Source organism: Argentina anserina, chromosome 1, assembly GCF_933775445.1.
Source record: "Argentina anserina chromosome 1, drPotAnse1.1, whole genome shotgun sequence".
Lineage (NCBI taxonomy): Eukaryota > Viridiplantae > Streptophyta > Magnoliopsida > Rosales > Rosaceae > Argentina > Argentina anserina.
The window spans coordinates 13,758,910-13,829,784 of NC_065872.1; the positions used below are offsets into that span (position 1 = coordinate 13,758,910).

The following is a 70,875-nucleotide window of genomic DNA, read 5'->3' on the forward strand; positions in this document are numbered from 1 at the left end:
TTGTCAGTTCAATATTCAGAAATTCCGAAGTATCCCTTCAAAAGAAAAAAAGCAACAAAATCTCTGCTAGGAAAAGGTTGCTGTAACACACAATTAAAAGTTTAGGCTTGATAATTCTGACCAAGAAGCAAAGTATTGATAATGGAATAAGTAGCACTTTGGCAATTCTGATCAAAAACCTGGCATCTGAGTTAAATTCACATGCTAGAAAACAGGAACAGATGTTGAAGAAAACAACCAAAGGAACCCAGGAACCAAGCACTAACCACATAAATAGGCTTGACAATTCCACGACAATTTCACTGCAAGAAGCTAATAAAGAAGCTCTAGTTCAGCAACTCTTAAGACCATGCTGAGGGGGAGATTACTAATACTGTAAAAACTGTACATTGAGTAATGACACAGGACTAGGATTACTAGATAGTAATTGAATTTAATATAAAACCAAAGCAAGTTTCACCGGATGCAAAATGCTACTCAAACCTAGAAACAACAGACCCAAGCAAGTTGTATCTCAGATTCACCAAACAGGAATAACTTCTGATCATAGACAAAAACTATCCCAAAACTAAACGATACGATCAACAATAGCATAAGTGAATCAAGTACACGCTACAAAACAACCGCACATTTGAACACCAAACCACATAGTGTCACATCACATTACATGGCTTAAAAGATAGCTTCTACTGCTAAATCAAGGACACAGGAACAACAAAGAGTACCCAAACTACATTGTAAAAACACAGCCAAGTTTCAGCAAGACGCCGAAACCTCTCACCTCTAAACACCACAGAAACTCCAGTAAAACCTCATTCCCGCAATCCCTAAATCCTCCCATCCCACAGCGAATCGAGCCGAACCTTCCCACCTTTCAACAAACTCTCCACCTCCTTGGGAGGATTCATCCCCAGCTTGCAAGCCCTCTCCCGCCGTGTTCAGATCAAACTGCCTCAACAGCTCCTCTTGCTCATCGTAATCATCTAAATCATCAAACACAAGCACCCATTCGAATATCAATTTCACAAAATCGAAGAAATCAAAGCCCTAAACCTAAGTAACTCACGAGTTTCGAGACACTGATTCACCTTTGAGATCAGGAGCGCCGTGGGAGATGAGGGCGGAGGGTTGGGTGGCGTCGGAGCCCAGAGAGGCGGCGGGGGATTTCTTCTTCTTGGAGATACCGGCCTTCTTCTGCTTGTAGAAACCCTTCATATTCGATTTCGTCGCCATCGCTAGACCTCTGATTTCAAATTTTGAATTTCCTTTACTCCTGGAGACTCCGGCCGCTTAAAAGATCAATAGAGATTTCGGAGTTTTTAAGTTTGCTTTTAAGTCCCTGGAATACTAGGTATTCGATATTGACACCGTATCTGCTGATGTTTTAGCTCAATGGCCCTTGGCATTTTAGACTAATAAGTGATTATTGAGGGAAGTTCGACAACTCAACAGATTAGTGTGTACAGTAATCAGTAATATCTCTACAAATGTTAGAAAAGATTAATAGCACAAGACGCACTATCAATCTTCTTCATTTCATTGGAAACAATTTATTGAGTTTCTGTTTGTAGTTGGCCTATTGAGAAAATTCATCAATACATGCATGCACTTGCGGTGCAAAAATCAGCGACTCTAACAAATGTTATCCAATATTGATTTACATAAGTCTTTTTTTTTAATAATTATATAAGTCTTTTTTTTAGAGGAAATTGAATTATAACTTGAGACTTCTGGAGCAACCAAAGTTTACAACATCAAATAATAAAGCTCTAGAAGTCTTTCTAGGAACTTCCTCAATCCACAAAGCCGACGAGGAATGACCTAGAACAGCAACAAAGTTAGCTTTCCTAACATACAACCTTAATTAGCTAGCGATCACCTTCCTATTTTTACTTCATTGACTAGTAGGCTTTAAATTCTCAACCTATTTTTGAGTACTCAATCTCGTGCCGAATCAAAATTAGAGAGCTCTAGAATTTACATATTGACGGAACAATGAGTCAAAATATGAATCTTTCATACGGAAAATTGAAACTTTGGGAAATGAAACAATTAATATGGTATTAAATTTTTCTCAATTTTTTTTAAGGGAAATGAATTTACTTCATTGATTAAAGATTATTACACTAAGATGTTATGATCTCCTCTAAAACCGGAGGGATAACATTAGAATAACCTAAACTGAATTTTGAAAACAAAGCTAATTTAGCTAAAACAATGAGCTACAATATTAGTTGTTCAGCTAAACATGAGATAAACACACTCCACTAGCTAAGTGCATACTCCAACGAATATCCTCAATAAGAAAGCCAAAGTCTAAGTAATCTAACGTACCTCCCTGAACTACATCTACTAGATCCTGACAATCAGATTTAATAACCAGCGGAGTAATGGCAAATTGCCTAGCAATCGCCAGCCCCTCCGTTACTGCATGAAGCTCAGCATGCAAAGGAGATTGAGCTCGGTCCCAATAAGACGTGAACACTCCCAAACAATGTCGATTGCACTTATCACCTCTTCGTACGACATAATCTCCTAAACCACCTAGCGGCCCTTGTTTTTGATATTGAATAGGAGCTTTTTCTCGATCTCCAACATTTGTTTTTGTTCTAGCGGGCCGCTCAGTTGTAGGCTTTTTAATTTGTATCCCTTTCGAAGTAGATGGCTCAGTCTAATTTCTACGAAAACCCACAGTAGTCTGTTGATTAACTTTAGGTTTTGCTAGTAAGGTTTCTGCCTTCAGTGCTAAGTTTATGGCTTCTACTAGAGTCCATATTGTTTGCAATCCTATCTTGTCTCGGATTTCTGACTTCAAACCAAGTAGATACCTCGCAACCTTTTGACTCTCCCTTTCTTCTAATTTGTTTCGCTCACTAAGCCGCATAAACTCATGATTGTAGTCAAATACATAATAGTTTTGCTGAGCACATGCGTAGTACTTCTCGAACAAGGTCTGCTCATAATCACGAGGTAATTCTTGTCCTCGAAGTAGAGATTTCATCTTTCATCATGTTTTGAAAGGTTCTTTTCCTTGTCGAACTCATGACCCTTGCAAATCATCACACCAACAGGCAGTAATACTTTTTAGTTTCCAAGCAACCGTCTTCACTTGCTTGTTTTTAGGAACATCCATTAAACTGAAGAACCTATCAACTTCTGAAAGTCAATCAAGAAATTCTTCAATTTGTAAGTTTCCAAAGAAGAAAGATATGTCAGCTTTCAATCTGTAATTTTCTTCATGGCGATGTTGTTGTTGATTGATTGGTGGCCTCTTCAGAATGATATGTCCTCTTCAGAATCACAGTTGTTTTCATGTCGACGGTGTCAGCTTCGAGCAAATCCTCCAGCTCGCACATCCTCTGAGTACTTTTGCACTGTAGTCGCCAATTGACCAACAAGAGTTGATAAATTGGTTATATCTTGACGAATATCGCCAAAATGTTTCTTCATTGCAATAATCTCCCGACCAGCGTCGGTGATTGTGATGATAGTAACTTCCCGTTCGACGCCTGACATCAATGTAGGTGAAACCTGCTTAGATGCCAACTAATGCAGTGAAAGCTATGGGTAAAAAGATAAGATCGGTTGACAAACGTCAAGCCGAAATATAAAGTTATTATAAGAGATAAATCTCTAAATAACTTGAATGATATTTATTGATTGAATGAATAATACAACATAGATTGATGCCTTTATATAGGCTCTAAAATATGGCTAATCCTATTAAGACTAGAACTAGGAAATAAAAAACCTATTAGAACTAGAAATCTTATGAATGTAAGGAAACGTAAACCTAGACATCATAGGAAACATATGTCAGTTTACGACCTTGCTTCGCCATATGTTTCTCAAGCTTCTCCTCGAACTCCTCGGCTAGCCATTCTACATCACTAATCGTTTGTAACATAGTTTGGTTATCTGCTTACACATTTCACTACCCCAGCTAGCCACTACATAGACCCCATACTCAATTATAAGGGTCGACTCAAAGTAAAGGGGCGTAACACTTCGTTTCCCTTCCATAGCAGCATATACAACTCAGAAGTCAGAACTGAACGGACGAAATTTGAACTGCAAATACATTTTGTACCTAGGCCTATGGTTGGAATGAGATGTACCGAAAGTTTAATCTATAACTTCTTCCTAGTGTTTTTCTTTTCCATTTTCTTTTATTGTAATATGTTTACATGTACAACACGAATGGCCCGTAGATATATACATCGGAAAGAAACACAATAAGCTCAAGGATAAATTAAAATGGCTAGCTAGGTCTCCTTTCTTTTCTGTCAATGGTTAGAAGTGGTTAAACGTCTGTGCGCAGACTGCAAAGATGATATGGGGGCACCAAAAAAGGCAAGAAATGTGAACTAACACAAGAATTTCCTACAGTTGGGAGCTTTACATAGACAAGGAACTTTCAGCTCGTCACGTTCGTCCGGCTCAAACAAGTAATCATATGTTAGTTCTTCACCTTCCGAAACATTAGTCTTGGCAATGAGAACTACTCGGTTCTTCTCATCACCCACACCGATGAGCCTTGAATAGCAATTGGGCATGCACGAATGGTTAATTAACCTAGCTATGTTTCCTTTACATGTAGCATCAATAACTACCTCCTCGCTGATCTTGAAAAGATAGCAATCTTTGCCTTGTTGCATGTACCGTGCTTCCCTCAGATCGGCAATGCTACCTCTTACTTGCTCACCACGATACTCAACAATCATTTGTCCTTGTTGTATGTTCCTACGTACAAATAGACCCCATTTATGTATTCCAGATTTACCAAAACAAACCCGCTGATTTTCGGTTTTCTGCAAGTAGGAAAGCCGATCCTTGAAGGAAGAAAAAAACTCAGAACCTTGTTCTACTTGTTTACATGTGCTGAAGTTATTTACTACGTCTAATGAATGATGTGTTGGTCCCCTTGGTCGATGAACAATTGGTAGCCGCTCACCTCTCTTAAAGACTGATTTGTTGATAGCACGGCATCTTGCAGCAGAGAGTGGCTCTGGTTCTAACTCGTAAGACTCCGAAGAGATTAGGTTTCGGGGCTTCATTCTTGTTTGATGACACAACCCTTGAAGCCCTAAAGAAGCCTTTCTCGTTTTGAAGCAAGCTTCTGGCAGCAAAAACGCCAGAGGGAGTCCGAACAGCGATAACAGCTTCTGGATTCGGCGTCCTGTGCACAGCACAATATATCAACTTGGTTGTTACTTGTTTCCCATTCTTCCCCAACTGGCTATGCAACTCCATGCTGTAGCCTGCTCGTGATGCACAGGTTGCATGAAAATGAGTAGCACACTTGCAACATGTGGTGCAGGAACCATGAATCTGGCTACAAATCACACAACACTTCATAAAAGTAGCAGGTGGGATTTTGATGATACCAACAGCAGGTTCCATCTTCTCAGAATTCAAGAACCCTACTTCGGGACGAAACCAAGCACAAGTGACATGAACCCACAAGTTGTCAGCATCAGTTGGCTTCAAAGCACCTCCTTTCACAGGACATAGACAACACTCTCTAATGATCTCAGGTGTCTCGCATGCTCTACAAACCCATGAAGTAAATTCCTGGACATGTTTTGCACCATAGCATTCCTGGTGCACAGCTATTTGGCACCTATTGCATATGATCATCTTGTTATCTTCCCAATCTTCCACCCACCTACAAACTGCACACCTTTCACTCGTCCACTTTGCATCAACCGGTTCGTACTTTTTTGCAAGGAATCAAGTAGTTGCTTCTTATCAAAACCAAGTTCCTTATACTCTTCAATCCATTGTTCTAGTGTTCGCATTGTGGCCTTCACTTTCACACTATGCTTCCATTTTTTCGCTCTACAACCTGTGTGCCTTTCCCATTCACCAAGGCTCAGCATATTTATTCATCACACTGTCCGCACTCACAAGCAACCATATGAAGGTGTGGTACATATGTTCCTTCCATGCCTTTACATACCGCAGTTACGCCGGTCACAGATTCGCGGCCGCTTACGACATATGACGATTCACATTCCTTTGTATAATTTCTACATTTGTAAACTAGGGTTTCAGAACCTGAACCCTTCACTTTTCTCTCAGCTTTAGCTTGCATTGTTTCATATAAATCAACTGAATACGGCACCTGCAGCGGACGTCGTGCTCGACCCGACCTCCGGAAGATTTCAGAGCTTTGATTCATTGCCGGCCGGTTGACCTCCATAGAACAACTGGAGCCGCTGCTGAGATCTTCGACTGAGTAATACCCATTCGTTTTCCGCCTCTTCAGATTCGCGGTCTCTTCCAGCTGCTTGCATCGTTTCAAATTTGGCATTTCCCAAACCCCCCTAGCTAATTTCATATTCAATCCCAAACCAGGACTGCTTATATATTTAAGATACCGTAATATCCTCACTGAATTAGGATTCATCTACTTGCAAAATCATACATAGACTGATCGAATGATAGATTCCTAACATATCTAGGATATACTTCACCCTCAGTTTCCTTCTCCTATAAGATTAAGAGTGTATGAAAATAGTACATAATGCGATCTAGTAATTACATGGAGAGAATTAATTACATGGAGTTACTAATTTAAGGAGTACTGTAGGATTGAATATAAGAATAAACCAGCTAGCTGAATGGAAAAGGTAGCATGGAAAATTGAAGATGGCCAAAAAATAAATAAAAACTGGGGTCCGATTGGCAGAGTCTAGCGGGCCATGGCGGATCCGGATGGCACCGACCCGTTATCCTTCCACTGCAAGGAGCGGGAAGTAGTCGCTGCTCTGTGAAACCAGCCTCACGCGTTGCCCTCCACTCTAAGGACAGTGTGACCCAGAGCCTTCGCCCTAGCCACAAAGCCCAACTCTCCGCTTGGAACGGGCGGGTCAGAATGAAGCCAGACCGAACCCGACCCGCTAGCGCAAAGCCAATGTTCCGCAACCTTAATGCCCCCACTTGGGTGACAAGCTCGCGTTACCAAGCTCAGCGATGCATTATGTTAGGTAAGATTAGATAAAGCGCCTATTTTTCTCCTTGTATGCGATGTGGGAGCGCTTCTCATGTCTATAGCGAAGACTTAGCTTTTGAGGGTCTTTAGAGCCCAACAATCTTGTTCATAATTAATGGTTTTTGATTCTTGGAATACCGATTTAGGGAGCTGGAGTTACCTGAATGAAACAGAGGCACTGAGTATGGCTAATTCATGACTATGAAGCTTCTTTTGTGACCTGAAATATCGTCCAGCAATGTGATATATGACTTGAGTGAAACAATTTTCCTGAAGAAGCACCCCGGAATTGCTTCGGATTCTCCAAGAGAATCATGCAAGGCTTCTTGTGGTGGTTGAAACAAGATCTATCGAAGCGATATGTGAGAGTAAGAACTTGTTTAAGTAGATGGTTATTTCAACAAGGATTCCTAACCCACAATTGATAGATACAGTAGAATGATAGGTTATGAACCTATTGTGGTGGTGTAGCTCTGCATGACCTCTAGCAGAGAAGGATAAGTTAATGGCAAAGTGTTGTTCTGGACATCACAGAGACTCCTGGTTTCAAGTTTCGACATCGTTGAGATGGAGTTATAGATAAGGGACAGCCTGATTATTACTTCCGATGATTACAGGATAGTGGTACGAATATATGTTCTCAGTGGTGTTGAGTATAGTCACCAACTTGGTGTTACCAAGTTGGTGTTGGTGACATCCATTGTGAACATCTAATAAGCGAGAAGATGCGAAGATATCAGGAAATTGGCATACAGAAGAGAAAGCTTAGTGAAAAAATTGTGTTGCTTCCAGGCTGTTCAATAAATCATAAATCATTGTATAGTTTACTACTTATATCCCATGCCCTAGCAGGTTAGCTGCTTCTTACAACGACAGAACCTGTAGATGTGAATAGAATCAACATACCAGTTACAACTTACAAGTGAAACAAAATGAGAAGACCAAACAGAACCACTCTTGCATTGTCTCAAAAGCTCTTTAAGCACTCAACAAGAAAAACAAAGACTAGGACTCTTAGAAACTCATAGGTTTATGATATTGATGAAGTGTTGGTATTTGCTACTAGCTTGTATTGCGACTCGGGTTGCTAGAAATTTACAAACCTCTGCCACGGTTAACCTACTGGACATCAGAGGTTCATGTTCAAGATTTGATCGACCTCTAGGGACATGGCTTAAATGCCTGATTATCACTCCCCGTTTGTTTACTGTTATGTTGATGATTCACAAATGTGTACTCAATCCTCACAATAACATAAATACATTATCAGAGTGATCTTGAGTAAGTTAACAGAGTTAATGACATTCAAAATGAATTTCTGAAAAGCGAGAAGACACAAGGATCTTGGGCACCATAATCATTTGGGGAAGTTCCAAAATTGTCATACAATGAGAAAGCTTGGTGAAAAAAAAATTGCCTATAGCTTCCAAATTGTTCAATAAATCATTATATACTTGTACCCCTAGTCCCCAACATATAACTGCTTACAATGACAGAACCTGTAGATGTAAAACAATCAACAAGACGAGTTACAAGTGAAACAAAATGACTCATAGACCACACGCACACATATCCACTCATGCCAAAACAATCACATTTATCAGAGCCAATGACCGCTACACATTGATATCTGAGCGCTTGGATCTTGCAGCACTGCTGATACCTGGGTAACTAGAGTATGCAAATCTAGGGATACTGAAATTTTCTGAAACTGCAACCGGTTGCTGAGGATAAAGCGTGGGAGGTGGTGTCAGATTGCGTTGTGCTGGAAGAGGAGGGAGCATGTTGTACTTGTACGGATCACCACCATGTAAACTGCAAGGGATGAAACAGAAGAACAAAAGCAAAATTAGGACAAAATTTTTTCATCCATTACTTCAAACACCTAAGACAACAAATCGAAAGAAATGAAGATGATGAGAAACGAAAATTGTTATAGATTGAAATTCAAAAGATCACGTTTTCTAACGTGTGGCATATGATTTTGTTGGAAAGCATTAAACAAGCATGAGATATATGTAACTTGCTGAAAATACCTGCTCTTCTTCCTGTATGAAAGATCTTCATCACTCCAATTTTCATCTACTGTCTGTGCAGGACTTTCAACCGGAGAAATAGACCATGGACTTTGTGCAGATAAATCATCAGAAAAATATCGTCTCCTTATCAACTGAAACAAGCACAACAGGAGAGTTGATCATTTTCCTTGAGACAGTCCATAAAGGCAAACAACAACAACAACAAGAGAAATACAGACCATTCGGAAGAATTTCATCACAGCTTCCTTGTCGTATCTTGCTTCTTTGGCAGCCTGTAACCAGACCATCATGTATTAGTATAACTACAGCTGATTGAACACCCAATCATAATCTCACCAATTTATAAACCCTTCACTCACAAATATTTGAGCCCAAAGAAAAAAAAAAACATGACAACAATCATATTCCAGCAATGAAACACAGAGTTTATTGGTACAAGTCAAAAGTGACATATTTTGCCTAGGTTAGTCTTGCCATATCAGCAAAAACATATTAGCCCCCGAATCAGCTACAACATTTCCTCAAACTACAAAGCCAACCCCAAGTCATTTAAGTTGCAACATTTGATCTTTTGGCTAAAAACCATAAGAAACATAGGCAAAAATGTTGAGAATTTAGTGGTGCATGGATAGGCTACTCAACTACAGGTCTACAGTTAAGGCAAGGATGATAGAGACGTGCTGGCATCTTCTACCAGTGCATAGAATCTTATCACGAATACACCTTATACTTTCTGTTCTTATATTTAAAAAAAAACAAAAAGATGTCAGCAACCAGAAACCATACAAGTTCCCATAACTGAGAAGGGAGAGAGGCTACAACAACCATTATTAAAGAAACTATCAGCTCAAGATTTTGAGATTTACCAAAGATTCTTTTAATCTAACAAATGATATTTAAAGCTGTAAATCTAATATATATGTTGCCCTATCAGATTTGTTTTCTTTTATTGAATATTTGCTACATATTCTATCTAAAACATGAAAATAATTTGGTATTCCACACAAGTGAATGGCACAATGAAAAAAGAATAAATATACCCATCTGCCCTTGGACAGGGCAGTAGTAAAGAATCATATCCAAATTTTTCACACTGCATGTTATATAAGAAGATTCATATATAAAAGGTAGAGTTAACATAAACATCTCTCACGTCATAGACAGAAGCATTTGAACATGAGAAGAAAAATACCTAGGTAGATGTACTAAAAAAGACACTTAAAAGCTATTGATTTACGGATCCTTACATTATCCTTCAATGTCACTTAGGAGGTTCACCTAGCAGATTGTGAGACCACATTTTCACAGAATTGACAATACTGTCGAGATAATGGACCTCATAAATCCACAACTAGCTTTTTTTATTCGCAAAACAGATTTTGATACTACATTTTCACATAATCGTGCAAATTCACTTGGTTGATTGTGAATATTCAAGAATACTGTAAAGATAATGGAGTAAATGGACCTCCTATCCGCAACTAGACTAATTATTTGGAAACAGATCAAATGCAAACACAACCAATAGATTCATTAGATACCATATTACCATATCCTAATTTAAGTCTGATAGACATATTGCCTAGACAGCATCCGAGAAGTAAAGGTGGGAAATGAACATAGAATAACCTGCTACTTACCGCAATAAGGCCTCCAGCTCCAGGAAAACTTTCGGTCAGTGGAAGTTCCTCACTCGATGGTAGCAAACCTTGCTTCTCAACCCACTGTCGGGCAACGTCAACAAGATTGCCACTGCTTCCCCTTGTACCCTCCTTTGCAGCAATATCAGCTTTGTTGCCAATAACAATATATGGGACAGGAAGGCCACCGGGACCTCCAGATCCCAGAGGAGCTGAAAATGTCCCAGTTGTAGAAATCTCAGTTGCCCACTTCTGCAAGCCAGTTTTTGTCCTTCTTTGGGAGAGATCGTGAACAAAGATTACACCTACACATGAATTTCAATCAAGAACTCAGATGAAGATCTCACATTTATCTCCAACATGATGGTTATGTTGCTTTTAATAAGAAGTGAAACATGAGAATAATCGTATGGATACTGTTAACCAATTGTCTCCAATCATAATGGTGATAACAGTATCATGCCATGATTTGACACAATTTCTGTTCAAAAGGTATCATGCTCATTGCATTGTCAATAAATAGATTATGAATTCACCAAGCAGTGCAAAGAGGTTTAAGGGATACATGTTGATTTCATTAATAAAAAATACTATCCATGCATAAAATAGCATCTCTAAACTTACCATTTATTTGGGAATAAAAAAGAGACCGGCATTCTTTGTATCTATCATGTCCACATATATCCCAGAGTTCAATAAAGAATTCTCTCTCAGCGTCACCTTTAATGCTGCTAGACGAGCTACCAGAATTCCCATAAGTAGTATACTGAATAAAACAATGACAAAGAAAAGTTAGCCATTTCTCAACAATGGATAGAACAATGACAATGAAGAGTTAGGCCATCTCAACGATGGTTCTGAACTCTATAAGATAATTTTTAAAATGTAGTTCTTACCTTCACACCAACTGAACATCCTACTGTTTGAGGTGGGCGGGCAGTGGAAGAACCATTGACAATCAGATGAACAAGAGAAGTTTTTCCAACACCTACGAATAGGCAAAATCAAAGATGTTCTACAGTTTACAATTGAAGTTACCAATGTATAATAGAGCAGAAATTCGCAGAAAGATAATCTGACATGCAGTCATGCATGATTTATACAATTGCACTTAAACATGCACATATGTCAAACCATAGACTCAGAGACATTTCAGGTTATCAAATACTATTTCATCCAATACATAAACATGTAAAACTGTTATTCATCAAGCTAGCAAACATTATATTACCTAGCAATACAAGTGGCAAAATATGGATCTTGATATTTGGTCTAATCTTCCATTAAAAGAACAATAGAAGACAGAGAACACAGTCCACAATTTACAAGTCACCTACTAGAAACTCTACTAGATCAAGATAACAATAGCACAACGACAGAAAAGTATCAAGTCAGAGCTGCTAAAGTAAACTGACTGAATTCCTACACTTTATAGTGAATGACCATAAAGAAGCCCAAATTAGACCTATTCCACCCTCCAAATTATTATTAATATCCTGCTATTTTCCATTTATACTACTATATTATTACTCCTATAGCTGCCCCTCCCCCATCCCCCAATCCTGACGAGTGACAACCATGGTACTGAAATAGAGTGTGGTGTAAGTATTAACTGATAAAGTCGCCAGAATCCCATTTCCAACTTAAAACTCTTTACAAACGCAAACTGCCCATTCAAAGACAAGAACCAAAGAAATGAACCCTTTTAGAGATATCTTTACCAACTTGTACCTCCAAGGTCTAGGATCCCAGCCATTTTTATTTAGCTCGTACATACACCAAATTACAACATGCCAAAGAGAATTGGCATCTGACTTCATTTTTCACGATCAGGTTCCCCACTCCTAACCCTCCCTGTCATTAACTTGCAACCCCTTTCCCATCCCACCTTCAAAGGTCCTACCTTTTCTTCCACCATCAATTTCCACTAAATACTAACACAATCCTTCCAGCCTTGCTTCCAAACCAGAAGGTCTAACAAAGAAGAATGAAATGGCAATCTGCTCAGCACCAATTGGATTACACTCAAAGCACTGGCAAGCTACTCAGGCATAGATCATTCCAAAATTCTCATTAACCCCGCATAATCAATCTCACTCTTGAAATGTGAAACCCTTCACCATGCCCTCAAATGAATGCACGGTGCAATACACCCTTCAAAGCCATTTTTCACATGCCACTTAACGCCCTTGAATACAAATGAATTATGCAGTCACTTAAACTGAAATTCTCTTCACACGACCACATAAGTACTTCTAAACTAATCAGGCATATTAAAAGAAGCAGCAATGATTCTGATCACAAACTATACTTCAACCAAACCAAATCTAATTCTCAAAATTTCCAAACAAAATGCTTCCACTAACTACTTAAAACATATAACAGTCCACAACAAACAAAAATCAAAACTAACAAAACCAAAACTGAGACAAAACTAATTGTAAAGTGAGAATCAAATACCTGAGTCACCAACAACAAGAACTCGAACCTGCCCAGAAGGGGGTCCACCACCGTTTTGCTCTTTGTTGTTCTCCCTCTCACGTTCCCTCCAGAACATCTTGTCTTCCCCCAAAAATAAACTCTTCAAACCCAAATCACCTCAAAAATCAAAGAACCAAATCTTACAGGTCACCCACAAATCAAGTCCCATCAAACCCACACAGAAAACACCAGTTTCTCCAAATGGGTACCCTCCTTTTCAATCTAGAATCCATTTACCATTGTGATCTCAAGCCAAGATCGAACCTTCGAGCGCAGAGAACCCTGTAGAGAACTTCAAGACGAGCTACACTCGCAGATCGAATATATGAATCTCTGTTGCCAAACTGGGATTTGGCTCCAAATTTCTTGTAGCTGTTTTTGGTTTGTGTTTGCGTTTTTATTTAATGAACAAGTTCGCGGTAGAGTTTTTAAGTACTTGGATACCACCGAGCAAGATCTCGAGGTTGCTTAATACAATACTGTATATACTTCAAGAGTGCGTCTACTGCCACCAAGTCACCAACTGCCTTCTTTGTTCACCGATTCACCTTACAATTATATTTATATTTACACCCAAATATTTCATTTTTACTCTAAAAAAATCATAAATATTGTGAAAGAAGTACAATATATAAGTTTAGAATAGTGAAAATACGATCCACAGCCTATATAACTAGTTTTTTTATACAAAAGAAAATATATTAAATAGAGGAGCCTCTAGGACACTCATATTGTACAATGTCAAATACAAGGGCATTATGGTTGCACTTGGGGCACAATTAACCAACTAGCCCCTTGATTAAAACTATGGCCAAGATTGGCAACAACATTAGCTACAAAATTTGTTTGAAAGAAATTGAGTAAAACTTGAAGCAAGTGATCGGATATCTTCCACTATGCTAAGAAGTCTCCACGGAATACTTGAAACTCCATTGACCGTATCAATGACAAGTTTAGAGTTGCCTTCCACCTCTAGATTGCGAAGTCCTTCGCTAAGAAGTCTCCTTCGCTATGATCAAACTGTCCCTAAGTGCCAAAGCTTTAGCAACCGGTGTAATAACCCGATTTTTCGGAATGATTTTTGGATCACTTTTGAATTTATAAAGTATGTGAAATTCATTAAACGTGTTTGTGCCGCCTTGCAAAGTCGAAAATTGAAAACGGAAACGTTAACATAACGTTTATTTAGAAAAACATTACGTTTCCGAGACGTGAACATCGACTTTTACTCCATCGATTGTTTGTGAAAACTTTCTTCACGAAAGTCGTAGAGCTCGTCGATACGAGTGCGTAGACGTGTGACGCGTTCGAATCGGACATCGGACGTAAAAGTTATTAACGTCGGAAGTTCATTTTTCCGATTTTGGAAATAGTATAAAAGGAAGGAGAGGAGATTAAAAATCAGAAAATCAGTTTTTTTCAAAAATCAGCTCGGGTACTGTTCACCCGACCCAAAAATCTTCTCCGGCCGATTTCTCCACCATTCGACGTCGCCTCGTGTCGTGCCACCTATCAAACTGACGGGCTCGACGATCTCCATCTTTTGGGCTACGCCTTGCACTCCGGCGACAACCACACACGGTGCAGCAACCGCCAGAAGTTGCTGCTATGTCGGCGCCGCCTCCTCCGGCCACCATAGCTCGAGATTCTTGGGGGGTTTTGCTTGTCTCAGTCCCAGCAACATTCCCACAAAAGGAATCGAGCCAAATCGAAGTGTAAGTACCCGAATCAATATTTCAATTTCTAGGGTTTTTGAATAGTGCCGAATTTATGTTCTTCATTGTTTGGACTGTTTAGGCTCGGATCACCAAAGAAAGTTGTTGAAAAATTTTGTTTAAGTTGTGGTGGTGAAATTTGGTGATGATTGGTGGCGGTCGGTGAACAGTAACGACGCATGAATAATACTATGAATAGTGATCTGTAACTGTGAACAGTGACGCCACATGAATAGTTCAAGTGAATAGTGATTTGTACCAGTAAATGTGAACAGTTGCATGGTAAAACAGTAGCCGTGAACAGTGTTTTGGCAAAAACAGTAACTGTGAACAGTGGTTTAATAAAAACATTGATTAGTCACATGAACAATGTTCTGTGAACAATGTTTTATGAACAACATTTAGCTGTGCTGAAATCGTCACCTGATATTTTAAGTATCATTTTCTAAGCATTTATCGTACTATTACGTGACTGACGAAACGAGTGAAGAAATTACTTTCAGGGTCGTGGAAGTTGCACGCAGGAAAAAAGGTGAGTAAAACTCACATATTTACGAATCTACCATTGGGAAGATTCAAGATTTTGCAAGAGTTTTTAATATTGAATTACGACATGTATACAATATAGTGGATTACATATATATTGTATAAATGGTAATAAGTACATATATATATATAGTTTGCTATATTATATACTGTTAGGAATTCATTAGAATTGGTCATTTCGATGACGAGAATTAAATATTGAGCATGTGATTTGATTTTTGTACAATATGAGGTGTGATTATTGTACGTGGTTTTAACATAAGTTTGTTAAAATGTTTTATCTTCGAACGAGTTTTTGTCTTCGGACGTGTTTATGAAATATGACATGTATATGATATAATAGATTATATATATATTGTATAAATGGTAAATAGGTACATATATATATAGTTTGCTATATAATATACTGTTATGATTTTATCGTGATTATGTCATTTTGATGACGAGATTTATATATCGAGCATGTGATTTTGATTTGTACAATATGATGTGAGATTATTGTACTTAATTTTAACATGGAGATTGTTAAAATGTTGATTTGTCTTCGGACTTGATTTTTTTACAATATGATGTGAGATTATTGTACGTGATTTTAACATGGAGATTGTTAAAATGTTGATTTGTCTTCGGACTTGATTTTGTACAATATGATGTGAGATTATTGTACGTGTTTGGCAAGTCGGAACCTAGCCTTTGGTCGGGCGAAAGTTACGATACAGTTAGAGCTCTAGTCTGTCTACCGAAGTCCTGCATGTGAGGTAACGAGTGGTTATCTGCTCATGAGTACTCATATTTTTGGATGTTGGGTAGCGGGTGGTTGTCCAATATCGGCGGTGTACTACGAGAGGGGTAACAGATGTGTACTAGCGTTCTTTAGTACCCGTATTATAAATGCATTTGGGTAACCAGAAGGGTTGCTTAATTTCTCATGAGCGCTTCATTTCATAATTTTGGGACAACCAGATGGGCCGTCCATTGACTCATGAGTGCATTTATATTTGTTTGATTTGTGGATTTTCGTATATATTGTTATGCAAGTTATATTTTCATTTTACTCATACGAGCTGTAAAGCTTACCGGGTTTGTGTTTACAATCCCGGTGCACCAATTCGATCGTGTAGTGGATAACTCCGCAGGTGTGGATTAGCGGGAATTGACGGACCGCTCAGAGGACTTGAAGTTATTTATTCCCAACTTGTGTGAGGATTTGGTGTGACTATCTTGTGAGGTTGTTGTGAGAATTATACATTTCCATTTATTATAATGTTAAATCATAATTTGGTTTGTAATAATCGGTTTGACTGATTTGTATTTTGAACTCAGAGATGATCCGCTGTGGCATTTTAAATGATTTTGATTTCATTGAGATTGTTTGGTGTTTAACGACTTTGAAATTTTGAGTTTTTAAGCTTGAAATTTTGGGGTCGTTACAACCGGGACCGTGGTTCTTCCAACATTTCTTGTTCCTCCTAGAAGGGGCTTTGAATTGCAATCACGAAGAACAAAGCCATTGGTTATAGCATTCTGTTGAAACCGAGCCATCAAAATTAATCTTAATAGTGTTTACAGATGGAGGGTTCTACCTAATGGTGTTGTTGCTTTTTTGGCTTCCCCTCATACTACTTCCACCATCAAGACTTGCACATTTGAGTAGTATTTATTTTATCATTTTTTGTCTTCCAGATTTGCCAACATAAAGTGAGAGCTTTGGCAAACAGAGTTTCATCATATGGTTTATCGAAAAATAATTCCTATATAACTAGTTAGGTTGCATGTATATGTGGAAAAAGTTGATGATTAAGATCTTCCAAAGGTGTTCAGGTTTACTAAGAACATCCTAACAGCTCTTGTAAAACTAAAATAATGTCTATTTTAGAGGGAAAACACCATATTTTTGCTATAACAGCTCATAAAAACATCATTTATTATAGAAAAAGTCAAAAAAGAAAGAATGAAAATATCTAGATTTATAGAATTTTTAAAACTTGTATAATTTATCGAAAAACTCTAAACTTTATTACTTGCCCTTAGAATTCACTCTCTTTCTTATAAAAGGAAAAAGTTGATTAAATCATTTCTTTATTTTGAACAAATATATAATAATTTTATAAATTCATTAAGTTATGCATGAATACATTTAATTTTGTCAAATATTATAGAAGAGCTATTAGAGTTCGTGACTTTTTTTTATACAAATTTTGTGATTTTCTCTTTTATAATAGAGAATTTATTTAAGAGTCGTTTAAGATGCTCTCGCTAACCAAGAGAGTTATGTCCAATTATCCATATATAAATCAGATGGTAGGGCGAATTATTTTAAAGTATAGTTGCCATTTGTTTAATTTCATCTAAGCACAATCTAAGGAGCATGGACACGGTAGTTTGCCCGCGTATTGCGTATCAGATACGGACACGACACTGATACATTCGGACACGCAAAGAATACGTTCGGATACACGATCTCTAGTTGGACACGGTTTGGACACATCATATCCTATATGGACACGCGAATCCTTTGCCTGCCCAAAATTTCTATGTCCTTGTCGATCCCGCATTGTTCTTATTCTTTGGAACACGTGAGGTCATCAAGGTTTAAGCCAAAGAAAGGGGGTTGATTCTTTGTTAGAATTGTTGTTGCCTGGTCGAGTAATGGGAAGTCTGGCCTAGGAGTCATCATCAGGAACCATGATGGTGTTCTTGTTGGTGGAGAGGCCTCGTCGGCGGTTGCGGATTCTGCTGAGTCCGCTGAAGGTTTGGTCATCAATCACAATGTCGATCTTGTTCTATAATTGGGATTGGATCGGATCATTTTTGAATCTGATTCTCTTAATACTATATCTAATCTATCAAAGGGCTGGACGAATTGGATGACTTACCCAATAGTACAACAGATTAGGAGGAAGTGTTCTTCCTTTTCTTTCAACAATTGGAGTTGGGCTCCTCGTGAAGCTGAGATTGATGTTGATTTGTAATTTGAGGGGTACAGTTTCTGGTTTTCAGAGATTGGTGGTGGATGATGAAGATAGATGTTTTAGGGCCAATATCAAACTCGTCCCATGACGGCTTATTATATGTTATCAAAGATCCTTTTTTTTTGTTGAAGGGCTTAATCACTTATAATTAAAGTTTTTTAGAAGAAAACTTGTTAGCAAGTATCCTTATAACTGTATTACTTATAATAATTCATATTTTTTATTTAGAAATATAAATTAAATATAATTTTTGATTAGTGTGTCCATCACGTGTCCGTGTCCAAAATAATTTTCAATTAACGTGTCCACGTATCGTATTGTGTCCAATACAGACACGTGTGTCCGTGTCCGTGCTTTTTAGAGCACAATTAAACATAAGTCTCTTGATTAATTAGTGAGGATATGAAAACTACAATCTTTACTTCTCCTCTTACAAGTTACAGCTGAACTAAAGCGATTTCATTCATTCTAAAAAATATTTCTTTGAACCAACTCAAAAAGTGTTCCCTTGATTTGTGTATCGGTCAAATATGTAAGTGTATCCGATAATTAAAAATAATTATTTAAATTTCCATTTTGCCCCACTTTTAGCTACTTATTTGAGCACTGAAATCCGCTTTTCTATTCCTTCTGCTTCGACATAAAAATGCATTCATGTTCCGGGAGAATTATTATTCTATCATCGTGTGTGTCTTAGCCTATTTAGGTTTCCTTATTAGAGTAGATTATGTTTTATGTAATAGATATCAATCCATGATTCTTCGGGATACTTTATATGTAATGTCTATATAGAGGCCCCATTATCAATCAATAAAAGGTTACGTTCTGTTCTATTACATTGTTATTATTCTCGTTTCGTTCCTCCTTGAACACGTTATCTGCACTTTGTTCTAAAGTGTCTCAGCAACGATGCCAACACTAGAAAAATTAAACCAAAGCACTTTATCACCGGCAGCCTTTTCTTCCAAGTATCGCCGAAAATTTTGAGCAAATCCGACAAAGAGTTGTCAGAAAAGCAAGTTTAGAAAATGAATCTGCTATGGGCACCCAAATATTTCCTCTAGGCACCCACCCTCTTCCTTCCCCGATGATCCTCCAGCGCGTGCCACCGTGGCAACTCGGGCATCAGTTCGTAGCCGTTAGCGCCGCCGTCATGCATACCCAGGACCCCTGCGAGTCTCCCTAGAGCCCAAATCGTCAACGCCATCAAGCAGTTTCACGATACCTAGCTCTGGCGTCCTTAGATTTGTTCTTGTTTTAAAGACTCGTCACGTCACCACGAAGTTCTCAACCTCATCGAGCCTCCCCGATGCTCCAACGCCCATGCTAGTGCGTCTCGTTAGACCAGTTCGCCGATAGACCCCCCCCCAGTCACCCTCCTTCTCGCAGCCCCGCCAAGACCTAGCGTCTTGCTCAACCCAAATCTACACAATCTGATCCATGTCAATTTTTTTTCAAGCCCGACCCAACCTAGCAGCTTTCTGGGCTCAACCTTCCGAGCCCAATAGCCCTTGGGTTTTCAATTCTATTTCAATTCTATTTCCTTTCCTTTTCTTTTCCTATATGTTGATTTAATCATTTTATTTACACATTTAGTTTCTCACTATATTGCATGTGCTCGTATAGGAAAAATGATCAATCATCGTACCATAGTTATGACATGCATGCCAGAGATGGACATTCCTCAAGAGCAAGTTATGACATCTGTACGAAGATCAAAAAGGAAATTCATCAAGCAGCTTTTCTACATGAAGATCGATTTGCAGAGCAATTTAATTATATGTGATCTATTTGGCAGACTAACAAGTAAGCTTTTCTTAAAGTTGATGTTTTTGAACATACATACATACATATATAAATTATCGGGCAATATTAGTCTTCTTCTAGTCTCATTTCTGGCCTTTCTTATAACGCTGATGAGACCAAAAAGGGATATGATTCCCCTCTTGGTCAACGTTTTTTGTGCGACGATCCTGGGGGAGTCACGTTATTATTTAAAGAGAAAAAATCTATTTCGTGTGATCGCCTGAGTGCACCGCTGTTTTGGGTGTGATCATGAGAATCATCGTTATGCACCGATTATTTTGTGACCATATACATCACAACCCTTCTAATTCTGGTTACATACTTGCATAATTTCGATTATTCAAAACCTGTACAACCCTCATTTCTTATGGATGCGTCGTCATTGCGACTGTTATTTGAATGTTTAAGTTTTCTTAAACTCATATCTATAAATGATAATCTCAAGGTCTACGTAATCATTTATTTGAGTTGCAATTCACTATTCTGAAGCAGCAATGTTTGATGACAAAACATCCCAAAAATAGCAAATTCTATGGGACACATTTAAAGTGATTCAATAAACATCTATGACGTTGTTTGACCCGAGTTGACCTTGATGCATGATCCACATCCAAGAAACACAAGACATCTTTTTGGCACCTGTATCTATTTATATTGAGTGAACATTTGAAATGGAAACGTAACATTCTTCAATTCTCAAGTTAGCAGATTTTTAGCCTCACTCTAAGGCTCCGCCCGATCTAATATGCAAGATTTTATTACTACAAACTTTTGATTAGTCAATCTATTTTGACTATGTAATCTGCTTACTATTTTTCAAGTATGACATTGACATTGCTATGTTTCTTACTCGACTTTAGCTTAAGTCGTCTATTGGAATTTGAAGTTTATTTGTATTGTATTATGATTGACATATTCAATAAAATTTCTCATATTTTTGTTTACAAAATGATCTCATGAGAATTTTATTGGTCTTGAACCTAGCATAAAAATGGTCAATGTTTACAACTCGTTGTGATTCTAAAATTGGTCACGTTTGGGTTACATGAGATCTCAATAGTACTGCATTGTGAATTTGGAACTTAACATTTGGAAAACGAACCTTGAAATGTCAAAATTTGACATCATTATCATCTCTGGCATTCCTGGAATGTTTCTAGCCGTTTTGGCCACCTTCCATCCTATTTTTGGTGTTTCCGGCACCACTGCCTGATTCCTGTCAGCGATACCTGTCGGATATGAAGTCCAGCCTCCTAACATGCCAGATTTCGGCCGTCGGCGGCTGATTTTCGCTCACCGGCGCCACCAGGTTTCTAGTGAGTTTTTCGTCGATTTTACGTTGTTTTCTCGTTACTTTCCTGGAATATTTCCGACATTATTTGTTGAAGGGTTTTCCCGCCAATGTTTCATTCGGTTTTGAGTTATTTGGACAAGATTTTCCGGTTATCTTTTCAGGTTTTCTCCAAGTCGTTTCATAACTCAAACGATTTTATCATTGGTGACCTCCCGCAACAATTAGATGGTTTTTACCACCCTAATTTTTTGGTATTCAACTGTTCCAATACTATGTTTTTCCAACTCTTAAGTTGAAGAATGTAGTTCTATTCCCATGTGATACACTCGATGGAATTGCATTTTGTTTTAATCCCCCCTCTTACAATATTCTACAGTGTACTGTCTAGAGAAGTTCACCGTGTTGTGGACTTTCTTAATTTTATTTTGAGAATGTCCTGCCGTGAAATCGAGTGTCTTGCTAATTGCGTAACCACCCACACTGTCCTACGGCACAATTAGTTATTTTATGGATCTTGTGTGGAGATTGTGTTTTATATCTTCGTGTCTTGCTAATTGCTAATTGCTAAGTGCTAAGTTTTAAAGGTCATACATGCCAATAATTTTCATCTGAATACTTATGTTGAGAATGAAGAAGAATATCTTTGTCATAAATTCTAAAAATTGGTTGTACGCAACCATGTTGCCTTTCTGCAGCTGCCTTGCATGGCTTCGCAAACCCTGTAGCCCTGCAGCTATCCTGCACTGCCCTGTAGCCCCGCAACCAGTGGTGGACCTAGGATTGGAATCTAGGTGGACTTGAGTTTGCCGATAGACAAAAAAAATTTTGGGAGGAAATTTATTAACTTGAAAGGAGAGATACACCGAAAAGGGGAGGATATAGCCCTACCCCTAAAATGTAATTAAAGAGAATAAACTAGCTAAATTTAACTCTACGGTTCAATTAAACGTCAAACTCTAGTATGACATCCTCATTGAAAGTCATGTATGGCTCAGTGGCTGCACTCAATATTAGAGAAGAAACTTCTATTAGGCTAAGTTTAATAGTTTAGTGGGTTTATATATATATATATAGCATTGTAGAACGAGAATCTGAAAACAAACAAGAATGCAGACACGTGTACAAATAAAATGTAATTTATTGAATATCAAGCGCGGGGTTACAATCTTTGTGAACTCCTCTGATTCTATCTCCGTATATGACTTGGCTCAAGGGTGACGTGCACTTGATCTTGAGAATTTGAGTTTGACTTGAGTTTGGATTTGGATTTGATGAAGAACGAACGATTTGGCCGCTTGACGATTCTTCGTGGACTTGAGTTTGGATTTGGATTTGATGAAGAACGAGCGATTTCATGGCTTGATGATTCTTCGTGGATTTGATCTTTGTGGACTTGAGAGACTTCGGGATTTGTCGAGAGTGATCTTGCTTAAGTGATTTTCTCTCTTCTTCTCAAGTCCATTCTCTTCATGTTGGAAGGGGTATTTATAGTGTCAAGACTTCTATTTTGTAGAATATTTTAATGACACTAAAATAATAAATTTCTTTAATTGTATAATTAAATCAATATGTATTTTTCCGATTAATTTAAAATTAGTTATTCCCATAACTAAATTAAACAAAAAATAATTGACTTAATTATAACCATTAAAGAATTAATTATTATATTAATTAAACGTCCGATTACTATTTCGAATCGTCAATGACATTCAATTTTTTGATTTACGTCTGAATTACATAGCTTTAATTACGATCATCCATTTATGTGCTGACACGAATTTTATTCGGATCCGCACGAAATTTGTTGACTTTTGGGCCACGTGTGCAATTTTGTCGGGCTCTTGGTCGATTTAATCATTTAATGAAGATAATTTACCTCATTAAATTTCATGTATCTACAAGTATTAGAAAAAAATTTTGGCCGTGAGAACTGGGTGGACTTGAGTCCACTCACCAATACACTTGGGTCCGCCCCTGCCCGCAACGCTGCAACCCCTACAACTGCCCGCAGGCCCTCCTACACGGCGTCTTGACAAACCTGCTTAATTGATGACTCTTATTGTCAATATTTTCATGTGAGACTCTAATTAAGTATATTTCATTCTTACAAAATATTTAAGGTAACATTAGTGGACCCTATCCAACCGAATGCAGACATTTTTTGGTATTTTTATGGTATATGTTAAAAGCATTGACGCGTTGGTCACACGTCGCTTTTCTATCCACATGGAATGCTACATTTGCTAAGTTTTTAGCTATGATCATCATACTAAGGGATCACCACCCTCCAATCCTCTATAATCTTATTCGATTAGATACCGTTGCAGAGTTCACCTCCTAGACTTGTGATGATTTCATTTTTCATCTACTGGGATCGTTGTTGAACATATAATTCCTCAGGTTCATTCACAGTACTATCCAGCAGAGCCCGGACTTGGTTATGGGTACTGACCTACCGATATTTGCATGGGGATGTGTAATGATGTTGCATGCAACGACACTTATTCGTTTCAGACCCACAACTCACCAAGCATTTAGTGCATACCAGATGGTTACTGAATATGATCCCAACATTCTTTTCACTAACGCATATTTGGTTAATTTGGTTATGTGCCTCCATTTTAGTATCTCAAATGGGTCTACATGAAACGATTAAGTATTTTGGTTGGTTATAATTTATGAATCACTAACACTTATCCGCTATTTCTAATCTACAACCGTGGATCTCTATCTTGCGATATTCGCAGATGATCACTTTGATGAGACATACTTCCTTTCGTTAGAGGGAGATATGGAATGCTCTCATTCCGGTTTTAACGCCAGGAGTTGACGTGGTGTGGGTCTCATTAAGATCCCTTCCTACTCAAAAGTGAGCAAAAGTGCAACGCATTATTGACTTCCAGAAAGTTAAAAATTTGATGCTCAATGACTTTACCGATATTGCAAAAGTGACGAGATTGCATATAAATGCTATGTGCCGGTAAGGTTGGAACTCTCAAAATATGGGAGAAAATATGACATGGTCCTAGCACCATTGGCACCATCCCTGACAGTGGGAATGAAGTCGATGATGGCACTATCGTGCGTTGTGGTGTTGTCGGCGCCCGTTGTATTACACCACAAAACAAGGGCGGCAAACACAAAGATAGACTAGTAAGGGTCATAGCTTCGGTCTTGGCTCTTACCTAGATGAGGGGGAGACCATTATTCTCTAGAATAAAAAATCAGAAAGAAGCGAGGTGCGTAGGCACAAGTATTTTCACCCATCATCAAGAGATATTCTCTAAATATGTCTATCAACTAAGTTTATGTGATACGCTACAGACTCATTTTATTGATATCAGAGAACAAAAGAAATCTCTCAATTGATCGTAAGAAACGCTTGTGTATGCTAATTGATTGATCTCCCATGGTTGATCAATAGTAGTGTCCATGAAAACTGATTTGCAGCATATGATAGTGGGCATAACATATCTATAAAAGAGATCTTGACACAGATATGAAACTGCCCAAATGACCTTAATTGCATGCTCAATTAAATGTCTTCAGACCATGGAGAGCTTATGCAGTCAGATTACGACGTTCGAAAGAATGTAGTACAATCGATTGCAAGACTCATATTCATATGTGTTCATATGAAACCCAATTCTAGACTCTTTATTTCATCTAAGTTAAGACGATGAAGAGTTGCAATGAGTTATAGATTCATATATGTTAGTGTTGTTGATACATTATTGCTTTCATTATGATGTGATTAAATAGGCACCTATGGATCGTCATTGAAGTTGAATTGTTCTTTTGACATGGGTTTAATTCTACACGTAGTGCACCATCAAAAATTATATCCACACCAATGTTGTCAGCAGCTCCAGTAATATCAACGTATGTCTTGGTGTAGAAGTTGACACTGGCAACGTAAAGGATGCGTACGGTTCTATCTCGGACCATAATTAGTCCTTTATTGGTCCATTCCCCCATTCTTTTCTGAAAGATACATTAAATGCGACAAATCATAATATGTCCAGTTTCGTAGGTCAACTTCAACGAGACCTACATGATAGCTCATTCAATGCAATATGGTGAGTTTGGTACCTTTGGAAATGTCTATGTGTCTACTTTTCAGAGACACTAACTATTTATTCATAGCTATCGTATTGGGTGAGTTATGACCGTTTTAGCAAAGTATGACAGTTCTGTCCAGGAATTTGCAAGGCAGTTAACTTTGACAGAGCATTGTGAACTTCTCTGGTCGAATTAGGTTGTGAACTTTATGTCACTGGAAAGCGACACGTGTCTTCTTTCCAAAACATTTTACGGTTCACTAATACCTATTGTGATGAAGAAGTTATGTCTGTTTAAGTGAGTAAATGTCTTTCTACCCGAGAATCTGATTTTTATTACAAAATCTTGTTTTAAGTTGTTATGCAATCTTGTTTTCTAAGATCTAAATTTGGCTAAGTATAACATGTATGATCTATGGATGTATGACTAGATTAATAATTAATTATTAGCCTAAGACTACATTTGAGAAGCATGTAATGAACGTTGTATACGTTGTTCTTTGTACTCCATGATTATGACACTAATCAAGGGGAGTTGTTTCGTAGACTTCAGGGGGAGTCTACCTCACATGATACTATCAAATGTAGATGGTGTGTTGTGCTCTTTTTCCCTTTATTCAAGCTTTTGTTTTTCACCAAAGAGGTTTTTATTTTGCTTGACATGGTTTTTACCGAGACAATGTTATGTGCACCATGCAACCTTGACATGTGACACAAGGGGGAGTGTTCCGGGAGAATTATTATTTTATTTTTGTGTGTCTTAGCCTATTTAGGTTTCCTTATTGGAGTAGATTATGTTTTATGTAAAATATATGAATCTCTGATTTTTTGGGATACTCTGTATGTAATGTCTATATATAGGCTCTATTATCAATCAATAAAAAGTTATGTTATGTTCCATTACGTTGTTGTTATTCTCATTTCGTTCATCCTCGAACAATCCACACATTTATATTATTATATAAGGTTACCGTTGATCGACTTTGTAGCCACACTACAAAAAAAAGTTGGCAATAAACACATTTATATGTGGCTAACATGTGAGTGTTACCCATGTGGCAATTGTAAAAAATGCCACAAATTTCATGTAAATGTGACAATTAAATTGTTATAATAATCAAATTGCCACATTTGTTTGAAATTTGTGACATTTTTTGTAATGACCACACCACTAAAAACCACATATCCATATTTTTGTGACTTTTGCATTTGTGGCTTTTACTCGTATCTTTTGTAGTGCCAAGTCGCCATATTCAATCAAGACCATCATATTTATTACAATTAGAACATTTTGTTTTGTTCCAGTGGGGGCTGTAACTTTCATCAGTATTAACCGTCATTGACATGTCATTTTTCTGTTTCACAACGATAGGAACTCCAATGCAAGCCACTAATGATAATCGTGTTTTTCCTTCCGGCATAATCCCCATTTTCAAGCTTACGAAACACGTACAATACTGAAAGGCAGATTGATCGATAATGGTAGCTAGATCTTCATCATATTCCAGCCTGGTTGAAATTGTTAACAATGTACGTACTTGACCCAGTAATAGTCTGATCGATTATCCTATATGATTAAATACTTGCTTCAGTTGAAGATATTCCCGGAGATTTGACGCGCGCTGCATGTTCTTAATTAATTGACTGCAGATTATATTTACCATGTCCATATCATCCTTTACTTGAATGCTTCATGCATATAAACATATCAATATATGCATCTATAACCTCCAGTCGATTTGATTATATCAGACGGTACAATATTGAGTGTCAACGTATGTTGAGTATCATTGACGGTTCGATACAAGCATGAGAACGATTCATTATATAGTCAGATAAGGTTAGTGCCAACAGTGCAATTAGGGCTAGGGCTAGGGCTAGGTTAGGTTAGGATTCTCGCAGGATCATCTTCAACGATGTACACCGTCCGGCCTCCGGACCGGAGGGCATGCCTTGAATGTTCTTCAGTAGCGTCACGTCTGAATGATTGCATGATATATAATGACGAATGATTCCTCTGCTTTAACTTTTTTGATACGTACTAGCGCTGGTGGGGTGTTTATCTGGGACCAGGGATTAAACCATGTTTGTTTTGATAGGCAAGTGGCCTGGGGAGTCACATATACATATAAGAAACCAAAGAATTAAAGATACTCTAGGAGACTAGGTATTAACTTTGTAATTTTGTTTCTTATTATTGTGGAAACACCGATCGATGCTTGTATATTGCAGCTGGGGGCGGCTATAAGTATGGATTAGGATCCTCTCCTCAGCTGAAGTTCGTCCTTAGTTGTCCTCAGTTTTCAATCACAACCGTTCACACGATATCCAAAGGTTATTATGATGACACCTCAGCAAAAGTCATTATATTCCCAGTAAAAATTATTTAAGCTCACTAAAATCTCCACTTCTAACGAAACGTGTTCATCTCATCGTTGACGACCCTCATTCTTTTCTCTTCCGTGAAAATGAATCACGTCAAATATATTTTCTCGATTTAATCTCATTACCACATGAAACTTGCAAGTTTTACCAACTACTATTATATATTGCACTACTGCTCCATGCCTCCATCTGCATTTCTTTGTAACTTGAGGGAAATACCACTTGGATCTTTCTCCATTTCCATAACAAAGATGATAGCTGGGTTTAACCTGAAGTTAAAGACTCCTGCTTTTTGTTAATTTGTTTGGATTATTTCCCTCTATTAATTCCCTTTTTGTTTCTCTAAAACAATATAGGATTAATAGATAGAGATTCTTGTTTTGTTCTCATCTATATATCTACCTTTTTGTTTTTTTAATATCAATTGCTGATAGATCTATCAGTAGCTGAATCTCTCTGAGCCATCAGTGGAGATTTCTTGACTTTTGCTGAGTTGTCATCACAATAGCCTTTAGATTTCGAGTGAACGGTTATGATCGAAAGCTGAGGACAACTAAGGATAAACTTCAGCTATGGAGAGGATCCTAATCCTATAAGTATACAGCAATCCACACAGCTGTTGAATCATATTCAAATAATCAAATTGAGTAAGGTCGATATCTGTCGATCATCTATGTGTTGGGTTGGTAATTAAGCCGTATGTCAAAGCTGAAGCCCTGGCTAAGTAAGATCGATCATTACGTATGTTTTACTAAATAATTAATCGATCATTTGAAGGTTGAGAAGATGACCCCACCATTAGATCTTTATGTCAATATGTGTTCAGTGATTAATTGGGAGTGAAGTAAGAAATCATTAATTAATTAATTAAATTATTTCTTTTTACAATTAGGAGTGATAGGAAGTTTAATTCCAAATTAGTATAGTATCCCTTTCACCATGCCTGTTATGGTCATTAATGTGCGCGCATGCTAGCTGGCTCATACTGATCATCAGCCGCCTTCAGAGACCCTTAACTCTCCTGAAGATAAGTACGTAGTTTCTCTTCTTAAATCGTCCTAGGAATTCAAAGGCTTGTCTACGGTAGTGATCGGTCTTTCCCTGTTGTTCTGTTACCGCCACGAGAAAGACAATTAAGCTTTGTTGTGAGCTTTGTTGCTCGACGTACAATGGGTATTATAGCTGCCTGTTCATAAAGACTTTGAGAAGTATATGTTTAGCTTGTATGTGAATTAAGCTTGCATTGATCCAGTAATTCATTATGGTATACTTTAAGTTCTTATTATAATTTAGTTCATATATACGTATAATATCCTTTAATTTGATCATCATCGACCAGTAATTAGCTCTAAATTTCTGATAGTATGAATTCACTTTTGATTTGATACTCTCTCTACAAAATGGAAGTCAATTTGTTACTCTCTTATATACTTGGTCTAGCAATAAATCTCTTTGATCAGTGTGATGCAGGACACACAGGCCGGGAAAAGTTATCATCAGGTGGCCGGCCAGTCGCATAAGAAAAGCAATGCCATATATATTACTGTACATAATTTTTGGTTGTCTTATGAAATATCCTAGTAGATAATAGATGGGATCTATGAAGAAGCAGAAGATTGCAAAGAAGCTCGTAAAGTAGTCCAAATGTTGTTGGAATCCACATCCAGTACTAATGATGCAGGATTGAAATGCAGCTGCACACAATTGGGGGTATCATGATTGTGCATTCCCTCGTATGTGGTAATCACATAGCTCGAGTCTTCTCTGTCCCTCTCTACTCTCTTCTTTACATCGCAGCCTACACTTGAGCACTTGTAGTAATTCCTGATACGAAATGTGAAATAATTAAGTGCTTAAACAGGTAAGTATTATATTAGGTTAGAGTACATTTTTAGTGTAATAGCATCATATATATCAATAGCTAAATTTACATAATAAGAGCTCACACTAAAGAACTAGCTAATTCATATTAAACTGTGTTAATTTTCATTTTTATGTATAAGTGCGTGGAGGACTTTGGCTAGTGATGACCGGGCATGACCCCAAGTAGAAGTAAAATTAAGCACTATGGAAATAAAACCTCACGTATATGAATTAATTAGGTTCTAGTTTCTCCGGAGTACTGCAGATGCCTCCTGGATCACGAATGGTAAAGTTAACACATGCAAGCAAATCTCATTCTTAGTTAATTAAGCTAGCATTATGCATGCATACATATATTTAGAGCAATTTGTTACATCACTACGACGGGGTCTATTTTAAGCAAGCCATTAAATCTACATTTCCGTAACGCAGTCTAATAATATATCCGAAAGTTTATTATCAATCCTTGAAACAAATATACTTAGGGCTCATATAAATCATGTACTTGATCATCTAGCTATAATTAAGTAGACCACGTACGTACGGACTCCAACAAATCATAAACATTCTATCTGCAAGAGAATCCTAGCCTATATATGGTCAGATAATCCTATCCTTCTAGTTTCATGAAAACTGAGACCCTTATAAGAATGCATGTCAAGATTGTGAAATTTAGTATATACTCATTTAGGTCAATGCCTTTAATTTAGCAGAAACATACATTTAATCTAAAGAAACAACAACATGCAAATACCTTCGACAAAGACATCGATAAACAATAAGTTTTTCTATGATGATTGAGAAATGCAGCTAGCTGCTAACTAGTGCGCACGCCAACTTGATCGAGTATGATCTGATATGAAGAATATACGTGGTCGTCCCTACCCATTGGGGAAGATGTTTTGGAGGTGAAGAGAGATCACGAGTCTCAAACCAAATTAAAACAAGCCACAAGTTGCATATCATCGATCAGTCGATCAGTGTACAGATAGGTTGGGATTAATAGTAAAGCAACAAGCTTGACTAGACACGACTTTGTGATTACCTACGTTTTCTTGCGTTGTTGATCATTGATGTACCTGTGGCAGGTCAATGGTAGCGTACCCTCTCTCTTTTCTCTCAGAAACACTAGTTCGTCGAGTTAGTACTTGCTAGCTGCAGCTAGCTAGTGATCAATTTTAGAGTTTACTTCGCAGTCGCTAGATGGCCTTTGTAATAAACATATCATTAATTACTAATTGAAAAAAGGAAAATTAAGCTTGATCTTCTCAGTACTTTTTATGCGGTAGATTGATTACCTGGGATATGGGCTGTTCTTCACCGACTTCTTGCCGTACTTCCTCCACTTGAATCCATCATCCATGATCTCCAGCTCCGATTTCGTTTTAAACGCAACCCTATGGCCATGACCCCCTTCACTCTTAAACTCCATCTTACTATTCTTCACTGCAGCCGCATTTCTGCACAAACAGAAACATATCAATCATTCATGTAAGTATTTAAAACTTTCACGTATGCTCAATCTTAATTAAAGTAAAATTAAAAATTGGAAAGGTATGTATTCCACTTGCCTATTAGTGCTGGAGATTCTTGATGTTGCGCTACTTGAACCACCACCAGCAGCACTACCATGAAAAGTTTCCGGCGATATCATGCTCAGCGACGACAAATCCTGATGATCATCAACCCTATAATCGAGCATGAGAAATTCCGATAACTCATCGAAACTCATGAAATTCGGATCCAGCTGATTCTCTCCAAATTGACCGCAGTTCAACCGGCTAGGGTTTGAGTCCATGACCCCCAAGAAGAACTGGTATACAAAGAGTGGCTGAAATTTATGGTAGAGTCAATTGAAAGACACTGCTATATTTGTTAGCTGAGCTTGGCTTACTTATATATACGAATTGTTTACTTGAGCCACTGCACTTTCATATACAGTTTCCTGGAGGCAAGCTATGTAGGTTCTTCTCCTTAATAGTTCCATCAACTTTGCCACGCGGCAGTTGCGAATTGGGCAAGTTGCTGACGTCACCATGAAGACGTCGGATTAGCTTTGCGTTTATGGTAATGGCACTTGCAGAGATGGGACTTGTGTGGATTGGGGACCCGAGTGGGGTGTGAGCTAATAATATATGATCAGTCTGATAAGTGAGGACGGTTGTGGTGGGGAATTCTGATGGCTGCTTCTACTCAAGTCTCAGAGTCTCACATCGATCTCATGATAATCCAAACTGTGAATTAACCTAAAAGTTACTTAAGTGATAAAATATTTACCGAGGACAGTACCGCATTGGTAAGTTCAACCAGAAAATACAAATTAAATGAAAGATCAAAGTGAGATGGAAATTTTGAAAACGAAACATGCCGTTGTTCATTAGCATGCGAAATCGTTATTGCGAACTATGACGTAAAATGTGATATTAAACATTTGATCCCAGAACATCGTTCAAGCTTAGCTAGCTCATGGTTAAGCCTGATCATGGCCGGTTATCACATTGTATTTGTCATCTTGTCTCTGTGCTATTTCGTCATCTGGCTTCATGCATGGATTGGTTTGGTTCATGTCTCTAATTAAGTCTCTTAATTCCTCTTTCTTTCTTTTTTGCTTAGTTTTATTTTACATAAAAAAATCAATTAATTGTTTCCGGTTAAATTAATTAACACGATGAACTCGTTAATTAATGTATACAACGTAGTTGTACATTATCGCAATCGTTTTAAAGCCATCAAACACTAGGCCGCCTCTAGGCGTAGACGTTTAAAACTTGATTAGAATATCTTAGTTTCTCTTGTGTACATGATTAATAGTATAACTTTGATTACTACGTACATAAATGATAGTACGTACGTGGCCGAAGAATGATGAGATTAATTAAGAATGAATTGAAGTTCTAACAGCCAGAATAATATGAAGATATCGAACGACTTCATTATTTCATTTTCATGTATTACTTCACAGAGAATGAAATCCTAACGACCAAAATAACATTTAAAACTGGTGAAGAATATATATGATGTCTCCAACAGATCGAGCTTTACACTTAACAAAAGCTTACCAATGCTTTAAAAGTTCGATGTACGTTCAATTTGTAGACCTTGCTATTCCACAAAATATTGTGATATTAAATGAATATGCATATACTTTTACAAACCTAGCCGCAGTAGAATAGTTTACCACCGCAAGCACAGACAACCCTAGTCTTTCCTCTAACGCACTTAGCTGAAACCCTCGGAGGCCTCACTCTATATATGGTATATTACAATAGAAAAATGGTCCAAACAGTATCTCAAATTTTCCTCATTCTAAACTTCCATATCTCATGTTTCACAAACATCAGAACGGTACCTAACATTAGTGCCTCCATCAGTATGCTCTGTTACGGAGTTGGTATATTGGAGGGTATATGAGTAATTCAGCTTCCTCATATTTGTTTTCTGGTCACAAACCTCTCAGAATTATTTTGTATCTCACTCCACTCTTTTTTGTTTTCATGTTCTTCCTGGCTTTCCAGATTTTGCTTGAAATTTACTTTCCCTTTAGCATCTGGCCAGGGTCTAATGGAGACTTCAGTTATCTTTGCCTAATCTTTATTCAAGAACACCAAATGGCTTGGAAATCCTTTTATTTTCCTTGCTATTTTGCCTTGTAGATTCTTCGTCAAGAACATGAATAATTTCTTCGAAATGTCGTACGTTTTCTTCTGGTGTAGGTTCCAACAAGATGAATTGGCTTGAGCTTTCTTTTAGTAGTTATCTTTTTCACCTTCGACCTCCCAATTCACCTTATTTTGGGTACCCATTGATCTCCCCCTTCATCTGCATTCTTGAGTTGAGAAGATAAAGAACAGAAATTGTGGTGATGAAGTTTATGAAAGAAGAAAGGAGAGGTGACGTTTTCGGGGAGGGCGAGGTCGGAGATGAGAAGGTCAACGACGCTGGCGTCGGAGACGAAGTAGATGGTGCGGTAGCGCATGGCGCCGGCGATGAAGTGATGGGCGGAGGGGTAGTAGACTAGTAGGTGAGGCCTTCGGAGTAGAGGTTCGGGGATTGGAAATTGATGACGTGGGGCTTGCCTGCTTGGGTTTCGTCAGGGCCGGTCCGGAGATTTCCGGGGCTTGAAGCGACGAGAAAAATTAGGGTATCTTGTCAAAAAAATTGAAACAATAAATTTTTTGAAACAACAAAACATAGCAATAAAACTTTTAATAATAATAAAATGCTATAATGTTTGAAACAAAAATATAAAAGTTACAAATATCAGTACATTTCTACTCAAAAATTGTCATTCTTGCATTTTTAGAAGCAAAAGTGTCAATTAAGCACGAACACTCAAGCTTTTCCGCCAACTCCTTTTCAATCGATAACATAGCCAAATCATTCAGTCTTTCTTGAGACATAGTTGATCGAAGATAAGATTTGATCAACTTTAACTTCGAAAAGCTTCTCTTAGCACATGCAACAGTAACAAGTATGGCTAACAAAAGTTTGTAAGCAATCCAAGCATGTAATAACTGCTATCTTTACTCATTTCAAAGTGCTTACAAATTGTTGTTCTACATAATGTAAGATGTAGTTCCATCATAACTGTTAGTAAAAGTAATATAACAACAAATATAAATACAAGTAATTGTTGTATTATATTGTAAAATTGCTCAGGTAATACATTGTCTCAACCAACAAGGTTTTGTATTGACTTACATTGTCAAAATCTTTTGTCCATAAAGATATTGACTTACTGATATCCTTGAAAGATCAATACATTCTTAGAGGGGTCTCACACATAGAAGATTGTTAAATTTTTCTACTGGTGCTAAAGAAAATTAGCACTAGATACATACAAGAAAGATAGAAATGACAGTTACGATACACATTACATTACCCAAGACACAGTCTGATCTTCACCCAAGCCAATGGTCCTCTTGTAGTTGCTCCAAAACTCCAATAACTGAAACATAATCACAATTTTCTTCGTATACATATATAAATCAGCAAAGCATATTCACAAGCTAAGCTATATACTTGATGAAATGAGCCAATTCAGATCTACTTTCTTAAATCAAGATCTAAATTGATACCGCAAAAAAAATTAGATCCTAAACTATCACAAGCACGCACTAACCTTTTGTTTTGGGGACTTGGCGTGGCTATCCAGCAACGAGACTGGGTACCACGACAATTTCTCTCCAATCTCACATAGATAAAAACTGTCAACAATTACTAGTGATCTAAATTAAAATTAATAAATAGAAACCATAACCCCCAATTTCACATTCTAATAACCCAGACCCAAATTAAATATCCCAACTCTTAAAGTTTTTATTATCTAACGAAATTGAAATTAGACTAAAATTGAGAGGATATATAAAGAGATCGTGGTTGAGGTAGAGAAGACTCAGAAGAGGACATAGGTTTCTAACACTAAGATTGGGAGTATAAACTGTGAAAGCTAGATGATAGATAAGAGAAAGTTTGAAAAAGCAAGAGAACTCACCTAGAGGAATGTTTGGATGAATAACGAAGACTGATGAGAAAAGATCTAGGAGACTGAAGGGATCCTAAAAAATAGTTTTGATTTTACAAATGTGAGAGAAGTGGTGCTCTAAATTTTAGAATCTCGTTCTTTATTTTGATATTTTGAAGTCCGGCCCTTCTTTTTTTTTCATAGCGTTTACCATAAAAAATGCTGTCACAACTTTCTTTTATGACCCAATTTTTTTTAATTATGTGTATATAATTAAAGGGGCCCTTAAAATTGGGGGCCCAAAGCTGTTGCTTTAATGGCTTTAGCCCAAGGCCGGCCTTGGGTTTGGTTTGGGATTGAGATCAGCAGAATGGTGAAAAGGACGAAGGAAACAAAGGAGGCGATTGAAGGAGTCATCATGTTTTGCCGGTAAGTAATGGAGGCTCATGTATTGATTTATAGAAGCAAATTTCTTGCCGGAGAATCCATTGGAGCTAAACTTCAACTCCGCCGGCTTGGATTTTTCTTGTCAAATGGAGAAGGTCGACTAGTTTTCATAGCGGATAAAAATCATAAAATTAATGTTGATTCGTTTTCAGAAAATGTTCTTTCGCATTCTAATTAGAATTTTTATTTTTTACATAAAGAAGTTTGTTAGGAAATAAATAGGGTAAATCAGTCATTTGCAAGTCAAAATATGTCAATTGTCATTCTCCGTAACGGAGCTTACAACTTGAGATTTTATTGTTAGGTCTAGGTTAAAACATGAGTTACCATTATGATATTTCAAAAAGTTGGGACACAGGTTAGAATGAAGAAAAAGTGTTTAGATCATCTTGCCTATTACAATTAGGCAATTAGCTATTCATCTAATTATGGCCCCTCTATGCACATGCACTAATTACAAAGTTACAAATAAACGGCTTTGTCAGAAAGGAGTACAATTTTCACATAAAATTTTGGAAGTTTCCATCGATGATAGTTTTTCGACATTTCCATCATTTTTTAAAAAACTATCGATGATATTCGATACGTATTTTAGATATTGGTACCCAATTTGAGGGACTAATTATTATTTAGCTGTAATTTAATTTTGCTCAAGAAAAAATAGCATGATAGAGAAAGAACGAGAAGTCAAGATATAGTTCATTCACTAACGTATACTCTAAGTTATCCACTACAAGGATTTATAGTCAAAAGGATCGGAGGCCTTTGTAAGTATCCAATTGGTCACATGTTGAATAATATCAAAGCATCAATTATGAACAAGCACATACATCGGTCACACGAGGCTAGGCGACCCTTTTAGCTATATATTATGTTTCTTTCGATTGAGATTTTGGGAGTGAAATGATGGGGAAATTGCAGAGAAATTGACAAGGTCCTTGAACGACCTAAACGTCAGAACTCAGAAGTTTACAACTTTGTCTAGATTCAACTTTGATGTTGTTTATCCAATATAAGATTTGAGAGGGGAATCAGGAAGGAAACTTCATATTCGAAAGAAATAGTCAGCTCTTAATGCCTTTTGCTAAGATATATCTCTAGTATCTCTTTCATGCTTCGTTATTGTTTTCAATTTCAATTCTCCTTGATCATCTATTTCAACTAAGTCCTTTGTCTTTCCACGTGAAACTACCTCAGTACGTTTGTGCTTGTCATACGCCATTATACAATAACATTTTTATCCTTTACCAACCAGTTAAACTCAACGTAACTTTCTAAGACTTTCAAAATGAATAAGGTACACCCAATATATTTTAAAACACAATTCTGGCATGGGCTGCTTAATTACGACCGCATTTTTTTTTTTTGGAAATGAATTACGACCGCATTTAGGCACAACTTAGTTGAACTAGACCTCTTGTTAATTGAACTAGACAGCAATTAGACTTATATGCTTATAATATTTTCCTATATATAGTACAGTATTTAAACGTACTCATAGGTTCGTGGCTTTCATTTGAAACTATATGTAAGTGAAGAAACCATGCCACTGGTTAAAATGTACGTAAGCGTTGACTTTGCCAAGTGGTTTTCATCTGAATAGTTCGCCTCCAACAGCACAGGGACAGCGTTGGACTCTTAATCATCTAATCAGCACTCTTTGGATGCAACTTTGTTGTAAATTTCATTTTACACTACTAGCAAAATGAGTTCTCACACTGATTTTAATCTGTGTTGTAATAACCCTAAATTTTCAAATACAATATTTGATTTGATTTGAATTCTATAAAGTTATGAAAATTCAGTTTAAATGAATATGATTGGTTGCAACTTTACGGAACGGAAATGGAAACGTTCTCGGAACGTTAAATAAGAAAAACGTTACGTTTTCGAACGAAATTATCGACTTTTATTCTGTCGTCCGTTTGTGAAAACTTCCTTCACGAAAGTTGTAGAGCTCGTCGATACGAGTTCGTGAGTATGTGACGCGTTCGAATCAGACGTCGTACGTAAAAGTTATTAACGTCGGAAGTTAGTTTCCGATTTGGAAATTAGTATCAATAGGATAATTGTGTCTTTAGGGTTTCCATTTCAGGAAACCCACTTTCTCTCTTTCCCCCGCCTCCCTCATCTCTCTCTCCCCTCGCGACTCTCTCTCCCCGATCCTTTCCTCCCACACAGTCGATCTCGCCGATCCGTGGTCCGTGTCACACACCGCTCCTCACAAAAGCTTCGCACGGTTCTCCTTGCCAAACCCCGAGAAGATCGCGTCCTCTCTCGTCGCCGTTCGCCGCACCGACGCTCTGCAGTTCACCTGCAACTCGACGCCATCAGCTCCACCCCGGCGATGCACGTCCTCGGATGATAGCTCGCCCTCGCCTCACCTTGCCTCCGAAGCCATCGACGACAGAAGGAGAGCTCTACTCGCCGATCCTCCACGCGATTCGACTTCGGTCGTACTCGCAGGTGACTCCGGTGGTCATCTCGACGGTCCTGCGTCTTTTTGAGGTAAGAGGTAAACGATTTGAATGGTTGTGATGTTGTGTGTGGATTTTGGATTGAATTGTGGAGGAATCGGAGGAGAATGAAAGAGAGGGTTACCGCCGCCTAGAGGCGGCGCGTGGGGGTGCGTGGGTTAGTTTAGGAGGAGTTTGAGGCAGTGGGCTCGGCACGTGTGCCTCACGCGCTGCCACAGTGAGTGGCGCGTGAGCGTCACGCGCGGCCTGCCGGCGGGTGGCGCGTGTACCTCACGTGCCGCCACGTGCGGTGGCGTGAATAGTGATTTCGAGAAGGGTATTTAGGTAATTTACTTACGTACGGTAAATATAATTAAATTTTACGTACGGTAAATGTAAATATAAATTACTTTCAGTAATTGTAAAAAGTAATTTGTAAAAGGTAATTTAGTAAATTTTATTTACTGAGTTTGTATTTACATTTAAATAGTATGTATACGTACAGAAATACGTAAACATTATGTATACGTACAGAAACAGTATGTATACGTACAGAAATACGTAAATAGTATGTATATGTACAGAAATACGTAAATAGTATGTATATGTACAGAAATACGTAAATAGTCTGTATACATACATAAATACGTATTACTTTGTGTATTTGTACAGTAGCAGTGAATAGTAACAGTGAATAGTAACAGTGAACAGTACTTTCGTAAAACCGGAAATTGCTGAACAGTAACCGATTATTACTGTTACGGCATTTAAAGGTTTACGAAACGTTTCTAAATTCTTTTCTTATCTTTTCAAGGTGATCGATAAATCAAGGGAAGGATTATCTCCGGGAATTGTGGAATTACGCCGAGTCAATAAGGTGAGTAAAATCTCACATATTTACGAATCTATCCTCGCGGTGATTCAAGATTTTGCAAGAGTATTTAATAATGAATTACAACATGTATACAATTTAGTGGATTACATATATACTGTATAATGGTAATAAGTACATATATATATAGTTCATTATATTATATACTGTTATTAATTCATTAGAAATGGTCATTTCGATGACGGAAGATTGTGTATTGAGCATGTGTGGTGAAATATGACATGTATAAGATATAGTGGACTATATATGTATTGTATAAATGGTAAATAAGTACGAATATATATAGTTTGCTATATAATATATTGTTATGATTTTATTGTGATTATATTGAGCATGTGATTTGAATTGTACAATATGATGTGAGATTATTGTACGTGATTTTTAACATTGAGATTGTTAAAAGGTGAATTGTCTTCGGACCTGATTTTTGGTACAATATGATGTGAGATTATTGTACGTGTTTGGCAAGTCGAAACCTAGCCTTTGGCCGGGTGAAAGTTACGATACAGTTAGAGCTCTAGTCTGCCTGCCTTAGTACTGCATGTGAGGTAACGGGTGGTTATCTGCTCATGGGTACTCAGATTGTTTTGGATGTTGGGTAGCAGGTGGCTATCCAATATCGGCGGTGTATTACGAGAGGGGTAACAGATTTTTACCAGCGTTCTTGGTACCCGTATTATAAATGCATTGGGTAACTAGAAGGGTTACTTAATTTTCTCATGAGCATTTCATTTCATACTCTTTTGGGACAACCAGATGGGCTGTCCATTGACCCATGAGGACATTTATATTTGTTGATTTGTGATTTTTCGTATATATTGATATGCGAATTATATTTTGATTTTACTCATACGAGCTATAAGCTTACCGGGTTTGTGTTTACAATCCCGGTGCACCAATCCGATGGTGTAGGGGATAATTCCGCAGGTGCTGATTAGTGAAGTTTGAGAGACGACTCCAGAGACTCGAAGTTGTTCGTATCCAGCTTGTGGTGAGGTTTCTTGCGTGGAATTTTGTGGGAAAATTGGTGTGGTTTGATTTGTGAGTTTTGTGAGGGTTGTGAGGATTATTACATTTCCATTTTATGTAATGTTGAATTATAAATTTGGGTTGTAATAATTGGTTATCTGAGTTGTATTGAGAACTCAGTAATGATCCGCTGTGCATTTTAAATGATTTCAATTTCATTGAAATTGTTTTGTGTTTAACGACTTTAAAATTTTGAGTTTTTAAGCTCGAAATTTTGGGGTCGTCACACGTGTGAAATAAGAGTATCCCACACAGATATCTATGTAAAAAAGCTAATAGCCACAGTGCGCATACAGATCGATTATCTGTGCGGTTTGGAAGGGGGGCTAATGCTCTTGTCACACAGATTTTGTAGACCGTGAGAGTTTTACTTGTGGGTCCCGCTATTTTTAGAAAACTACAATTCAATCAGTGTGGGTTGAAAATACATTTTAATATTTTTCAATGTGGGTAATAACATCACAGCTCACCCAGAAATCGGTGTGAAACAAGTTATGGAATTCAAAAAAAAAAATTGATACAGTTTTAATAAATTTACAATTCCCTAAACCAGATTACAAAACGCACATAATATGAAATTACTATAACTCCTACTCACTACTTGACTAATACCAATAAGAAAACAAATCTCAAATCTTATATTGATGAATTTACTCCATTACATGTCTCTCAAACACGTTTCCTCTACAAAATTTTGATTCTTGGGAGAAGAAAAGAAAACTTATATACAAAAATAATGCCTTGCCTCTTGATGAATCTCCTCCATTACATATTTTGATCTTGATCTGAGTTCTAACGAGTGAAAGAGAGAACAAAACTGAGTCAAAGCCCATTAAGAAACCAAAGTTTTTTATGCAACTTCAAGAGTAAGCTCCTGAACGCTACAAATTAATACCATCTTCTAAGAAACCAAAAAATATTGATTCTTACTCTGATGCGTGGGTGGAAATTCGGTGGTTGTGGCTTTAATGGGCTGGACACTCCTACTTATACTTGCCTTGATTCACAAAATAAAAACAATCAATTACCTGAAGCTAAAAAAAATCTCATGATCATTGCAGTAAAACTCAAAGCTGAAAATACCCATGGATCAACACCAAAATGATTTAAGATCTAATAACAACAATATTTTCGCGGACTGCATTCCTGGTAGCATTGGCAACATGGGGATGACCCTCTACGAGATTATTCTGTTGAATGACCAATTATCATGCTTGATTCACTGAAAACTTTAACAAATCTCTCAAGATCCACTGCACACGCCTATTCCTTGATAGGCTCTTTCTTAACCCTCTCTATTTTCGTTCGCAAAGACAATCTGTGTTCTAGATCGATTGCCGAGATCCGGAAATCAAATAAAGAAAAGAAACTAATAGAAATTTTGACCATAAATAAACAAAGAGAAAGATAGTGATACAATATTACTACATCTGACCCGTAGAAGGAGATATGGTGTTGGGGAAGGCTATATGAGTTTGGAAATAGATGAAGAACTTTCGTCATTAGATAAGGCGGTAGAGTAGAGAAAGAGATATGAGAGAGAGAGTATGAAGTTTAGGGTTAGTTGTTGGAGTGAATAAATATTTAAAAGAGTATAAGACACTGATTTTTTTGTGTGTATTCTTATATAAGACACTGATTTTTGTGTGTATTTTTTTCATACATTGATTTTTGTGTGTATTTGTATCATAACGCATACTGATTTTTTGTGTTTATTCTTATCCTACACTGATTTTTGTGTGTATTCTCATCACACTGATTTTTGTGTGCATTGTTAGTCCAGAGATTGTGTGTGGGCTTACGTATACTCATTTCATACGGTTAATTGTGTGAGTTAGTATCTCACACAGACTTATGGTAGTCAGTGTGAGTAAAATGAGTGTGAGAGTTATTTTTGCTAGTAGTGTTAGTCTTATAAAATTTCCTTTTTATTAAGAAAAACACAGAATAAGCAGCGTTCTGATCAAATACATTCCAAATGTTGAAGTATATACACGTAGCATGTAAAAGAAGCAATAAAAACCACTTTTAGGCAGAGAAACAAGTGAAGATGGGTACGTGGAACATAGTGGACAAGATTGCACCTCCATCTATCGTTCACCCTCAATTTCAAATTTCTTGTTAGATTCTTGATTAATTTCTGGGGACACCAAGTCTTCTACGGAAATCCTCCTCCATGAGGTTCCATGATATTTGGTTCCCATCCTATCAACTCCGATCCTTTGCTTTTGAGATGTCAGGCTTCCTCTGCCGAGGATCATATCAGGTGTGTTTTCAACCATATCGATTTCCACCTCAAGAATATTGATAAGCTCCTGAACATTCTCTGCGAGTTCGAGGATAGTGAATTCACATGGATTCCCAACGTTGCTCGGACAGGTGTTGTCTCCTTGCATGGAAATCCAAAATGATCACTTGAACTAGTTATATATGCTCAAATGTTCAATTGCTAGTTAGAGATGTAATCAAAAGGAGGCAAAAGTCAATATCTATATATATTGGGGTGACCATATATATCACCATTTATTATGTCACGGATTGATAGTGAACTGATGAGGGAAGTTCAAAGAACTAGTTGCACTTAACCCTAGATTTATGTCAAAAAAAAAAACCTAGATCTAGATGAAAGCGTACGTATATTGACTATAAATGGGGTTTTATAATTTTGTGGGCAAATTCTTTCATTGAACTTTAGAATCCTTCCAAGCTTGCACTTTTGAGAAACCAGATTAGTCTAGCTATCATGATCAAGAAAATTTGGAGCCGCCTCTAAGATAGTTGAAATAGTTCCTAATACATTGCATATATGCAATGATGAATAGTTACAATCACGATAAGAAATGTTCACGTCCATGACTTCTAGAAAGGGAAAACCATCGAGTAAATGATGAAAGTACTCCAAATTTTTATTGAGAACCAAATCAAGTCGTTAAACACGTACGTTAAGTTAGACTCACACATAGAGAGTCGTAATGGTTAGCTAGTTAGTTGGTTAGTTAGATCTGACACTTTTGGGCAGGAATTTTCTTAATTAGGAGGAAAATGTAGTACTATATGTAATTGGAAAATTAGAATTATGTCGATCAGCTCAGGTTAAGCTGGTTCACTTTATTATTGATTTATGTTCTAGTTTGAGAACCATTTTTCGATTTGGCTATTGATGTATCGATATCACTACAAAAAAAGTAAGCAGAGCACAAATGAATTGTGACTCAAACGTGGGTGTTGATGGTGTGGCTTTTGCCCAAAATCCCCCACCCCGAAATATGGCATTTTAATTTTTTATAGGGCAAAAACCACACCCATATGTGAGCCACAATTCATTTGTGCTCTTTGCTTACTCTTTTTTTGTAGTGTATGTTGATGTAATGTGAACATTTTAATTTTTATAGGGCAAAAACCACACCCACATGTGAGCCACAATTCATTTGTGCTCTTTACTTACTTTTTTTTTTGTAGTGTATGTTGATGTAATGTGAACTTTTTCAGGACTGCTAATTGATTTAATTTGCTTCGTCAATCATCTAGCTATGAGCTCCAGATCATTTCATTCATTGGATGATCGGCTGTTAGAAGACCAATGTAATGTTCTTCATAACTGTCAACTAATATTGTATCCTCAAGGGAGAAAAAAAAATGAAGTTCTTTAATGGGTTATGATTAAAGAACGATAACTGTCCCGCTCGTGAATCTTAAAATCGAACAGATCGGGAGGTCGACTTGATTGGGAGCAAGGCAAAAATGTTAAGGCAGCACGACTGGCATGTAGGACCTTTAGCTATCAAATAGTCAACTAACCACTTCGTATATGATCAAAGATCAATGATTAATTTGGGACGATACTTTAAAAAAAAAAAGAGCTCAGCTGGCGGGTAATGTTGGTTTTGGTTGGCAAAGATCACATGTCTTCTGCTTGGTATCATTCAAACACAGCAAGGAGGAAAAAGAAAGCAATTATATCACAACCAAAAGGGGCTCTGGTTGAGCCAGAAAGACGAAAATGAATCTGTAACCACATTGGGAAAAACCTTACCCTTTTCATCATTTGTGATCTTTTCTACTTTCCAAATTTCCAGGATATCTTTCTATATAGGATTCCATAGATACAAAGTTCAAATTTGGAGTTTGAACCTTTGATCTTCTTCTAGTATTTAGTAGAAAGCATTATGGATGGCTCTATGAAACGAAGAACGCTGCTTAAGGTCATCGTCCTCGGAGATAGTGGGTATATATGTCATATTTGTTAATCTTTCAATTTTGTGTTCTTGTTTTGTTTGCTGTGATGAGGGTTTCTTTCTGTTTCTGGAATGAGTCTCTTACACATATATAATTCTTGATGAGATATATGAGCTGTGCTTGTTTCTTCTTATTTTGTGCGACTTTCAGGGTGGGAAAGACTTCTTTGATGAATCAGTATCCTTTGTTTTACATTGCAACAAGCAGAACTGTAAATCATAGCATTGAGCAGCTGTCTCTGATTTTGTAGTTCAATTAAACTATTCGAGTTTTAATCATCGATCTGATTTTCTTTTTTTTAATCTTTTCATTTACCTGGTAAAAGATAAAAATGAAGGTTTGGTTGCATTAAGCGGTAGATGGTTAAAGGGTAGGGAAGGGTCTTCAAGATAGAGTTAGAGATAATTTAATAGGTGATAATGTGTTGTGGGGAAAATGGGGATGTTTAAATAAGTTGAAGCTGTCAGGTAATGAGGCCTTCATTTGTGCTGTAGTAGGCTCATTTTCAATTTATCAAATGTAGTAGGCCTTAATGTTAAATCAACAATTCCCATATAATATCCACATCCTGTAGTACCTCTGATAGATGCAGTGGTTGATAATATAATGTGAAATTCCTGATTTACTCATGTATTCATGTCTTGTATTTAAGAACCTGTTGATGATAAGATTAAGTCTATCAATAATTTGCAAGCTTTCAACTGAAACCTAATGCTGGGGGATCCATATTGAGTAATGCAAAGTTGATCAAGTTCGATTCAAATTTGCTGCTATTAATCAGAACCCAAGATTCTGTGCTGTGTGTCTGTGTGGATCTTTAACTAAATGTTCAGATATGTGTATAAGAAGTTCATTCGACAATACAAAGCTACAATCGGTGCTGATTTTGTGACAAAGGAACTTCATATTGATGACAAATTGGTGACCTTGCAAGTGAGTAATTAAAGCCTTTACTAGAATATGTATTCTCTATATATAGTTATATACCACTGAAACATCTATTAATCTAGGTGTTTGCCACATCTGTACTTTTGCAATTGACAGATTTGGGACACAGCAGGGCAAGAAAGATTTCATAGTCTTGGCGCAGCATTCTATCGGGGAGCAGATTGTTGTGTTCTTGTTTATGATGTGAATGTTTTAAGATCATTTGAAACACTTCAGAACTGGCATGAAGAGTTTCTCAAACAGGTCTGTTTAATTTTTCCTCTTCTTACAAACTACCTTGTAAAGTTATCCTGATTATCTGAAGCTCTAATTATTGACATTGCTTCATTATCGGTTAGCAGGCAGATCCAGCTGATACTGAAGCATTTCCATTTATACTGCTCGGCAACAAAATTGATATAGATGGCGGAAACAGCCGAGCGGTATATATGGACATACATAAAAATTCATTCCTAAAAGTACAAAGGGGTTTGTTGTTAGACCAGAATTTTAAGCAGTGTCTGAATCGCAGGTTTCTGAGAAGAGAGCCCAAGAATGGTGTGCTGCCAAGGGTAACATATCTTACTTTGAGACATCAGCAAAAGAGGACTATAATGTTGATGAAGCATTTCTATGTGTAGCAAATATAGGACTCACCCATGAACATGAACAAGACATGTGAGTATGCTAAATGATTCAACAAATAGCAGTTTCTTTTATATCTAGACAGATGAATGAACAATTCATTAAACACTTAACTAAGTTGCTCCATACTTGGTAGTTCTTTCCATCCACAGTTCTGCAGCAAATACTTTAGAATTCATGAATATTTTTTATCTTCCTTTAATTACATGAATCATTTGAAACCTTAACCAGCTAATGTAACAGTTTCCCATGCAGTTACTTCAAAGGTATATCAGAAACTGTTTCAGAAGCAGAGCAAAGAGGAGGGTGCGCATGCTAAGTAATTCTTGAAGCTCTCTTCATTAATTTTACTCTGAATATTCTTTTCATTTTTCATTCTTATGACAGTGGAAGATAGTGTGTTGCCCATCTCATGTGCATACTACTACCACCTTGTCCGGGTGTAATAAGTTGTCTACTTTTTATGTAAGAAAGCTAGTGATCAAGTTTCGCACGGCATTATATATATATATATATATATATATGTACGAAATATACATAGAACATGTAACAGAAACATGATTCTTTTGTTTGCCTGAACTCTTTGGGCTTTACAGATCAAGTTACAAAGATGAAATGATTGATATATATTTTTACAGTTTCTCAGTTAAAATTATGGACATTAGAAACTCAAGGCTTCATCTAGCTAGTTCCGAAAATCTGCACCATAGTCTGAAAATAGTTAGATCTATGCCTCTTTCTGAATGCCCAAATTGCACAATCCAGCTCTTCAAGATCTTGGTTCGCCTATTAAAAGTTGGGGTGCGAACACCATCATTGTAATAACCCCATGATGCAATTTTAGTTATATCAGGTTCCTTTTTGAGAGTTGCCAATGCCAACCAGTAGGGTCATATGAAGGACTTGGATCGGGGATAGGAAGGTCCTAGCTGAATCCACATCCAAATGATCCAATAAGGATTAAGAGATAATTGGAATTCTGATCATCACTAACCGTACATATGTACATTACTCTTTACAGAAAATTAACTTACTTGGGATACAAGTCATAGAATCCTTTTCCAATATGGAAAATGACACTGTCATATCACTTGATCCCCAGGTAAATCAAGCCCACCTCTTTTCTTATAAATAGCGAAATTGGGAACAAGGCGTCACTCACTCACTTCACTCTCAAACAATCACTTCACCCGCAAACAATCATCACAAACTATGGAGAAGGGAAAGTTGTTTCGTCTGGATGATGGTTGGGTCTCCGTTGCAATAGACAACCTAGACTCTTTGCATGATGTCGGGTACTTGCACTTCGATTTTCTCAAGAAGGTGTTACCCCACTGCACGAAAGATCAACTGATACATATCGAGGAGAGCACGAAAGATGTCGATCTCACTCCGATCGCCAACAACCTCTGGAAGAAGTTTTTCGAGAGGGAGTTCGGTTTCAAAGCCACACAGGAGGCGATCAAGAACGCGAACCCTAAATGGTCGGAGTTGTACCAAGACAAGCTGAAGAAATTGGAAGAAGCGGAGGAACAAGTGGGTGAAAGACTGAAGAGCCTGTACCAGAAAGAGGCTGCCAGAAAACAGAGTCGCCAAATTAGGGTTTTGGACAAACCTCCATCGTCTTTTTCAAGAAATAAAAGAAGTTGCTCAAGCAAAGGGAGCAAACTCATGAACAAAGTGCGGAAAGATTATCGAAACAGTCTAGAGGTGAGAAACATCGAAGCTATGAAGTTGAAGAGGACTGCCAATTGTTCTAGTCTCACCAAAAAGCCAAGAACGAATTCTGTTCAAGCTACGAATGTCTTTTGAAGCACTGATCGATCTTGGTACGTGGTGGCATCAATCTTTAGCTCAATGAATATATAGATCAACCTGTCTGTAGATTTCAAGAAAAAGAAAGAAAGGTACAGAGAGGCTAGGAAACAAAGAAAGTAAAGATCAACAATGTTTCTTGTTTAATGATCTCTATATTGTTGTATGTAAATATATAGCATGTGATTGATGAAATACAAAGTTACTGATTTTTTATGATAATTTGGTTCTCGAACTTTTTTTCTTTTTGGTGTTCAACCTTTTGTTATATTAATCTGTTACATGTCGATCTGGTCCGATCTTGGTGTACGTTCACCGTAAAGAATCTAATGAAGAAAGTTCAAAGGTTTGTTTGAGGGTCGCAACTCATTCCTGTAGTTCATAGGCTGTCTTGTTATGATCATCGCTCAGTCCAGTTGTGCAGGCAAAATGAACGAATGAATTTTACTATCATAACTAGCTAATTTATGAGTACATGGGAAAAGGGTCGTCTTTGGATATATGGAAATTAACAACAACAGAATAAGTGATGATCAATTTCTGGTTAGGAACACAAGATTCAGTAATGCAATCAAGTAAGTTATCCATTTGGTTCAAAATGTGCTTAAATATAACTATCAAGTGTATCTTACAGCTTGTTCCATTTTAGTAACAAATCGTATTTACTTCTGTATTCGATTGGATGTACGAGTACAAATTATGCACCTTTCATTAGCTGTTACGAACTTGCACGAAAATAATTCAAAACAAAAATACAAACCCCGTAGAGTCTACCTCGACCGTCAGATCTACAGACTCACTCTCTTAGTCAACGCTCCTATCAGAGAATCAACGGTTCAGATCATACCCACCAAAATGACCTCACATAAAGTGGCCGCCGTGAGGCCACACAAAATACAAAAAAAAAACCATACGAAAAATAATTTGCAGAAAAAACCAAATGGCGTTCTCTGCAGTAACAACGCACTGCCCCTCCTCTCTTCTCCGTCTTCCGGCGACGACCTCGTCGGCGTCCTCAGCTCGGACTTCAATCTCTTTCCGATTTTCATCCACAAGTCTCAGCCGTGCCAGACGCATCTCAATTCGATCCGTTTCAACTTCCGGTGAGCTGCTCTCTCTTTTGTTTTTGTACTCCATTCGCTATAGTTATCTGGAATTGAAATTTATAAGCTGAAAATTTTAGGTCTAGAGTTTTTGGATTAGAAGCATAAGCTTTTCTACATGAAGTTTGTTATAATAATCTGGATATAAATTGTTTATGTAATTATGAATCTCATTTTGTTTGTTTAGGATGAATTCGTTGATTATTGATGCCCTAAAAGTTGAGTTTGTGTTTCAGCAGCACCGAAATCGGAGGGAATTGCGCCTGCGATTTCGGTTACGGAGAATGCGTTGAAGCATTTCAATAAGATGAGAGTTGAACGTAATGAGGATTTGTGCTTGAGGATTGGTGTCAAACAGGGTGGATGCTCCGGCATGTCGTATACCATGGACTTTGAGAGCAAAGAGAACGCGAGGCCGGACGATTCCGTCATTGAATATAATGGGTTTGAGATAGGTAAGCTTTCTTGTTTTTCGTTCTCGTTGTAAAGGGAGATTGGACTGTTTAGTTTGTGACAGATAAATTATGTGCTGTTTGTTGTAGTAGAGTAATGTACTAATAATTGCACTATAGTTCAAGTTGTGAAAAAACAGTTTTGATGGTTTTTGAAGATGATTGATTGATTGATTGATTGGCGCTTCTGGTGAGGGTGCATGCCGATGAATTTCCATATGTGTGGTCAACTGCTATAGAGATTCTCTTGTCTTGGATAGGACAGTATTTTATTTCAGGACTTTAAAATTGTTACTGGGAACTTTCTAAGAACATGTCAACAGTTGGACAATGTATATGTGTATCCCAAAACCGGCAGTTCCAAAATGAATGTTGCTGAGGAAGTCAGAAATTGAAGATTAATGAGACCGATCATTCTCGTGTTTTCTACAACCAATTTAGGATGACTTAAGCGGCTAGTTGACTTCATAATCTTGTAGAGGGTAGAACTTTTAACATAGAATGATTTTCTTTCAATGTTTTTTCTTTACTTTATATATGGTGTTTAGATAACATTGATATTACAGTGAGTTTAAGAATACCTTAGGGCTAGAAAGGATAGCCTGTACTTCTGAAGGAGAAATCTAGTTGACTTCAATCTTCTAGGACCTTCAAACCCCCTTGACTGCTGTGCTGTGATAGTATCAGATTGAGTACTATCTAATATTGATTCGAATAGATCATTGTCCACAGATTTTGAGATAAGGCCAGAATTTGGAATAGCATGGACTTTCATTGTTTACAGAGTCTGAGCTTCTTTTTTTACTATCATGTTGAGCTGAGGGCTGTTATTCAGAAGTCATTTAGGTATAATATATGGGGTGATCCTTGCTCGCATATCAGATTTCTATGCCTGTTTTTCTGTATATTTTGTTGGCATTAATAGTTGTTTATTTCTAGTTTTGGCTCCTAAGAGAACAAACTTTGTCTCCGATAGGGTGACGAACAGATAGAGTATATATATTCCTATATGCCCGGTGTTGTAATTTCTTTACTGCTGTGTGAGGTTGTGTGAAGACACCATACTTGCTGCACTTGTCACTATTGTGTGAAAATACATGTCAAACAGTACTGATTATATTTATGCCAACAGATGTGTTACACTATCTCCCCTAAAACTTCTGTATTGACCTCCATCGGTTTTCTTGTGTTGCAGTTTGTGATCCTAAGAGCCTCCTCTTCTTGTATGGTATGCAATTGGACTACAGTGATGCCCTTATTGGTGGAGGCTTTTCTTTCAAGAACCCTAATGCGACGCAAACATGCGGCTGCGGTAAATCGTTTGCCGCAGAGATGTAGGACTTTGTATATGGTAAACTTGAATAGAATAATAGATGTACGTACGATAAAGAAACTTCTTAGACGCATTTCCATGGTAGTCGTGTATTACATATTTCAGATATCCATCCTCAAAGATTACTAGTAGTAAAATCAATTGCGTTACTGAACAATGAACATAGCTGTCTTTACTTTTTCTCTCTTTTGAGCAACTCCTCTCAGTTAAAAAGATTAACATTATCATCATTGCCATGATAATTAACTTTTCTCAAGCATGATGATACGGACACTGCAACCAAAGTACCAAACCTCAGATCTGCAGATTTACCATGCACAACCAAAGTGATGCAGGTTAACCTAGTAAAAGCTTATTACGTACTGGCCGGAGACCTGAATGGGCATCTATTATCTAAATGGGGATTAGGTCGCCTAGCCTTCTTTCTTTCTTAATTAGTCTTCTTCTTTTCGAATATTATTTGTATTATTTGACCTAAAGATAACCTAATTTGAGCAACAATTAATTCCGACCACGTAAAGACTCGGAATTATACGTCGGGTAAAGTGGAGTCATTCATTCCCAGGGGAAACATATACAGGAATGCTTATGCCTTTCATCAGTTTAGTGCTTTCAACCTTTCATATATACTTCAATTGTTTTGCAATTTTCACATCCAAAACAAATATCATTTCGCTTATAATTTATAATTACATAATCGGATTCATAACCTAGTCCGCAATGGTCTCAAATTGAGTACATATACGATTGAGGACATTATCAATCTACGACCATAATGAACGTGATTTGATAACTTTAATTAGCTAGCTAGATGTAACAATCCTGAAAATATTATTTACTTGTACTCAATTTATCGTAGGAAATACGATTGCTAACATTCAACTATAATATTTGTTATCAGAAGTCATATAGAGATGATAAGAGAAATTTTCAAAAAAGGCCTCTTTTTAGCCTTTGAATTGATTATTAACCATGTTTTATCACAATTGAAAAATAACCATATTAGGGAACTAAATGTCTCATATACCCTCATCTAAATTACTATCAATTCCCAACCTTTTAAACCACAAAAGGTGCATTACAAAAACAAGAGAACAACTATCTTGAATGATCATAATTTTCAATGGCCGGAAGCCCACTTCTCAATCAACTTGTGGCATATGCTATTATATTCTATGTACGCTATTAGATGAACATGATCTTTCTGGTCGGGTGAAGTATAAGTTTTATTTACAAACGAATTACCAAATCTGTTTGTGTTGATGATCAAATCGAAAAGTACTTTTGGAGAGCCTATGTACTATTCCCTAGAAATTAATCTTAGTAGGAATATGTAATACAAATGATAGCTAGCTATGTATATTTAATTGATGTTCTCTTAGCAAATTGAAAATGCAAATGAACATCAAGGAACTATCAAATGAAACATCAAGGATGAACTTTATCACTCTTGTAGCATTCTCTTAGATAAGGATCCAAGGGAACAATGATATTTCCTCCATTGTTGGGTACGAGCTCTCTAAACGATTGTATGGACTACATGTAATGGAGATCAAAGATCAACTGATGATCAAGTGACAACAAAAGAATGATCTCCAACTTTTGGCTTTCAAACTCTTGGGTAAAAAAGAGAGAGAGACGTTAACGAATTTTGTACTCCATCTCACCTCATTCCACTGCCTTTGCTTCCCTTAGAGATTCAGCATAATCAACAAGGAAAAAACATGGTGAGAAAAGAGCACTAACCAGATTCGTATTGGCGTATGAGAGGTTTGAAACATTGAATGAAGGTTGGAAACTCACCAGAAATTTAAATAAGGGTATATGAGACATTTAATCCCCTGATATGGTTATTTTTCAACTGTTTGATAAAACATGGTTAATAGTCAATTCAAATGCTAAAAAAGAGGTTATTTTTCAAAATTTCTCAGATGATAAAGAAATGGATTGCATATACTCCATAGAAGGTCATTTTATGGACGAAATGGGAAATGGGAAGTGGCCTTACCTGGCTCAGCATCATGATGAGGCTCATGCATTTTTCCTACCTTTAAGTGTTGTCAACATTGTGAAGTACATCTACATGCCGGTCATCGACTGGCATCGTGCTCGGATGGTTCGAGTCGTCAAAGATTACGTCAATCTTATAGCAGACAGGTACCCACACTGGAATAGAAGCAAAGGAGCCGATCACTTCATGCTCTCTTGTCATGACTGGGTGAGTACCTTACTCGATTTCATTCATAGGTTTTGAGTGGATGTGCAAGAGGAACATACGAAACTATAATCCTATATATGCATTATGCTTAATGATTCATCTTTAGGACATATACTTGCCAAACCTCCGTTTGTTTGAAAATGGTTAGTACAATTACAATATCTTTTGATTCGTTAATTCGTTATCATATGTGTAGTTTTCTGATATTGAAATTGTGCGCTATCTAGTTCCAACTAGCATACTAGCTGCTAACAGAAGTGTGATCTCAGGCACCGGGAGTTACTCATGATGATCTGGAGCTCTATGCGAACTTCATGAGAGTACTATGCAATGCCAACACCTCAGAAGGGTTCAAACCGATGAGATATATTTCTGTTCCAGAATACAACATTTTAGACAAACTGAAGCTCAACTCATTCACACTTGGCCAGCCCCCTGATAACCGCTCAATACTCGGGTTTTTCGCTGGCGGTAAATCTCATGGCCCTATAAGGCCAATGCTATTCGAACACTGGGAAAATAAGGACGATGAAATTGTTGTGTACGAGAAGGTTCCAGATGAGCTCAACTACATTAGGTTGATGGAACAAAGCAAGTTTTGCTTGTGCCCTAGTGGCTGGGAAGTGGCGAGTCCTAGGATTATCGAATCGCTTCGATCAGGATATGTTCCGGTGATCATAGCAGACAGTTACGAATTGCCTTTTAACGATGTGCTCAATTGGAGCATGTTTTCGATTTTCATCCCGTCGAGTAGAATACCAGAACTTAAGACCATCTTGAAGGGAGTTTCAGATGAAAAGTACTTGAAGATGCAGCAGAGGGTGATGAAAGTGAGAAGGCATTTTGAGCTCAACCGGCCTGCTAAACCTTTTGACGTGATTCATATGGTGCTCCACTCGGTTTGGATCAGAAGGCTTTACGTCAAGTTACCACATAAATGAGATCGATTTCAGTTAGGCTATGTGATTAATTGTATTATTCTTTGTTATACCTGCAGGTTCGTTACTCGAATTCTTTCCGAGTACAAAATGTAGAAGATTATCTAATGTTCTAAACTTCTGTATAGGGATATATTAGTTGGAATTTAAGCCTTAATGGGTTTTATGAATCAAGAATGAATAATTAATGTACGTTAATATATGTATAAATACGTTACATTGACTTACATAAATACATGCAAACTAGACATGAAATCATTTCTGCACCATCGGAAACAAATCTGCCGACCACCATTTTAAACTCATGACATGTGTCTAATTGCTCAATTATTATCTAAATATGAGTTGTGAAAAATCACATGTCATGAGTTTAAAATGGTGGACACAAAATGGTGGTTGACAAATTTACTTCCTCTGCACCTCTATAGACCATTGCATGTATAAAAACCAAAATATCAAGATACACGATTTTAAAGTTAGTAAAACCTAAGTTAGTGGAAAACTCTCATTACTATGTGTCCAATGTGTTTCGTAAATTTGTCATCAATGCACACCCTCGAAATCAACCACATCTCTACTACTATAAAGACAGCACCTAAAGTACTAACAAATTACGAACTTTCAAAAATACAATTTCACAAGGATTTTAGTCAAAACATAAATATTTTCAAAAAATCACATCTTCACAATAATAGCCGCCCATTTTTCTACACCGATTCTAGTTTCTCATTGTATGTACACGATCAATAATGAAGATATATTGATATATGTAGGTTTCTCAAACCAAAGAAAATAAAACAAAAGAAAAATAAGAAATAAAAGCCCTTTTTGACCCGAGGGCCATCGAGGTCCGACCCGTTAGGTGCCCTAAACGGTTAAACCCTCTTTCATTTCACCGTCACCAAAGTCTCTCTGCTGTTTGGCAAGTGGCCAAAGCAAACCAAAACCCCCCACTACTCTCTCTCTCTCTCAAACCAGAAGAAGAAGAACAAGGAAGAGAGAGGAGGCGAGACCATCGCCGATGGCCGACGAAGCTACCGTGGACCTCCCCTTACAGGAACGCTCCTCCATTCCGTCCGGCGATTACTCCGCTCCTAGACGCCGCGTGTAAAGGTTTCCGTATACCTCATCTCCTTTCGCTCCTAAGCTTAAAAGAACCTGGAGATTCTTCTCCGCTTTGGTTTCGGGGATGAATCCAAGCTTGTTTATATATAGCTATCAACTTCGAATTTCTAAGCTGAAACACTGAAACTAGTAGCTTACTCGCATATTTGGAATTTGAAAACGCTAGCATTTCGTGTGGTTATGAATCGTGGAGTGTTTAGGTGACTTAAGCTTGAGCTGAAATCAATGTATAGAATGTGCAAGTCTTCATTGCTTAGTTTGATCATAGCTCAGATTGGTAGAAATGAGTGTTATGATCTGATATCATAAACACTGTATAAAAAGTTGTTATGGTTTTGGAACTTATGTGCAATTTGAGACTATTATTTCGCGCTCATTTCGCGTTTGTCTCTGTTATTGATGACAGATCTTCAAGATGGTATGCTCATTCATGGAGATAATTTCAATCTCTTTGCCGCAATGTCTGCTTTGGAGGTAAGACATTGTCTTCAATTCCTTTTAAATAGTATGGGTCGACATTGATTTATCTTAAAACTAAATAGTTTATTCAGAGGTGGATCACGATCTCCTCTCTGCCATCAATGCTGTGGACTGTACGATGTCTTCTTGTGGTACTTGTACTTGTTAGATTATGGACCCGAAGATGGATTCTGGTATAGTTTGTAAAAACTACTCTGTTGATGAAGCTATTGAGGATGGTGCAGCTCCACTTCCTATTAGCTCTGATGGAACAGTAGATGTTTAGTGCACTATTGATATTATGGACCATCTTCTAGCATGTGAGGTATGATTTTATGTCTCTGATGGCATCCAAAGTACTCCCTTTCATACTTTTGTGATGCAGTGAGCTTAATTTTTTTTAATACAGATGAAATATAAAGAGTACATGGTAGAACCATCTTGAATAAGGCAAAAATTCTCGATATTAATCAAAGCTAATAAAATCATTATAAGTCCTGGCGTTTGGTCACTCCTGCCGTCCTGCGTGAATATTCTTTGTTGGGACTCTTTTTGCAGTAACATCTGCTATGAAATTTATCTTTGCCTTTTCTTGTAAATTTTCAACTTTTTGTTTGTGTTCCATCATTTAATTGAAGTTCTTTGTATGTCTGAAATCAGTAAAGTAGAATAGTCATAAGTTATTGTGATTATTTCACAGTCTATCCTGTTGCTTTTGTTATATAACTAATCATTTATATGGCAGGCGACATGGCACAAGGGCCATTCATTGGCACAGACTGTCTTCTCTTGCATCTATCTTCTGAGGCCTGATAGGACATCTTCACATGCATTACTGCATTCTTATTGCAAAGTCATAAGAGTAACCTGCAAGATGGTCATTTCAGTTGTCTCAGATGCACGCACTCATGAAGTAAAGTACTCCAACAGCTCTTTTCCCCTATACCAATTCAGTGTTTCCAGTGATTCAAAGTTGTTTATTGTCGATGTTGTCGTAGTAATTAATTTTTATAGCTCCTGGGATTGAATCATAGAAAGAAGTTAATGTGGACAGTAGGTTACACATGATTAATTGGTGTATCCCAGTAACTGAAGGGTTACCAATGCACTTTGGTCTGCATGCAAACTTGTATTAATTACAGTTATAATGTAGTCATTTTTGTTTTAGTATCTTCCTGAAAAAGTGAAAGAAAGGTCTTATATCTATTTTAATCATGCTCCTGTCATTCCCAAGAAGAAGACCTCTTTACAATGTCATATGGTCTGGCTTTGCATGCGGATGGAGATGATAAGTGCTTATCAATGCTAAATGCTGTTGAAGAAACAGTTAATTGCCAATTACGTGCTTGTAAAGCACCGTCCTAAAAAAGAACAGTGTTAGAAGGTACAACCTGTTCACAGTCGTATACTATTATTCTATGTCAAGAAAATACTTCATGTTATCTGCTCTTACTGCTATTTGTATTCCTTATTAGTTCTGTTTTAGTTTATCGTAGTGATTGCCTCTTTTTGTTTCCTACCATATACTTTTTACCCACCATAGCTGTTGCAACCTTTTCAGACTGCATGTAAGTTTAGACATTTTACCAAATTGTGCTTGTTTCGTATACTAGCTATGTTATTTTTTGCAGACTTTGTGTCACTGCAAACTAATCTTGAATTGGAGGAAGCCTACTGCAAAGCTTTGTTATGCCGCTTACGTTTTCGTATGGTCCTACCCTGTGTTATTTATATATTTTAAATGCATCTGCATCATCTGTAAGCATGTGTGAATGCACTTAAAGATTTGTAAATAGTAAACCCCAACTTGTTTAAGTTAGATAAAGCTGCCGTCTTTATTTTGCAGCATTTTTATCACGTTATTACTTGCATGAGACGTCCTCAAGGGAAAGGTTTGGAGTTGGCGAGAAAGCATATAGCATCCTGCATATCATAATTACAAATAATGATCAACTCATCGGAGTTCCTTAGATCTAGGTCTCTTGGAACTCGTGAAGGAAGTATAGAAGATAAAACCACTGCTTCTGGTTGTCAAGCGATTGGATTTGATGCTAGTTTAAACTCTAGATTATCTGCTCCGACACCACCACGCACAACAAAAATTCTTAGTTGGAAAAAGGCAAGTATTCTATAGTTGCTACTGATAGGACTAGTGATTTACTTCCATTGTACTAACTCGTTTCTTTTTCAACATTTGTGATGCCAGACTGCAGAATATTTTATGAAACTTCTTCATGATCTGGATGTCATATGTTCCTACCCATTGGGGCCGTCTTTAGAAAGCGTTCTGCACTTTGTGTTGAATTCCAAAAAATCATTGCCTGATTTAGTAGCAAGAGCTCATCTTCAGGTTGGGTATTCAATCGTTTCATTTGTTTCTGTTTATTGTATATCGGGTATCTGTTATGATGGATCTAGGAATTTTTTTGGTAACATAGCTTTTCACACATCTGTACCAATCTATAAAAAAAAAACTTGAGTCCCCTGGTTTTCACACCTTTTCAAGTATCTAGAATGTGGCAACACTTCGCATTGTGAGAAGCAGTTTCTTTTTTCATTTTTTTGGCTCAAATTGTATTTTACATGGTCAATCTCTACAGTTCTGTTATTTTTCTTAATTATTGACCTTGAAAATGGCAGTGTCTGCTGGTTGAAGATGGGAAACTTTATGGCCGGGATCCAATATGTGGTGTTATTACCAGAGCTGCTGCTGTAACTGATTCTTTAAGGAACCATGATATGCAAAAACATGAATCAATTGTTCACCTTGTACAGGTGAAGCCAATTATTACTTTTGAATTATGTGTTTTTCTGTTCATATTTTACTCTGTGGGTGATCAACTGATCATAGTTTGATTCTGATTCCTTTTTTGCTACTGAATATTTGGTAAATATTTGATATTTTTTTCCTAATGGGCATCAAGGGATATGAAGTTATGAGCTAATGCTATTGTATGATATTAAGTTATTTATTAATGTATTTGACATATCTCTGGGTGCTTCATCTAACATTTGAATCATTTTGTATTGCAGTTAGTAATCAATTTGCTGAAAATTTTATGTACAAATAGTGCATGGCAAATGCGTAAGCTTGGAAAGATTTTACAGGATTGGCGTGTTGTTTACATACAGGTACTGCATGTGATATATCTTTAAATATAGAGATATTTCTTTTCTTTTTTCTACTTTCTCAACCCTCAAATAACCTCTCAATGACTGTAATGAGATTAATGAATAAGCTACCTTCTACATGGGCATTGTGTTGATTAAGTGAAATGGATTTCTACATATACTTAGCAAACTGACATTGTACACGATGAAATCCTCAAAGTGATATATCTATTATAGTTTGCTGTTCTCTTGCACTATCTGTCTATAACGGTGTTGCTCACTAGGAGGACGATTTGTAACTCCAACCAGCTCTACTTATAGGGACTATTACATTGCTGCCTTAAAATCACATATTTTGAATTTAGTTAACTTTTGACTTGAGTGGTGTACTGGTTTATTGATGTTGTTGGTTAATATGCTCACATCTTTTCTATGTGAACTTATAGCTAGAGATGGCCTTTAGAAACGAGTTGGGGGAAAACACAATTTCTTCAAATGATGAGGTATGTTGCTCTAAGACTGTTCTTTTTATAATGTATGCATTAAAGTTCTTGCTGAATCATTAAGCACAATTGGGTTTTGACAGAGTGCGTGCATGAATGTAGTCAAACACATCCTTGTTGGATAACACTGCCATTTTTCCTTTCTGGCAGAGATTTAGTCAGCATTTCGAGCTCGTACAAAGGGCTTGCATTCCTGATCAAGTCTCATACCCCTTGTTTAAGGATTCCACTACTCATGTTCGTCTATTGGTGAGTGATTGTTGTGCGACAACCTTGCATTGTTTTTTGTTGGTTTTTCGGTAGGCTTACTGTTATCTCTTCCTCTTCGCAGAACCTAGTTAGGTATGATCAACAGCCGGTGTCAAGAGATCTTGAAATTCACTTTCAACAATCCTGCCAATTTACTTTCAACGATCCTGCCAATTTTGAACGCTCATTACCTCCACAGGCAATCATGTAGTATAGAACTTGTAACACCAATTTTTGAAGCAATATTTCTTTTGATGTATTCTTTTCCTCAAATGTAACTGCAACGAGTAAAGAATCAATCCCCACAGTTGTCTGTAAGCTTTGGTCGCTTTCCCTGCTTTCTCTATTGTCCTGATGTCGTTTTTGTAGCCTTCTTGTTAAGAAAAAGAAGTATTCCATGGATATGCATCCTATCTTGTAAAGATTAAAGAAAGTCCACCAAAAATTACTTTTCAAATCATAAATACAAAAATTGACCGATCACCTAGAGAAAAAGGTAGGCAGCCAGAAATGAGTCAAAATTGCGTAGATGTAAAGAACAACTTGATACATTATGCCATTTGGAACCCACATTGGCATAAAGTTTACCTATGTGATTAGCCCTAAACCAAAAACAACAAACTACAGAACAAAGGGGGCATTTTCTCAATTTCTAACCCTTTGAAAAATACAAAAAATTGTTAGGCTTTGCAGAGATGGGGGGAACCAAAAAATACATATATATTTTCGAAAGTAAAATGAATCATGGAGAAAATCAGATTAAATTTGCCCAAATGAGGGGCGTAAGTTGAAACCCTCGTTCTCCTCATTTTACTCAGCACCGAAACAGTTCCCAATTTCACTTCACCCGAACAGTTCCCAATTTCACTTCACCCGAACAGTTCCCAATTTCGTTGCCAAAGATGAGCCGCCAGCTCCGACACCTTTCGCCCGGCCACGTCCCCGATCAGAGGCGAAGAGCGGCTTTTTCTTACGAGTCCGACGCTGCATCCCTCCATGGTATTCAGCCTCGTCTTTCTCCGGCTTCAAGTGCCTCCCCGCCGCTATCTCCGTCTTCAGGTGGTTCTCCGCCGGCCTCCGCCCCTCTTGGTCTTTCTCCACCGGCCTCCGCCGGTCCGTTTCCGCCGCCTAAGAATATCAAAGACATAATTCAGGTGGAAGTGGAAGCTGCTGGAGCCCTCAGTGCCCTCAGTGCCCTCACTGTCCTCAGTGATGCCATCGCCGCCAGAGCAGCCCGCAGTGGTGCCGGGGAAGGGTTGTGGGCAGCCCTAGCCCTCGTCTGGAATGAGGTCAATACCCCAGATCACCTTTATCAGCTATTTGTTGAGTGTCTTTATTTCTGGCTGCAGTCGACTGTGCGTCCAGCTATATCTGCTCACTTTTCTGCTGTTTATTATGATATTATGGTGACTTCATACATCGGAGTGACTGCCCTGTTTTGGTGTTTGGGGCGAGTTACACGATTTTTGTTAGGCCTTGGGTTTCCTATATCAGTTGCAGGCGCAGCTGAGATCTCTGCCACGGCCATAAATGCCGGTTTTCTCTTCTTATTTTTGGCTCATCAGGTGCCGCAGGGGGGCTGGGTTGGTTTGGCAGTGGCGGCAGGCCGAGCTGGCTTTGCTTATGTTGTCAGGGTTCTGAAGAGGGCAGCTGTTGCCTACTGGTCTGCGGTTGGAGCAGCCCCTATAAGTGGTGCCAGAGAAGGGGTCTGGGCAGCGCTAGCCCTCATCTGGAATGAGGTGACTACCCCAGATCACCTTTATCAGCTATTAGTTGAGTGTCTTTATTTCTGGCTGCAGTCGACTGTGCGTCCAGCTATATCTGCTCACTTTTCTGCTGTTTATTATGATATTATGGTGGCTTCATACATCGGAGTGACTGCCCTGTTATGGTGTTTGGGGCGAGTTACAAGATTTTTATTAGGCCTTGGGTTTCCTGTATCAGTTGCAGGCGCAGCTGAGATCTCTGCCACGGCCATAAATGCCGGTTTTCTGTTCTTGTTTTTGGCTCATCAGGTGCCGCAGGGGGGCAGGGTTGGTTTGGTAGTGGCGGCAGGCCGAGCCGGCTTTGCTTATGTTGTCAGGATTCTGAAGAGGGCAGCTGTTGCATACTGGTCTTAGAGTAGGGTTTTTGTTAAGGCATTTTGTTAATATGTAGGAGAGGGTAGGAGATAATAGGAGAGGATGACCGAGTTTTGTAATGACTTTGTTAATGCAATGAGTAATGACTTTTTTAATGCAATGAATGTAGCTAAACCAAACATGAGTTCGTACTCTAAATTTTTATTTGTATATCCTTACATGAGTGTTTAGTTATCTTACTTACCCTTTACTTCTCTTTGCAAGAATGCACTTTTTTGAATGACATCTTATTAATGAACACAACAGTGCAGTGCTGATTGAGGCAGCATCAGTTGATGCAAGTGTCCTGATGGCACTTTAAATATGACCAGGTATTTATTTTTAGATTGATATAGTTTTTAGGATTGAGTTTGATGATCACTTACTTTGTCCTATATAATCTATGTTATTGCTTATGATTTGAACCAAGTGTAATTACCAGATTGTTAAATGACTTTGCCATGAGATCAATTTCTTTTTCTTTCCTCCGTTGTAATCTAAATTGAGATAATTAAGTCTGCTATGAGCCTGTGGTGATGATAACCAGGTATGTATTTTTGTATGTGAAAGCCTTACATATTGTTGTGTGGCTTTTCACATGTGCTTTTGGTGCATGTTTGCGTCATAACTTTGCTTGACAACATAAACACGACTATGTTGGTAGGGGAGTAACCGCGACTGAAGCATGGTATGTAATTGATTTATGTATTTGTCTTGTTACATACGTACATACGTAAAGATTTTGGCATGTAGTTTTGGTATAGTCTGCTTGAGAGTTTTTTATGTAATATTAATCCTGCATGAGGGTATTTGCTCCTATGCATTCTGACGTATGATTATGACTATGTACTTTTGGCATATCGTTTGTATTCACGTAATAGTTGATTTTTTTCTTTGAAGTAACAGTTTGTTGTTTTGCAGGATGGTATAGCAGCAACATGAATGGAGGAGGGCAACTTACAAAGTACTCACGCTGCTATCTCAATGGAGGATCATGAGCAGAGTATATGACTGAGGCTTTTAACTTGCCCTTCTCTTTCTTCTTAGTTTTGTTTTACATCCTCATATATTATTTGGTCCTTTTGCAAACTTATCAAGTTGGCAAGGGATTAGTTTTCAAGTTAGATTTCTCACCTTCGACATGTAAATCAAAAATGCATATCCAAGTCATGTTCATTTTTTATTCTACCAATAACTATATTACTCAAACAATAGTCATCCGAGTCCAGTTCATTGTTTCGGTTTGCATTTAGATGGTTTGCTTGAGAGATTAATGTTCGAGTGTGATTAGGTGATCATGACTGTCAGGAGCTGGAAAGTCAAACAAAACCGGTTAGAGAAATGTTCTTGAAGAATTGAAACAAGGCAGGATGAGTTCAAGGACTTCCTGGTTGGTGGCTTGTCCTAGTTTAACTGTATGAGCATGAGTATGAGCATATATGTAAATTTCAGAGAGATTGTAAGAACCCCTTCTGTACAGGACTACAGGGTATTGGGTAACCACTTCAGAGTTCTGCTGGCTAGACTCCTCAAGAAGATGATCCTCAGCATGGCCTCCCATTGCTGATCCACCCTATCCTATCACTGAGACCGAATTTTATTGCCAAGCCACGCCTTATAAATGACACTCATTGAGACATTCAATAAACTAAAGCAGAATTGATTGGGCACTGTTCATTTATTTGGTGTAAGTACTCTGTTGTCCTTTTTTTTTTGTTATTTCAAACCTTTTTGATCCTTTTGGTTGTATTATTTTCGTTATTGGGTTTGTCAACATTTGTCTTTGGCGGTTTTGCTTGCATAAGGTGTGCATTGAGGCTGAGACATGTCAAATGCTACTCACTGTTGAGCCAAGAATAGTTAGACGCTCCCAGATACCGGTACTTCTTGCCAGGCAATACTTCATTCTCCTTTCAATTTGACTTCTATCTCTTTGAACAGTCTACATTTTGTAATATATTCCCTTCGCTTGAAACTGTTACAAAGATGAATACGATTCTTACGGATCAATTTTTTGTTCAGTTGGTGAGACCATAGGGGGATCCGATAAAACTAAATCTGAATGCATCCTACGCAATTTAGACGATGAAGATGAATGACATCAAATTCAGAATGGTAATCTACTTTACGAGTTTACGTTCTCTCATGTTCCATTGGAAAATTGCACATGAGTAAGGCAAGGGTTTAACATAACTTTGGTTTTTCTTATGGAATTCTGATTGGATTTTGCCAAGCTGTTTGTGCTACGATGAGAGAAACACCACCAACTACAGTCAGGTAGGAAGGATTTCGATAATGCTGTGATCGGAATTGTCGGCTAAATGGGTTCAGGTACGGTTCTTTTCTAAATTTACGTACTCATTTTCTTTGATATTTGTTTTCTCCCTAAGTCTCTTTAGCCTTTCTGATTAGCAATTGTTTTTGGTTATTAGTGGTGTTAGGCGCGTAGTTGCCCAGATTATCGAAGTTGAGGCAGAATGAGGGAAGCATAGAAGTGGAGATCACATATCGAAGTGCAGGTATAACCTATATTTTATCATCTACATATTGTATGCAGATTTTCCGGCTGAAAGTATATCAGATTGCAGAATTGAGCAAGTAATTTATAATTTCATTGTTTGCTCATCCCTCAGCTTGAAAGACACCTTTTTCTCAGCGTGATTGCTTCAAATTAAAATAGACTACGTACATTTCCTGATTGAAGAATTGATATGTGGAAGAAACATATGTATATATTTTATTGGTTTTTATCTGTTTGTACTTGACTAAATGTCTCTCCAACATGATATCATTTACTTGAATTTGTGAACTGAAGTTTGCCTTGCCTGTTGTGACTACTGGACATTCATGGTTTCAAGACGTTTAGATTGGATCATTTATATGTTACAGAAAGCATATATGAGTCATTAGATAGCCATGTCAATCGAGTGACACTGATATAGATGACAATTTGAACAAGAACCTTAGATTCCTGGGTTTATCAGTCTAGGAACAAGGTATGTAATGTGCTGTTAAATTTTTCTTTTTTGAAGTTTTTAGTTTCCTTATTATCTTTTTTTTAAAACATTATCAGTCAGCTATTGCGTGTTTGGTTTGTCTGATGTTTTTGTTTGTTTTACTTCACAGGAAATAAAGAGGCATGTTCTGAGTTAGAGGCAGGGTCAGGCGATTCAACCAGACTTAGGTGATTGTACAATATTTAGTTGTCTTTAGGTGAATTACACATACCAAATCATACATGCATTATCCAAAATTCCAAATCATGCACTGTTCCTCAGTACCTTAACCATTGTTTAATTTTCTGCTTATACTGTAAGTTGAATAAAACAATAAACAATTTTCTTTCTTTCACTCATTCATTAATGCAATTAAAGATTATTCACTGAGGGAATAGATGCTTTCTTCTTTGACAATTAAAGAAAGTTCAATCTTGCCGCTCTAATTATCTGGTGGTAGAACTATTTTCTTTTTGCCATTGGTATATGACAATTCTTCGATCTGTAATTATGTTAAATGTTTTGTTGGCATATCTTTTAAGTTTTGTTTTTGGGCTATCTGAGATTTGTAGGATTGCTATGTGGGATGACTGCCATTATGTTTTTGGCAGAGTGAGAAAGGACAGGATTACAGATTTTTGCGTGTTCTATTTTTTCAATAGTGCCAGATTTGGCTTCCAATACTCAGGTAAATAGTTTCTACCGGGATATCTTTATATTTAAATCTTTTATCTCCAATTGGTCTAGAAATACATGATGATTTTGCCTTAATAATCTGATTAGTGCAGTTTAAAATGTTTTCGGAATCACACACTATTCAATCAATAAAACATAATTGATAATGTTATATCTTTTGTTAACACGGGAACCGGGTTGTAAATAATATTTAAGAAGGCATAAGGAAGAGAGTATATGGGCATTGCCTAAAGTGAAAAGGCAAATTATAATCCAATAATGATGAAAGGAAAGATGACTGGAAACAAGTGGATAATATTTCAATTGAAGAAATCTTGAATGTAACTTTTTGTTAGAAGGTAGTTTCAATTGAAGAGATCTGACTTTTTATTAGAATGTAGTTCAAATTGAAGAAATATTGCATGGCAAGATGAAAAAGCACCGACTGATAACAAAGATTGTAGAGACTATACGTGATCAATTTCAGTTTTTAGCCACAAACTTTCTTACATTATATCTTCGCTTATTTTCTAACATTTTCATTATTTTTTTGCTTCTGGCCTCTGTTTGTAGAACTCCAGTTAGATTCTTTTTAACATTTATTTCTTTGGTTTTCGGTTTTGTTTCTACAAGCTAAATAGGTTTGTTTGAGGATGCATCTGCAGTTTTAAGGATCGGAAATTCATTAGCTAGGGTGGAGTTGGTTCTGATGTATCTTTTATTTCGTCATTTGGTCTAACCGTAGATTTCCCACAGATCATTTGATTCATTAGGATGCCTAATTTTCTTTTATGATACCAATATAACGTACATGACGTATGTTCAATCAAATGGGTATGAGGCAAAGGAAACAGATGCTTAATACCAAGGCATGAACTTATTTGGTTGCCAAATATAATCAGTGTACATAATATGATTTCCAGTATAATCAGTGTACTTAGATTTTTCTGGGTTTAGTTTTATGTTCGAGGTCTGATTATGATATATGAAGATCCATCTTATTATCTTAGTTGGTTCAATCTGAATTTCGGATTGAATTTAATTTTCAACAAATGTAACAGATATTCAGGGGCAGGGTTATTTCCAAGTAGAGAAGGTATCTCAAGATTTCTTCAGTCCCCGAGTCACAGTATCTCTTCTGTTTGCATAACCAAAGACAGAGAGATCATCAGACATAAATTCTGTACAGAGAAAATTGAAATAGATCGAAGAGAAAGATCTGCAGTAACTAAGGTAAGGCTCTTTCAATTCTGTTTTTCACTGCCACTGTTTATCAATTTCAATAATTTGTTTAGTTTATGAGACTTATAATTCTGGGATGCGTATAGTGTACAGATCTAATGAAAACAATTAACATGAAGTCCCATAATGAAAAAGGAACACCGTATGAAACCCAAAACCTTTGATGACCCTTGGAATACAGACCTTCATCAGTTGAGTATTTGTAGGGCCTTATATCCTGCCCATACCTCACCAATTATGCAGAACGCTGATTGGTGCTTGAGCATATTGCTGAGATTGTGTGTTTAATAGCAGCAAGATAGAAGTACAAGGGGCTTGTATTCATGTTACAGAGGACAATTTGGGTTCTAATTTGGTTCCTGTCCATTATATCAATGTTGCTCATGTATAAGGTGCATAGTTCAGTTTTCATCCTATTTTTTTTCTCTTGGATCATAAGTGAAAAGGTTGATATTTTAGTGTTTGTTTCATTTAGGATGTCATGGGTTCGGTCGTATTGTCCTACTTTCTGATATGGTGTTCTTTTTCTAATCTTAACAGTCTTCTGGTGGCACTATTTCTTGCCTCTTCCCTGATAGATTTCAGGTTGGGCCTTTTGCTTTATCTTATCCATTTATTTTCTTTTATTTTGGGTCTTCCATTTATTTAACCGAGGTGTGCATAAAATTGTAGGATGTGGTTGGTGCTTCCAACTCTTGAAGGGCAAGAGGGAGGAGAGTGGATTGTCATTGATTTTGGTATGTGCTCGGCTCTTTGTTAATTCGTCACTGTGGGGCCTCTAAGAACATTTTAGAGTACACACAACTTTTCCTGGTAAAATTTCATAAACCCACATTAGGATAGTTGGAAAATTAAGAATTTTACTTACTCACATGATACTTATAGGGTACAATCCTGTAAATTGCATTCTGACTGGAAATCTGAATAACAATTTATATTTTTGTATTACAATTTGTGTATTTCTGAAACTTCTTTGAAGTTTGTCTAATAATACTGATTGTGTATTTTTGACTGTTCGTGAGCTGTTAGTCTTTATATTCTTGTACTTTGTGCAATTATTAAATTTTATGGTTTAACCTTGGTTTCTTCTTTTATATGTTCATGTCATTGTCCAATTGCAGAAAGCTCAATCTGTTGGATAAAGTTGATCGAGTACAGTAGTGTCACACCTGTGCCCGAAGCTGACACAGGTGGGTGTGTTGATTTCGGGGATAGGAGCCTAATGATCAACTATAAACAATGATATCTGCAAAGTCTGATGCGGGTACGCGAATTGATTTTACAAGTGAATACTTTGATTTGGTATGGAGGAATGTAGTTAATAATCGGTCGTCGTAAATTTAAGCCTGGTATAATTATTATGTGATTTCTCCGTTTTTTTTTAATCGTAGGGCTGTGGGATTAACATAGAATATGAATTCTTTTGGTATGAATAGAATTTGTAGACTGGTTGCTCATTGGTTTGCTGGCCTTATATATACACCATATAATATGATTTTACTTATTACTTTCATTATTTTGAGAATGAAGTACTAAAGGAGGTTGGTGTTTATATGTATCGTAGACTTGACAAAGAAATATATTTTATGGACAATTATTCGAGGAGCAAGAAAGTTGTTAAAAGTAATATTAAAAGAAAAGGGGGAAAAAGAGTTAAAAGACCAAGATAAAAATTGCATTTACAGATTCTTATTGTTATTAATGTCATCATTGTAGACTCTTGGATCAAGTTCCTTATTCAAATAATTAAGATTTGCTTGTAGGATGTAAGGAATGAGGATCTCTTACTGTCAGTGTGTCTGTTATTGATCTGAATGTGTTCGATGACTAATTCCTTTGGTTTGAATAACAGGGACACATCAATAATGGGAGGTAATTTCATTTTTTTTTTGTAACACTGCTTTCATGTGTTACAGTGTATCATCAGTTTATTACATTTTGGTAGAGGAAATATTGATCTAGAAAGCTGGGGTGGTCAAAATGAAAAATATGTATTAAAATTACTTCTGATTTTGTTTGTGAATTTGATCTATTTATGATTTTCAAATATTAAAGTTTAGTCCCATTTGACATTCTCATTTGTGATTTTGGTGGTGTGAGATTTGAAGAAGAATGAAATTGCCTGATAGCTGAGTTTAGGTTCTACAGGTATAACTATTGATTAATAGCCAAGTTCAGTTTTTCAGGTTGATCTTTGTCCATGCTAAGATGCAGGTTGACTGTGAGGCACTTACTTAATATGTTATATTCTTAAAAGTTACTTGACATGTTTTACCATTTTATTCTCATGAATGATGTCATAGGATCTTCTTTGCAAAATAAGTACAAAAGTTCTGTTTGCTTATTTTATGATTTGTACGTACATGTTACATAAACTTGAATTAATGATTTTTGTCAATGTGTAATATCAAACCCAAATCAATAGAAGTAAAAATGATAGGACCGCAACTACTGTTAATACATGTGGTCATTAGAGCTGATTTGATTGCAGCATGAGCACATTTTGGATGTGCAGCCTGGATATAAGCAGCAGCACGCCTAGCATGAGGGTCAGAATGAGACATGGATTTTGAGATTTATGGATGTTAATGGAGTACAACTTAAGGTACAAATAAGAATTTACATTCGAAGAAGATTTATATTATTATATATTGTTTTCTGGATTCTAACTTCATCAGCTTATCAAACAATATAAAGAAAGACATGCCCCAGTTATGATTCTATATGCTGAAGCAGAACACTTCATGCACTAGTCATTGAAATGGAGTAAATATGCGTGTGCCCTCATATCTTAGTTTCTGGACCTCTGCCCGTGATTGTTCTATTTACACGAAAATGGTAAATCGGGTTGTTGATGCGTGTGCAACTGTGCATGTAGCTGCCGTGTGGTTGTTTCCTGTGTCTCATGAAGGCAGGGCATGTCTTTTGTGGGGGTTTATGTCTTTGTATAGGTTCTTTTGGTTTAGATCGAAGGCAGGTCTTAGCCAGAAGAGGCCAACATTTTCTCTTAGCCAAAAGAGATCCGTCTACCCAATCCGACCCGTAAACCCATACCACAAAGGTCGTTTTTCTCACGTCTCATTCAGATTCCCTGAATTTTGTTCAATACTCTCCTATTTGCCCTTTCAGCTCTCACCGATTTTTCTGGTTTACGTTTTGTCTGAAGCTTTTTTGTATGTACTTGGGTAGTGGCTGAGGTACTTCGACTGATCAAGTACTTTGTTGTCAGCTTCCCTTATAAGATGAGTTATTTGGTTGTTTAAAATTAAAATTAGGTGTGTTTGCTCGATATGATTTTATACTAAAATCCGGAAATTAATTGTAATCAGTTGGTCCTTTTTATTGTTCTCTATCTCACACTTGCTCTGTTAGTCTGTTAGTTTTGTAGGTTCATCAGACTTCACAGCGTGCAGGCAATGAATTTGTTTCCCCATTTTCTGTACAGAAATGCTTATGTATAATTAGGGTCTCCCCCCTCCCCTGCATTTCCAAGAAAAATATTAATTATGGTTTAAGGCCTCAAAGTGCAGTCAAAATAGTGCCATATGTGATAAAAGTCTAATCACCTTGCTACCAGAGCACAATTGGCTTTCAGTTCCTACTCATAGTTACATTGACAACATTAGATCACTGTCAATTGCCAAATGTAAATCCAAAGCAGCTAAATTCTGCAAATGATAGAAGCCTTCTGTTATTTTTGACCTAACAGTGTCAAAATCATGAGTTGGGTTTAATTCTGTGTACGGTGGTGTTTTTCTTTTTGGTTTTTCGTGGTAGTGTATGTGAGTAGGGGGTGGTTAACCTGATATGTTTGCTGCTTGGTTCTTTCTATTGGATTGAGAGTGGATAAGCTCAATGATTTCTTCAAATGGCTTTGTCTTTGTAAAATGAGGGTTGGATATTACCATTGCCCGTCATAGTTGATATGTTTATTGAAATATGGTTATGGTATTTGATTGTTATATTGCTTTAAAGCAGATAATGTACGTTGTTTGGTTTTGCTTTGTTATTAGGTAACTTATAGAATTCACCATTGAAGCAAGTAATAAAGGATTATATTCACCATTATATTTGCTATAATAGGCGAGTGTATGTATGTGATTAAAGAGAGAAATATCAAAGAGTTTGAGGCAATTGACATAGCAGCATATACAATTTCTTTGGATACCTGGACTACCCCGTGTGACATAGAAGACGCAAAAGCCTGGGTCAAGAGCAGAAGTTCAGTTAAGAAAGTTTGAGGTAGTTTTCTTCTTCCTTCATTTTTCCTTTGATAAGTGCATCTTAACAAAATTGTGATGCTGAACATAATAAAGATAAAAGATGAAAGAAAGAATATGGAGAAGGAGAGATGGCAGAAGTAGGGAATAGAGTTACCACCACATATATCCTTCTTGATATCATTTTTCTTTGAACATTCTGATCGCTTCACAAATGGACTGAAACAAGTATGCCACCTCATTTAATTCTTCACCATCTGTGCCGCGTCTATAATAATTCGGAAGATGATGTTTGCAATTGGAGTCTCATGTAATTCCCTTTGCTGCGCAGGATGCACGCAATTGGATATCCAATTACGTAGTACGGAGTTATACCTTCTGTGGGATTCCTATCCTTCACCTTGTATCTTTTTGTTAGTTA

At 37.2% G+C, this 70,875-nt stretch overlaps 8 protein-coding genes, 2 long non-coding RNA genes and 1 pseudogene across 15 annotated transcripts; 7 read left to right on the plus strand and 4 right to left on the minus strand.

Moving 5' to 3' along the window:
- Positions 1-558: 558 nt before the first annotated feature.
- Positions 559-1,278, minus strand: LOC126797688 (uncharacterized). The gene is given in 3 exon segments (XM_050524377.1): positions 559-936; positions 938-983; positions 1,089-1,278. Coding segments are annotated over 3 exon segments (300 nt in total). The 5' UTR covers positions 1,234-1,278; the 3' UTR covers positions 559-827.
- Positions 1,279-4,367: 3,089 nt separating this feature from the next.
- Positions 4,368-5,897, minus strand: LOC126802298 (histone-lysine N-methyltransferase ATX4-like). Its single transcript, XM_050529911.1, is given in 3 exon segments — positions 4,368-5,021; positions 5,023-5,735; positions 5,738-5,897. Coding segments are annotated over 3 exon segments (1,512 nt in total). The 5' UTR covers positions 5,883-5,897.
- Positions 5,898-8,330: 2,433 nt separating this feature from the next.
- Positions 8,331-13,593, minus strand: LOC126797640 (small GTPase LIP1). Its single transcript, XM_050524319.1, has 7 exons — positions 13,137-13,593; positions 11,573-11,664; positions 11,301-11,442; positions 10,677-10,981; positions 9,255-9,308; positions 9,034-9,167; positions 8,331-8,812 (listed from the first exon to the last, which is right to left on the minus strand). The coding sequence occupies exons 1-7, from the start codon at positions 13,231-13,233 to the stop codon at positions 8,614-8,616; spliced, it is 1,023 nt and encodes a 340-aa protein (XP_050380276.1). The 5' UTR covers positions 13,234-13,593; the 3' UTR covers positions 8,331-8,613.
- Positions 13,594-29,452: 15,859 nt separating this feature from the next.
- LOC126785612 (probable WRKY transcription factor 51) lies at positions 29,453-31,697 on the minus strand. Its single transcript, XM_050511251.1, has 3 exons — positions 31,371-31,697; positions 31,098-31,259; positions 29,453-29,760 (listed from the first exon to the last, which is right to left on the minus strand). Exons 1-3 carry the CDS (start codon positions 31,595-31,597, stop codon positions 29,535-29,537), a joined length of 615 nt encoding a protein of 204 aa, XP_050367208.1. The 5' UTR covers positions 31,598-31,697; the 3' UTR covers positions 29,453-29,534.
- Positions 31,698-44,022: 12,325 nt separating this feature from the next.
- Positions 44,023-46,386, plus strand: LOC126786937 (ras-related protein Rab7). 5 transcript variants are annotated; one of them, XM_050512891.1, is made up of 7 exons: positions 44,023-44,312; positions 44,474-44,500; positions 45,157-45,256; positions 45,368-45,514; positions 45,610-45,693; positions 45,783-45,928; positions 46,139-46,386. In XM_050512891.1, the coding sequence occupies exons 1-7, from the start codon at positions 44,254-44,256 to the stop codon at positions 46,212-46,214; spliced, it is 639 nt and encodes a 212-aa protein (XP_050368848.1). In that variant the 5' UTR covers positions 44,023-44,253; the 3' UTR covers positions 46,215-46,386. The 5 variants fall into 5 exon arrangements, with proteins under 5 accessions (XP_050368848.1, XP_050368862.1, XP_050368856.1 ...); XM_050512905.1 differs by having other exon boundaries at positions 46,151-46,386; XM_050512899.1 differs by having other exon boundaries at positions 45,613-45,693.
- Positions 46,387-47,107: 721 nt separating this feature from the next.
- Positions 47,108-47,707, plus strand: LOC126802309 (uncharacterized). The gene has a single exon (XM_050529922.1). It carries the CDS (start codon positions 47,108-47,110, stop codon positions 47,705-47,707), a length of 600 nt encoding a protein of 199 aa, XP_050385879.1.
- Positions 47,708-48,629: 922 nt separating this feature from the next.
- Positions 48,630-50,759, plus strand: LOC126794091 (iron-sulfur assembly protein IscA, chloroplastic). Of its 2 annotated transcripts, none has more exons than XM_050520738.1 (3): positions 48,630-48,813; positions 49,050-49,268; positions 50,461-50,759. In XM_050520738.1, exons 1-3 carry the CDS (start codon positions 48,651-48,653, stop codon positions 50,601-50,603), a joined length of 525 nt encoding a protein of 174 aa, XP_050376695.1. In that variant the 5' UTR covers positions 48,630-48,650; the 3' UTR covers positions 50,604-50,759. The 2 variants fall into 2 exon arrangements, with proteins under 2 accessions (XP_050376695.1, XP_050376703.1); XM_050520746.1 differs by having other exon boundaries at positions 49,053-49,268.
- A 152-nt stretch (positions 50,760-50,911) lies between these two features.
- Positions 50,912-53,757, plus strand: LOC126802318 (probable glycosyltransferase At5g11130). Its single transcript, XM_050529934.1, has 5 exons — positions 50,912-50,933; positions 51,094-51,199; positions 51,500-51,572; positions 52,508-52,816; positions 53,086-53,757. The coding sequence occupies exons 1-5, from the start codon at positions 50,912-50,914 to the stop codon at positions 53,755-53,757; spliced, it is 1,182 nt and encodes a 393-aa protein (XP_050385891.1).
- A 1,018-nt stretch (positions 53,758-54,775) lies between these two features.
- Positions 54,776-59,499, plus strand: LOC126791623 (uncharacterized; annotated as a pseudogene).
- A 4,946-nt stretch (positions 59,500-64,445) lies between these two features.
- On the plus strand, positions 64,446-66,181 carry LOC126798769 (uncharacterized). The gene is made up of 3 exons (XR_007672565.1): positions 64,446-64,505; positions 64,929-65,005; positions 66,054-66,181. It is a non-coding gene; the product is annotated as an uncharacterized LOC126798769 (long non-coding RNA).
- A 591-nt stretch (positions 66,182-66,772) lies between these two features.
- LOC126798762 (uncharacterized) lies at positions 66,773-68,209 on the plus strand. The gene is made up of 4 exons (XR_007672564.1): positions 66,773-66,819; positions 66,907-66,971; positions 67,356-67,498; positions 68,087-68,209. It is a non-coding gene; the product is annotated as an uncharacterized LOC126798762 (long non-coding RNA).
- The last annotated feature ends 2,666 nt before the right edge of the window (positions 68,210-70,875 follow it).

Coding starts and splice junctions, on each gene's coding strand:
- LOC126802318 (XM_050529934.1), top strand. CDS start 50,912: ATGCACAACCAAAGTGATGCAG. Junction 51,200..51,499: donor AATGCTTATGCCTTTCATCA/GTTTAGTGCTTT, acceptor ATTTGTTATCAG/AAGTCATATAGAGATGATAA. Junction 52,817..53,085: donor TGCTCTCTTGTCATGACTGG/GTGAGTACCTTA, acceptor GTGTGATCTCAG/GCACCGGGAGTTACTCATGA.
- LOC126794091 (XM_050520738.1), top strand. CDS start 48,651: ATGGCGTTCTCTGCAGTAACAACGCACTGCCCCTCCTCTCTTCTCCGT. Junction 48,814..49,049: donor TCGATCCGTTTCAACTTCCG/GTGAGCTGCTCT, acceptor TTTGTGTTTCAG/CAGCACCGAAATCGGAGGGA. Junction 49,269..50,460: donor ATATAATGGGTTTGAGATAG/GTAAGCTTTCTT, acceptor CTTGTGTTGCAG/TTTGTGATCCTAAGAGCCTC.
- LOC126802309 (XM_050529922.1), top strand. CDS start 47,108: ATGGAGAAGGGAAAGTTGTTTCGTCTGGATGATGGTTGGGTCTCCGTT.
- LOC126786937 (XM_050512891.1), top strand. CDS start 44,254: ATGGATGGCTCTATGAAACGAAGAACGCTGCTTAAGGTCATCGTCCTC. Junction 44,501..45,156: donor AAGACTTCTTTGATGAATCA/GTATCCTTTGTT, acceptor CTAAATGTTCAG/ATATGTGTATAAGAAGTTCA. Junction 45,694..45,782: donor ATGGCGGAAACAGCCGAGCG/GTATATATGGAC, acceptor TCTGAATCGCAG/GTTTCTGAGAAGAGAGCCCA.
- LOC126797640 (XM_050524319.1), bottom strand. CDS start 13,233: ATGTTCTGGAGGGAACGTGAGAGGGAGAACAACAAAGAGCAAAACGGT. Junction 11,665..13,136: donor TCTTGTTGTTGGTGACTCAG/GTATTTGATTCT, acceptor GCCTATTCGTAG/GTGTTGGAAAAACTTCTCTT. Junction 9,168..9,254: donor TGATGAAATTCTTCCGAATG/GTCTGTATTTCT, acceptor TGCTTGTTTCAG/TTGATAAGGAGACGATATTT.
- LOC126785612 (XM_050511251.1), bottom strand. CDS start 31,597: ATGGACTCAAACCCTAGCCGGTTGAACTGCGGTCAATTTGGAGAGAAT. Junction 31,260..31,370: donor AGAATCTCCAGCACTAATAG/GCAAGTGGAATA, acceptor CTGTTTGTGCAG/AAATGCGGCTGCAGTGAAGA. Junction 29,761..31,097: donor AAGAACAGCCCATATCCCAG/GTAATCAATCTA, acceptor ATTTCGTATCAG/GAATTACTACAAGTGCTCAA.